Genomic DNA, 72,089 nt, shown 5'->3' with positions numbered 1-72,089 from the left:
AAAGACTGTTCTATACATCTGTGTCTCTTTTGCTGTCTCGCATACAGGGTTATCATTACTATCTTTCTAAATTCCATATATATATATATTATTATACTGTATTGGTGTTTTTCTTTCTGGCTTACTTCACTCTGTATAACAGGCTCCAGTTTCATCCACCTCATCAGAACTGATTCAAATGTATTCTTTCAATTAAAACAGCCCACTATATATTTTAATAGTTATGTTGTCATTGTTAAATAAATGACTTATCACTATTGCTGAAGACTATTTTATGCATTAGTGTCTTAAGTGATGTTTATTAAAAAGTTATACATGTATACTTTTAAAGGGTTTTTTGAAGTTACACTTCTATTATACTGGAGAGGCTGTGCCATATAGTGGAATAGACATATACATTGGAGGTGAATGCTACTGGGTGCAAATAATATTCTCCAGCAATTACTAGCAATACATACCTTTGCTAGATCTATTCAAATATATTTTGTAGAAAAACACATGTAAATAAAAATTAAACTTTAAAAATAATAAAGATGGTTGCCAGTGGAGGAATGGGAATAAGAAATGGACATACAAGAGAAAAATTAAAAAAACAAAATAAGGGAATGGCAATACCTAAAGATAATTATTATACAGAAAGGCCCAAGAGAAACAACTTTCAACTGTCTGCACAGAAGAAAGAAATGGGAGTCATTAAACTTCAATTTTGCCATTCCTCAAAAATTTACCTAGGAGACATGGTTTGAGAATTAGCAAACACATCTTATGTGAAAAAGTTTATTACTCTCATTGTATGATTAGCATTGCTTTCAGTGAAAAATGTGAAAAGATTTTAAAATTAAAAGATATGTGGAACACTGTGTTATGAATATTTTTTTGATTCACAAAATTACACTCATCTTATTCTCTGTATTTGATTCTTATTCAAAGTTAGAATTTTTATAGAAGTTCTCTCTCTGAAAGTTTAGTCCTTCATGTTTTTTATAGGATTTATTCAACTAATATTTCTTTAAAAAACAATACTGATCATATTTGTCTTCACAGGGATTCATATGCACACGAAACACATAATAGTAATACTTGAGACAAAATGGATGGGAAATTCATGACATTTAGGGGAAGCATAGTGTCTGTGGAAATTAGATAGCAAAGATGGCTTGCTCTCTCTGTATCCACACCCTCTGCAATGTGTGTCCCAGCTCCCTCCATGCACAAGTGATTCTGTATTTCTCCCTTGAATGTTGGTTGGTCCTGTGACTTGCTTGACTAATAGAATGTGTGATGGAGAAGGGATATTGTGCCGAGGACTCCAGAGGCCTTGCCTGCTTCTACTCTCTCTCGGAGCCTTAAGATCTTACCATGTGAACAGTTGTTAGCTGGAAGATAAAGCATCATCTGGAAGAGGGTTCATTTATCTTAGTAAGGAGTCATTCAACTTTTAAAGTTGTGACTGAGGCCCTACCTGACAACAAGACCTAGTCATCCTTAGTGACATTCATATAAAGAAATCCTGTGCTGAAGATCTCTTGTTCAGACACATGGTTCATAGAACAGATGGTTGTTGCCCTTGCTATGCTGACTGATAGTGGGACATTTCTGTGTGTGGTTCTGTCATATATATGCATCATCAAGACCATCATAAAGTTCCCTTCTGCCCAGCAAAAGATGAAGGCCTGTTCTACCTGTTCTTCTCACATTGTATATATATATATGTGTATATATATACATACATATATAAATGTATGTATATATATATATATATATACTTTGTGGATGTTTACATTTAAAGCAAGAGAATGGATACTATGACTCCATTAATATTCCCATCAGTTCAAAAATTCAATTTTTTTTCCACACAAGATTTAATAGTTATTTTATTGCGCATAGCCAGATTAGAGTTTAGGTAAATCCCTTCTAGAAATCTAATTTCATATTTTTTTGATATGCGATGTCATCTTGCAGAAGGTTTATTTTCAACAGGAGTTGAAACGGTGCAACTTGCTTATTTCAACAGGCATTGAAAAGATGGTTTTGGATCAGAGATTAAATAATAACAGTGGTATAAGAAAGTTAATATAAACAGACAATAGACCAGGGTACATTAGTTAAGTAATGAGATTATGACATTAAGCACAAATGCTCTTTTTAAATTCATATTTTATGCTTAATTTCAACATTCTTTTACTTCTTTGAAATCAATGATATTCTTTTGATTAAGTCAGTAAAAGCTTCTTTCACTTGCTTGTTCCTCAGGCTATATATAAATGGGTTTAACATGGGGGCAACTGAAGTAGTAAGCACTAACACACCCTTATTAATTGCCACTTCATCTTTTGCTGAAGGTTTGACATAAATGAAGATACAACTGCCATAGGTGATAGAAACCACAATCAGGTGAGAAGAGCAGGTAGAAAAGGCCTTCATCTTTTGCTGGGTGGAAGGGAACTTTATGATGGTCTTGATGATGCATATATATGACAGAACTACACACAGAAATGTCCCAATATCAGTCAGCACAGCAAGGGCAACAACCATCTGTTCTATGAACCATGTGTCTGAACAAGAGATCTTCAGCACACGAGAGGCATCACAGAGAAAATGATCAATGACATGATAGTCACAGAATTCCAGATTTAAGCCCAGGCAAAGTGGTGGAAATATAACCAGCTCACCTGCTATCCAACAGCAAATAAGTCTTCCACAGATTCTACTGTTCATAATGGTTGCATAATGTAAAGGTTTACAGATGGCCACATAGCGGTCATAGGACATGATGGCCAGGAGAAAAAATTCTGTTGCTGCAAAAAGGAAGATAAAAAATAGTTGACTGATGCAGGCATTATAGGAAATAGTTTTGTCTCCAGTTGATAAGCTGTATAAGAATCTGGGAATGCACACCGTGGTGAATAAGGTTTCTAAAAAGGAGAAGTGTTTGAGGAAAAAGTACATGGCAGTTTTAAGGCGAGAGTCTACTAAAGTGAGTATAATGATGGTCAGATTCCCAGTGACACTCAATAAGTAGGACACAAGCAGAAATATAAAAATCAGAACCTGCATTGGAGGGTCATCTGTCAGTCAGTCCCAGGAGTATGAATGTAGGTAATGATGTATGGTTTCTCATTGCTGACTTGTGCTTCTTCTCAAACTCCTCACAAAATCAAGTGACATTGGACTGAGAAAACTTGTATGAAATTAAGAGGCCATGGACATTGGGTAAAAAAGAAAATCCAATCAATGCAATGAATATTCATTTTATTCTTTTACTTGACAATGACTTATCATAACTCTGGGATTATCAAGTCTTTTAATGTGTGTTATAAGTATCTTCAATATCATGGTTTTCTGAAATAAGTTTGTTCTACTGTCCATATTTTTAGATCTCCTTGCATGCTCTTGAATCTCTATTTCTCAATTCACCTAAACTCTCTCTTCTACTGTCTGAAATGTATTTAGCTATAGAAATAGAAAGGATCATCTATGTGACATGATTTTTTGTTTATTATAGTGTTATTTTTCTCCTATTAATTCTTTACTACTCTCAAGTTTGAATGAACTCACAAGCTGCTTAAAATTTTGGTTCCTGTTAAATGCAAATAAATGGCTGAGTTTGACATTTTATACAGAGTCTATATGCCACATGTTCAGTATTTGAATGTTTTCTGTTACTGCAATGACCAAAAAAGTTATTTCATTTTATATATTTTACTTTTGGTATCAGATGTGTCATCCAAATAACACTGACATTTTTCCATTTTGCTATTTATCTTGAAGTTTCTATATCAATACCCAATTTCCCCTTCATTTTAACTCTGGTAGAATTAGTGTTTAATGAGTACTACATAAACAAGTAGTCATATTCATATACAGTCAGAAAAAACAAGACTGGGAGTTGACTGTGGCTTAGATCACATACTCCTTATTGCCATATTCAGATTTAAATTGAAGAAAGTGGGGAAAACCACTAGACCATGCAGGTATGACTTAAATCAAATCCCTTATGACTATACAGTGGAAGTGAGAAACAGATTTAAGGAACTAGATCTGATAGACAGAGTGCCTGATGAACTATGGACGGAGGTTCATGACATTGCACAGGAGACAGAAATCAAAAAGACACAGATGTGTATAGCGGACTTTTGGACTCAGAGGGAGAGGGAGAGGGTGAGATGATTTGGGAGAATGGCATTGAAACATGTATAATATCATGTAAGAATCGAAAAAAAAAAATAAATATATTAAGCTCTTAGAATGGTGCCTGGAAAAAAAAAAAAAAGATCATCCCCCAAAAAAAGAAATGCAAAAAAGGAAAATGGCAGTCTGAGGAGGCCTTACAAATAGCTGTGATAAGAAGAGAAGTGAAAAGCAAAGGAGAAAAGGAAATATATACCCATTTGAATACAGAGTTCCAAAGAATAGCAAGGAGAGATTAAAAAAAGCCTTCCTCAGCGATCAGTGCAAAGAAACAGAGGAAAACAATAGAATGGGAAAGACTAGAGATCTCTTCAAGAAAATTAGAGATACCAAGGGAACATTTCATGCAAAGATGGGCTCCACAAAGGACAGAAATGGTATGGACCTAACAGAAGCAGAAGATATTAAGAGGTGGCAAAAATATACAAAAAAGATCTTCATGACCCAGATAATCATGATGGTGATATCACTCACACTCACCTAGAGCCAGACATCCTGGAATGTGAAGTCAAGTGGGCCTTAGGAAGCATCTGAACAAAGCTAGTGGAGGTGATGGATTTCCAGTTGAGCTATTTCAAATCCTGAAAGATGATGCTGTGAAAGTTCTGCACTCAATATGTCAGCAAATTTGGAAAACTCATCTGTGGCCACAGGACTGGAAAAGGTCAATTTTCATTCCAATCCCAAAGAAAGGCAATGCCAAAGAATGCTCAAACTACCACACAATTGCACTCATCTCACATGCTAATAAAGTAATGCTCAAAATTCTCCAAGCTAGGCTTCAGCAATACATGAACCATGAACTTCCAGATGTTCAAGCTGGTTTTAGAAAAGGTAGAGGAGCCAGAGATCAAATTGCCAACATCCGCTGGATCATGGAAAAAGCAAGAGAGTTCCAGAAAAATCCATCTATTTCTGCTTTATTGACTATGCCAAAGCCTTTGACTGTGTGGGATCACAATATGCTGTGGAAAATTCTGAAAGAGATGGGAATACCAGACCACCTGACCTGCCTCTTGAGAAACCTATATGCAGGTCAGGAAGCAACAGTTAGAACTGGACATGGGACAACAGACTGGTTCCAAATAGAATAAGGAGTACGTCAAGGCTGTATATTGTCACCCTGATTATTTAACTTATATGCAGAGTACATCATGAAAAACGCTGGGCTGGAAGAAGCACAAGCTGGAATCAAGATTGCTGGGAGAAATACCAATCACCTCAGATATACAGATGACACCACCCTTATGGCAGAAAGTGAAGAAGAACTAAAGGGCCTCTTGATGAAAGTGAAAGAGGAGAGTGAAAAAGTTGGCTTAAAGCTGAACATTCAGAAAAGGAAGATCATGGCATCTGGTCCCATCACTTCATGGCAAATAGATGGGGGAACAGTGGAAACAGTGTCAGACTTTAAATCTTTGGGCTCCAAAATCACTGCAGATGGTGATTGAAGCCATGAAATTACAAGATGCTTGCTCCTTGGAAGAAAAGTTATGACCAACCTAGACAGCATATTAAAAAGCAGAGACATTACTCTGCCAACAAAGGTCATCTGGTTAAGGCTATGGCTTTTCCAGTAGTCATTTGTGGATGTGAGAGTTGGCCTATAAAGAAAGCTGGACACTGAAGAATTGATGCTTTTGAGCTGTGCTGTTGGAGAAGACTCTTGAGAATCCCTTGGACTACAAGGAGATCCAACCAGTCCATCCTAAAGGATATCAAGCCTGGGTGTTCATTGGAAGGACTGATGTTGAAGCTGAAACTCCAATTCTTTGGCCACCTGATGCGAAGAGCTGACTCATTTGAAAAGACCCTGACACTGGGAAAGATTGACGGCAGGAGGAGAAGGGGACGACAGAGGATAAGATGGTTGGATGGCATCACTGACTCAATGGACATGGATTGGGGTGAACTCTGGGTGTTTATGACGCAAAGGGAGGCCTGGCGAGCTGGGGTCGCAAAGAGTTGGACATGACTGAGTGACTGAACTGAACATAAATAAGTTACCTGCTGCTGTATGAGGTTAAGAAATTATTATAAGCAACTGAACAAACCCATCCTGAGTAATTTAACCTCATTTGTTTGTATTTTCATGGTCACGAAGGACAAGGGGATACAGGATGAGACATGAGTTGGAGACCAAGGATAAATTACAATTCCTTTTCAATTATTTACCTTGAATTGGATCCTGCAACAGAGAAATGACATTAGAGGAAAAACAGGGAAAATCCGAGTAAAATCTGTATTTAATCTAATGAATTTATTTTAATTTTACTTAATTATCTTTTTCAAGAATCTTTGTCTCTTCTGAGACTCTCTCATCTCTGTGCCTCTGTGGACTTGCCTGCCAAAGCAGGGTCATCTGGAGCTCCATTCAGGCTGAGTCCATGGGCACTGGGAACTCTTGGGAGCAGACAGTGGGAAGCAGAGCGTGCATGCAGACTCAAGACAGCGATGGAGGAGGCACCCTCACTGCCTGCCTGGCCTTGCCATGACCGAGACCCATCATTAAATCTGTATTTTAGTTCTTAGTATTTGCATACAGTATAAATTCTTTAGTGATCATAATTATACTGTGATTATACAGGATGCTTCCAATAGGGAAAGCTGGGTGAAGGATATCTGGGAACTGGCTCCACTATTTTGTCAACACTTCTCTAAGTACAAAAGTTTTTCATAATTAAAACATTTACCAAATAGAAATAAAAAAGAAAACTGAAAAGCGAACAGCAGTTGCAGAGCACTTTTTATCGTTCTGGAAGTATGTTGGGGGCAGTTCTTCACATGCATCATTTTTCTGGTACAATATCTACCAATCCTTTGTGCTTCTTCAGCAATATTTTTGTGGTGATGTTCATTTTATGCCATCTATAAATATATAGGATAGTCATTGAAATTAATTTTATAGTTAAATTATGGCTTAATGTTAATTATAAATGTGTGAATTGCATGGATTTTGTCTATACCTTATAAGGCAAAATTATATCGACTAATAGGACCTGAAGTGCTTGCAGTTTTTGACCCATTGATAACACACTCCTGTGATGAGGATGTTCATGTTTAGAAAGGAATGTTACCTATAAAGCAACTCTTCAGAGTGCTTTCACCAAAGAAGGACCTTTGCTTTCCACAAACCAAAATGACATCTCTCTACAAGTTTAAGTCTGTTTCCTGATACAGCTCTGTTCATTACCAGCTTTCCAACCCTGCTTTTCGCTTCACTAAACTGATACTAATACCTGCAAGTTTAGCAAGTTTTGGCTAGTGTACTTCCTACAAAAACATTTCTTGAAACTTCGTTGTGTAAATTCTCTGCTTCTCTTTTTCCCCTCTAGCCCACTATACTTCTCTGTTACAACTAAATATGTGAACGTAATTTTATTGAGACTGGGCTCTGTCTTGTTCATCGAGATTTCACAGCAGTTAACCCCATTCAACATTTATCGAAAGCTCCATAAATACGTTATTGTAAAATTCATAAATTTTTATGTACTCTTCTGACTCAGACCAAGGAGTCTGTTTTTTCATACAGTGAAATTTCCATTCTCTTTTATGATACATTCTTTAAGTATGTAATTCCACTTGAGGTTCCCCAATTTTTTTCTAACAAAGAGTTGATTAGATTCTTTTGTATTTTAGCTTGAGTTATAAATGATCTAAAATGCACATACTTAATACACACCATATATAATCTCAGTTGTCCATTCTCTTTCATTTTAAAAATGAGGTTGTTAAATATAAAAATCATTCTTTGCTACTTGGCAGCATAATAAGAGACTTCTGTCACATTTAGTCCTGGACTAAATGAAAAAGTTATTTAGAAAGATTTGCTTTGACCAGAAAGTACTATATATTTGGCCTTCTCTCTGATAATTTACATAGTAGCTAAGTCAAATATTTCCTATCCTTCAGTCATTGTCAGGATACCTTTTCGCCTTCCTATGTTGCTAAGTCAAAAGATAACATTTGCCTTAGAAGCTTCAATTAAATGGTTACTTGGAGTTTCACCTGATTGTTTTAAAAAGTTCTTTTCTAATCACTAAGAGAGTTGAATATAAGCTCCCCCTTGGTGCCTAGTCTCACAGTTCAGCCTAAACCAGGCTTCCATTACAAGGAAGTACTAGGCATGTTTTGCCTAAAAGTTAACCTCCTCGCCTCAACACCAGGTTAAAGGTCATAAAGGGGGCACCAGAGCATTCCTGGTGGTGGGATAGGAATGAACTGTCTCTGCAGCCCAGGTACCTCCCCTCAGTCCTGTCAACACAACTCCAGGTTATCTGACTCCCTACCAACCACCACAGTCAGCCCGTGTGTACTGAGGACAGAGATTATTTTTTTCTTCCAAAAATAACACTATTTTCTTCTGCTACTCATAGTCAGCCTTTTTAACAATACTCTCATGAAATTAATTGACACTGATATTGATACAGATATTAAAAAACTGGGTTTCCATTAATATGTCTAAGACTATTAGAGAATTTGGTCACCAACTGATAAAACATAAGCATATAAATCACTCAATGGGGATACAGTTCACATAATTTATACACAGTTTTTGTTTAAAATGAGAGTGAGTGTCCTTCTAAAATTCCCCTTCATTTAGATGAAATTCATCATATTGATACATAAAAACAGCTAATCAATGACTCTCCTATAATTACTACTCATATTGAGAAGCCACACTTCATAAGGGTGGTTGAAATCTTTCATAAAATATTAAAATGACAAATCATAGCAGTTATTTTTGTAGAAAGACTTTCCTCAGAGGAAACTATTGTTCTAGTGTTCAGAAAAGGGAAAGAAAATGATTAAAAAAATAGTTCTCTGATAGTCATAACCTCAGATGTCCACTGAATCCGAAAGTTGCAAAGGGTGAAAAAAGTCATCCAGGAAGATCTTATGGTGGGGAGAGAGGTGGGGAGAGATGTAGGTGGTCTCTGCCCATTCTTAGGAGCACACACTCCTACTCACAGAGGGCTCTGAAGTTGGAGAGTTTTCACTAAGTCATCCTCCATCCACACAAGATGATTTTCTCAATAGAAAACCTACCTCCCAATGAGCCCTGGAAGTCTACTTTGGAACTGCAAAACTAACAATTGTTTAAATGGCTAAATAGGGATCTCCTTCTGTTGTTGGGAAAGTTGATATTCTGTTATTTCTGGCAGAGGACATATTTCTAAACTGGCAGAATTTCCCCTTTAAAAAAATTGACCTAATATTTAATTAAGTGAAACAAAGAAACATATTCTTGGTGGTCCTGTCTTAAACATTACTAATGAATCTCTTGTGTAATAGATTCTGGGGACTGAGCAGGAAACACAGACCTGGGGAAAATGTCCTCAGAGAGGTACCTGTAAATAACATTAACATTGGAAGAGTCCAGGTTCATGCCATGATTAGTATCAGATTACAAGACAAAAGGCAGCCTTCTGTTATTTTATTTCAATATTATGCTAGGAATTTATAAGATGATAAAGACAGTTTTTTTCAATTTGTTAACCTGTAAAAATGTGATTGGTGGTTAGCATCAGTATAAGCAGAGGATGGCAACACACTCCACTTTCTTTTTTTAAAATATAAATTTATTTATTTTAATTGGAGGTTAATTACTTTACAATATTGTATTGGTTTTGCCATACATCAACATGAATCCACCACAGGTATACACGGGTTCCCCATACTGAACCCCCCTCCCTCCTCCCTCCCAGTAGCATCCCTTTTTCTTGGAAAATTCAATGGATAGAGGAGCCTGGCGGGCTACAGTCCATGGGGTCACTAAGAGTCAGACATGACTGAGTGACTAACACTTTCACTTTCAAGTATTCTGGTAATAATAGAGAAAAAATCTGTTATCAAAAGAAAAGGAAATATGATAACTTATTGTTGATAGTTTTAAAATTACTTCCCAGATCTTTATAATTCTTTTGTTTTTACATTTCATGGGACTTTTTGTTTTAAATTGAAGTAGAGTTGATTTACAATATTGTGTTAATTTCTGCCTTACAGAAATTCAGTTTTACATGCACATACATTCTTTTTACATTCTTTAAATTTTTTTTTAAATTTTACTTTATTTTACTTACAATGCTGTATTGGTTTTGCCATACATCAACATGAATCTGCCACAGGTGTACACGTGTTCCCAATCCTGAACCCCCCTCCCCATACCATCTCTATGGGTCATCCCAGTGCACCAGCCCCAAGCATCCTGTATCCTGCATTGAACCTAGACTGGCGATTCGTTTCTTATATGATATTATACATGTTTCAATGCCATTCTCCCAAATCATCCCACCCTCTCCCTCTCCCACAGAGTCCAAAAGACTGTCTATTACAGTTTATCACAGGAAATTGAGTATATTTCCTGCAATATACTGTAGGACCTTGTTGTTTATCCATTCTACATATACTAGTTTCCACCTGCAAACCTCAAATTACCACTCCATGTGTCCTCCACTGTATTGTCTTTTGGCAGCTACTGGTCTGTTCTCCATGCCAGTGAATCTGTTTCTGTTTTGTAGATAAGTTCATTTGTGACATAGTTTAGGTTCCACATATAAGTAATATCAAATGGTGTTTGTCTTTTTCTGAGTTACTTCACTTGGTATATTAATTTCTAGTTGCATCCATGTTGCTGAAAATGGCATTAATTCTTTTTATGGCTGAGAAATATTTCATTGTATATATGTACCACATCTTCTTTATCCATTCATTTTTGATGGACATTTAGGTTGTTTATCATGGTCCATTGTATTTCTTTACTTATTTATGGTATTCTATTTCATTAACATTTTCAATACATATTTTTAAATATGGTTACATATATTTTATATTTATTCATGTTCATATAACTTATATTTAGTTTGCTTTATAAGCACATTTAATAATGCTTTCTCTATGATTTGATTCTTATATATCTATGTGTTATTTTCTTCAAATATCACTTTTATGAGTTCATTGAACTTCTTAATATATAAATTTACTTTGTTCCCAATATTTGGAACTACCCACTCCAGTATTCTGGCCTAGATAATTCCATGGGTCCATCTTTAATTATCAACATGCAGAGATTTCTAATATTTTTAATGACTAAATTTATATAACTTTAATATTTCTTTAATAATTAGTACCACTTAATAATTAGTAAGTTTAGAAACATTCATATTTCTTCTATTTATGATAAAAAATATTGCTCTAATGTTTCTATATAAATATTTTTGCATATAACCACTTATATACATGACATTCTTAGTTTTAGGTAGAAACAATTTTACAATTGTATGACTTTGATATATAGTTTTTACCAGATGTGTTAAAAATATCTGTAGTCTCAATGTGGGAAAATAAACTATTAAAATGAATGTGATTTGGTGGATAACCTTCATAGATTGTTTTAGAAAAAATCTCAGCATTTTTCTTTGTGCCAGAAAGAGTTCTTTCAACTACAGAAAAATAGATGATCAGTAGACAGTTCAGTTCACAATTTTGTTTGCCTTAGTCTAAGGGGACATCTGTAGAGGGTCCTGGGAAGAATTTCCTCCAATAACAATTATAGGAATCAGAAAATAACAAATGAAAAACCAACTCCACTGCAGCACCGACAACCCTCTCCACCACTAAGAGGGTGAGAGAGACCTTAAAGAAAAAAAACTAGGGCTGTGTACGTAGACACAATTCCAAATAAACTGGCCCAAACCTCACTGAATTCTCTTTCTTCTTTTGTACACTACAACACTATCACTTTTTTTTTTTTACAGTTTCTAAAACACACTTGTTAATTTATTCTGTCAACTCTTATTGAGAACTTATTCTATATTCTGTACCCTATGTCTCTTCAGGTAATGGTGGCTTTGTCCAAAAAGGAAAGGCTACTTTTATGTGAATGCAGGGCAGACCGCAACTTGTGATGACTCAGCCAAATAGCACTTGAGAGACACTGTCCAACTTCAGGGACAATGTCTTATATTTATGGCACATGAAAGAATTTAGCCAAATGATGGGCATTTCATACAGGTGGCCTTACCTAGAATTCAGTAGCCATAGGGCGAACACTCCTGTGGCTTGAGTATGAATTACACATATACACATTCGGGAGTTGCAAATAAGTCTATTTTTTTCCCCAGGGAAGATTGGGATGAAATTCAAGATTTATAGGAATTTTTGTGCTGAAAAAAATTTTCTATTAAGTGGCAAAGCAATTGAGTTTCCCATTTGTTATAAAACACTGAAGTGGTTCTAACTAGGTTAGTGTGAGCTCTGGGCTTCCCTGGTAGCTAAGACAGTAAAGAATCCACTTGCAATGCAGGAGATCTGAGTTCAGTCTCAAGATCCTGTAGAGAAGGGAATGGCTGCCCATTCCGGTATTCTTGCCTGGAGAATCCCATGGACAGAGGAGCCTGGCAGGGTCACATGAAAGGCAGACGTGACTGAGCAACTAAGCACACACACATAGGAGCTCCAGGTAGACAAAATAGACAGACTTTCCCAAATTCTCATCTTTTCAAAGTCTATTTTGAAGTGAATTCACTGGCAAAAGGGAAGATATAGGGGGATGGACTAGTTGGATTCTTATAGCTGGTCAAGTTTAAGAGTTACTCCTGGAAGACATCTGGGAAGATGAAGAGAAAAACAGCTGCTGAGAAAACTGCCTCTCATTATTTCTTCCCAAATAATACAAAAATGGCAAAGTGAATTCTATACCATAAGTGGACATTTTCTGCAAAAGTTCAGATAATAAACATTTTCACCTTTTTGGGCCCTGAAGGAGTCTGTTAAATACTCAACTCTGCCATTAAAAGTAGCCGTAGATATTATGAAAATAATGAGAATATACGATCTTTTTTATAAGAACCAGTGTGGATAGATTCTACTCTCAGGACTTAAGTTTCTGTCTCTTGCTCCAGAATGTGGACCTTACTCCTAAGCAGCTTTCCCAGTGTTCAGCTGGAATCCTATCATTGAGGAGATATTTATTTACAAGGGCTGTTTACTTTGGCTGGGCCAAAACTCCAAGCCCAATGACTGCTTGGCCTCTACTATCTCTGTCGAACGCTCAGCATTATCACTGGTGAACTTGGATTACACTTTCCCTACATGTATTTAGTCGGTTGCTCAGCCAAGGACACAGAAGGAACTCGTGTCCAGACTCCAGTTCAATGCAGCCCTGACTGGAAGATACTGACCATTTCTTTTTTTTTTTTAATATTGATAATTTTTTTTTTTAACCATTTCAACTGACCTGATCTTTGCCAACTAAACTCAGAGAGACAGTCATGTTGAGCTTCGTCTCCGTCTCATAGTGTGGACTGAACTAGTGCTAATTGTGGACTCCATTTACATAATTTCCCTTTTCTAGAGGGAAATTTGAGCTGCTTGCCAAAAATTTTCTCATATACTCGATTCAGTTTCATGATTATTTAAGAAAGAAAATATGGTTTCAAACTCCTTTTCTGACAGAGATGGAAGCAAAAGTACTAATTTTTGTTTTTATGTGTGCCTGTGTGTATGAGTGCTAACAGGCTATTGTTATACAGGTGTGGTCTAAAATTTTCACCTGTTTCTTGAAGTAAACTCTCTGTATCTTTTGGGGATCATTTTTGTTTTCAGATGCTTGATATTTATTTTCATGTTTGGTTTACAATAGGATTTAGTTGACAAGCCTACTTTGAGTTCTTTTATTTTAATGTTTGTCTTGTTAGTACTTTAAACAAAGATGAGATATTTCTTCCTATATGTCACATGTTTCTTTCAGTATATTTATTGAGTGTGATTGTGAAAATTCCTCAGTTGTGTCTGACTCTTTCTGATCCTATGGACTGTAGAGCCCAGCAGGCTCCTCTGTTCATGGAATGTTCCCGGCAAGAATATTGGAGTGGGTTGCCATTTTCTTCTCCAGAGTATATTAATGATACATATACAAATTAAAGAAGTCCAGCAAAACTATTGTTTTGAAATTTTCCCAGGAATCATAGATACTATATTTAACATGGCATGCAATTCTTTTTTTTGAGTAATGTTAGAAAAACAGTGAGAAATGAAGGAAGATTTTGCTTCTGAGAAATAAATTCTCATGTTCTTTTAAGGACAAATCATTTTGATTGAGATTAAAGAGAGGGATAAATGATTTGTTCTAAGTAGTTTCACAATTAGGATTTCCAGAGAAAAATGTTTAAGCAAGCAATACATTATTTTTATGTGATGGTTTAAATCCAGTATCCTCTTAATTGTGTAAGAAAAATGAAGTTTTTTTTGATTATGTCACTGACAGCTTGTTTCACCTGCTTGTTCCTCAAAGTATAAATAAAAGGGTTCAACAGCGGGGCAACAGATGTAGTGAGCACAGACACCCCTTTGTTAATGTCCACCTCTTCTTTGGCTGAAGGCTTGATGTAGATAAAAATACAGCTGCCATAAGTAATGGAAACAACAATCATGTGAGAAGAACAAGTGGAAAAAGCTTTTCTTCTCTGTGATGCAGAGGGAAATCTTAGAATTGTCCTGATGATATACACATAAGAAAGAACAACCCCTACCAATGTAATGATGAATGTCACCACTGCACAAATTATAACCATCTGTTCAATGAACCATGTATCTGAGCATGAGATCTTAAAAAGAGGAGCTGCATCACAGCCAAAATGATCAATGGCATTGGAGTCACAGAATTCTAGCTGCAGGCCCATACTGAGTGGTGTGATGATGATCATTAGCCCAGAGATCCAGCAGAAGAACACGAGGATGGTGCAGACTCTGCCATTCATGATGGTCATGTAATGAAGGGGTTTACAGATGGCCACGTATCGGTCATAGGACATGGCTGCCAGGAGAAAAAACTCTGTGGCCCCAAAAAGTCCAATGAAAAATATTTGACTAGCACAGGCATTATAAGTAATGGTATTGTCCCCACTTGATATGCTATACAGGAATCTGGGAATACAGACCGTTGTGAATGAGATTTCTAAGAAGGAGAAGTTTCTGAGAAAAAAATACATAGGTGTTTTAAGATGAGAATCCAGGAATGTTAGAATGATAATAGTCAGATTTCCAGTAATGCTCAGCACGTAAGTAAGAAACAAGAAGACAAAAATCAGAACTTGCAGCTGTGGGTCCTCTGTAAATCCCAACAAGATGAATGTTGTTATGACTGTGCGATTTCTCATTATCACTTTTGATGTTTTAGGTAATCTACATGTAAAAAGTCAAAGAGAAGGTATCCAAATAGCTTAAAAAATAATTTTAAAAAATCAATGTAATGGAAAACAGAAACAAGAGACAAATGAATATAATCAAAAGCTGATTCTTGGGGAGGATTAATAACATTGATAAAATTGTCATTGAGACTGATCTTGAAAGAAAAAAAAGATGGAATTTATCAGAAATGTGAGGTATAGCATCATTATAAATTATACAGCTATTGAAAAGATAAAAATGTCATGTTTTGAAAAAATCTGCTAAATGGATTCAGCAACTTGAATGAATGAATGAATTCTATGAAAAATATAATCTACTAAAGTTAATGCAAGATTAAATACCTAACCTATATAGTTCTATTTTTAACATTAAAGTAAACAAGTGAAAAGTAAAAGTGTTAGTCACACAATCGTGTCAACTCTTTGCAATCCCATGGACTGTAACCCACCAGCCTTCTCTGTTCATGAAAGTCTCCAGGTAAAAATACTGGAGTGAGTAGCCATTCTCTTCTCCAGGGGATATTCCCAACCCAGGGATAGAACCCAGATCTCCTGCTTTGCAGGCAGATTCTTTAACATCTGAGTCACTAGAGAAGCCCAAACTAACCAAATGAATATTTAAATTATTCTACAAAGAGAACTGTAGCCTCAGATGGCTTAATTGTAGATTCCTACCAAACATTTAAAAACAAACAGGAAAATACCATACTATACAAATCCTTTGAAACATCTGTTGAAAGCAAAATCCATAACATATACTGATGGAATTGACACTGTATAGAGACAAAATATGATAACCATAATGAAAAGGAGAAGAGTAAAGGGTACCAATTTTTTTCTGTTACATTCTACCTCAGTGGCAAAATATTATATCAAAATGGTTTGTGAAATGTTCAATGTGTAGATTATAATTTACAGATCACACACAAACTTTTAAGAAATGATATGGTAAAAAACATTCTATAAATTAAAATGGAACCCTAAACTAGTGTAGTAGAAACAAAAGAATGAACAGCAATGGGAACAAAGAACAATCAACTAACAAAATGATAGAAGTCCAAACATCAATGATGATACACTGCCTATAAGTGATCAAAACATATCATGGTAATCAAAAGAGATTATAAGAACAATTAAAAATTATTTTTCTGGATGCTATATACAAGCACTCCACTTAAAATATAATAACATAGATAGATTAAAAATAAAAGAATAGAAAAAATATATCATACAAAGGATAATCAAGAGAATGCCGGAGTGCATATTGCCACCAAAGAAAATTAACAAGCATACAAAAGAAAATTACATACTGAGAATTGAATCAAATAACCAAGAACATAGATTCTAATTATTTATGTATCTAATAATGCATAAAAATATATGAAGGATAAACTGGCATAAGGGCTTCTAAAGTGGCACCAGTGGTAAAGAGCCTGCCTGACAACGCAGGAGGTTTTAGAGATACAGGTTTGATCCCTGGGTCGGGAGGATCCCCTGGAAGAGTACATAGTAACCCACTCCTGTATTCTTGCCTGGAGAATCCCCATGGATGAGGAGCCTAGCGGTCTATAGTCCATAGGGTCGCAAAGAGTCAGACACTACTGAAGCGACAGAACAGCACAAACTGCCATAAATGAAAGATGAAACAGATAAATTAGCAATTATAGTTGGATATTCTCCTACTAATTAATTGATAGAATTGACTGAAAATCCACAGACATATACAAGAAGTAAACAGCATCTTCAGTCAATTCCATATAACTGACATAAAAATGAACACAACAAAAAATGAACTTGAAATAGATAATAGACCTAAGAAAAAATTCTCTGCCTTTAGAAAGACATTTTTTAAAAAGTGAAAATGAAAGCCATGTAGACTTGTCCAAGGAAAAGTCTAATTTCAAACCCTCTAAGTCTGATCTAGATGTCCAAAAAATTGAATATTGAATTCACAATACTATAGGATGCACTCTTTGTGCAGATATAAATTTGGGGATTATCAACGTAAGTGAAGTCACCTTATTTATGAGAACCTCTTAGAGAGAGGGTGAAATGAAAGAAAGGATTACCTAGAAAAGACATCATTCTGTCACTGAGACATGTCTTACTCTCTGTGACCCCATGGACTGTAGCACACCAGGCTCCTTTGTCCTCCATCATCTGCTGGAGTTTGCTTTATGTCCATTGAGATGGTGATGCTATTTAACCATCTCATCCTCTGTCACCCCCTTTTCCTTTTGCCTTCAATCTTTCTCATCATCAGGATCTTTTCCAATGAGTCATCTCTTTGCCCAAGGAGGCCAAAGTATTGGAGCTTCAACTTCAGCATCAGTCCTTCCAATAAATATTCAGGGTTTATTTCCTTTAGCATTGACTGGTTTGATCTCCTTGCAGGCCAAGGGATTCTGAAGAGTGTTTTCCAGCACCACAATTCAAATATGACATATCAACTCTGTCCCTAAGATTTAACTATGAGGAGAAAAATATATGTATTTCATAGAAAAACTTTACAATTGGATCTTTATTCAAAATAACTAAAAGTAGAATCCAATATAAGGAAGCATCAAGAGATTATAAATAAACAAATTGTGATATTTATAAACATGGAATGCTACATAGTATTATATATCTTGATTTCAGTAGTGGTTATGAGGAAGTATGTATATATTTTTCATAATTCACTAGAATGTTATATATGTAAGTTTTATATACAATACATACAATTGATTAAAGAAGACTAAGAGAAGATATTTGCAAAAATTCTCAAAGACAGAACCCAGCATTTATAAAACTCTACTACAAATCAATAAGACAAAATTAAGCCTAATAAAAATTAGACAAGTTTCTTCACAAAAGAGGACATCTAAATACAAGTGAACATATGAAATGTAATCTTGTTAGGGTTTAGGGAAAAGGAAATTAAATTCACAACTAGTGTACAACCATGAGGGTAACTAACATTAAATGGATAGACCATATCAAGTATCCATTCATGCTGATGTATGGCAAAACCAATACAATATTGTAAAGTAATTAACCTCCAATTAAAATAAATAAATTTATATTAAAAAAATAAAACTTTCATGGTAGAAAAAAAATCCAGTGTAATAAAATAAAATTTAATCAGATAAAATTACCCATACATCTACATTTTAAAATAGTCAATCTTAACATTGTGTTTCCACTGTTAAAATTACTTAGCATATCTGTATGCATTTATTTTAATTTTAATAAAATTAAAATCATGCTTCAAAAAAAAGAATGTATTGTAATCTTAGTTGGTGTGTACATTTTTAAAGGCACTATTAAAACTTTTTGAATATGTTTATTAAGTTGAATGTCCAGGTATATATGAAACAGGATATTATTATTCTAGGTATTTGCCCAATAGAAATGCATACATATGTACTCCAAATGAATGAATGTTTAACAAAATTCAAAGTGGCATTATTTTAATAATCCCAAAACTCAAAACACTAAAATGACTTCCAATGATAGAATCAATTTGTAAATTGAAATTATATTTACAAAATGGAAGAGTAAAACAATGACAGTTAATAATACTGCTACATGCAATAGCATGGAGAATTTTAACAAAATTTTGAGTGAAGAAGCAAGACATAATTCCATTCACAGAAATTTCAAAGATAAGCACAACAAACCTATGGAGTTAGAAACCAGGACATTATGGAGAAGGAAAATGGCAACCCACTCCAGTATTCTTGGCTGGGAAATTCCACGGACAGGGGACCCTGGCGGGCTATGGGGTTGCAAAGAGTAGGACACAACCAAGGGCCTGAGCACACGTTGTTAGAAGCAGATATGAGAACTCATTGTCCTGTGTTAAGGCAAACATTGTGGTTTGCAAAAGTGGAAAACAATGCCACTCCTCACCTTTTTCATTTTGGGAAATATAAAAAATTTACATTAAAAAAGAAGAACTCAGGACAGTAACTCTATTCGGGTAGCAGCATAAAGGTCTAGGTATATCTATGGCTTATAAGGTACTCTTAATGAAATAGAGCTATTTCTATCCACAGCAGTGAGCCCATGCCATTTGTTAACTTTTCTCTAAATGTTAAACTATGGTAAACCTTTATAATTTTTAGAAAATTAAGGTGAACTCTGATATTTGGCCATATTACCTGACACTGTAGTATTCTATAACACTGCTTTATTTCTACACTTTTCCCCAATGTCTAATTCAGAAAACCTTAAAAAAAATACATCTGGACTATTGTACTATGATTTGGCACAGGTTATATTCACATAGATGGGGTTAACATCCACTCAATCACTGAATGTCAAAGATCATACCATTCAAATGAAGCAAAAGGGAATGGCTACCCACTCCAGTATGCTTGCCTGGGAAATCCCTTGGACAGAGGAGCCTGGTGGGCTACAGTCCATGGGATCACAAAGAGTCGGACAGGACTGAGTGAACACACACACCATTTAAACGAAGCTTTAAAATAATAAATTCTCCTGGTCAGCATATATGTGTGTGTATTATATATATGTATATATATGTGTGTGTGTATGTGTGTGTGTGTGTATATATATATGTGTGTGTGTGTGTGTGTATATATATATATATATATATATATATATAAATAAAACACTGAAAGTTTTAAGAGTGTTAGCTGCTCAGTTGTGTCCAACTCTTTGTGACCTTGTGAACTATAGCCTGCCAGGCTCCTCTGTCCATGGGATTCTCCAGGCAAGCATACTGGAATGGGTTGCCATTCCCTTCTCCAGGGGATTTTCCCAAACCAGAGCTTGAACCAGTATCTCCTGCATTGGCAGGCAGATTCTTTACCGCTGAGCCACCAGGGAAGCCTAGGGACTTCCTTAGATCTGCAGAATTTGTCATCTGATGGGCTCAGGCCCCTGGCCAGCACTTTTTCCCCTCCAGAGCCACATTCTGCTCCACTGGTAAAAGGTCATAGAGCAAAGAAAAAACAGAGATGCTTTAACCTACTTTGGACAGGAGAATTTTCAGACTCATGTCACTGATTTCTAATGCATGGCAAGTTTTATGAAAAAAGAAAACAAAGTTCAGAGAGGGAGAGTGAATTCTTCAAGGTCATACAGATGACTAACGGACATCTTTCTATGAAATAGAGGAAAATATACTCTCTCCTAAAACCAAGGCACATTCTATGCCCTCAGGCCAAATAACCAGATCTTTTCTATCGCAGAAGTAGCATTCCCTTCTCCAGAAAAGGAACTGTTTTAATTTTTCCCCAAATTTTGAATAGAAAAAAATACTGATTTGAAAAATATGCAAGTACTTACACTTTAGTCTGTCATTCAGGCTTCAGATTTTTTTTCCCCCACATAGTCTCACAATTAAACCAGTTATTAGTAGTGACATGAATGTAGTCTAGTGATTCTTTTCCACTTAACACTCACTCAAAGATAGCAATGGAAATGCATGAACAAGTTATATCCATTTTTATATCCCCGTGCCTAACATTTACCGTGACTGATAAAAATCAGTCAAAATTTAAAAATGACCTACTTCCACAAACTATAGATAGAAGGAAAGACTAGTAAACAGGCCAAGGAAAACAAAATTCTCTTTCATTCTTGCAAAGTTGATGGCCTGACCCAACAATTTAACACAGAGTGGTTCCCTGAAGTTTCACCACAGATATGACTGAAGATGTTTTTTGTATATGGTCAATGTGTAACAGTTAAGATTAACTATGCTAAAAAAAAAAAGTATCCTTGGTGACCATGCTCCAAAGTCACTAATGAATGTAAAATATTCATATAGGCAAAAAAAAGCAAAACAAAAGCTAACTAATGCACCTAGGAATTGGGACAGTGTCCTTGGAGACTGGAAGATGCATTAATAACAGCAAGGTCAGAATGTATCATGAAGATACTAAATTTTTGCCAAAATGATGAACCAAGTAGCATTTTGTTCATGTTAATGCACATTTTTTAGTTGCTAATAACATGTCATAATTTGTAGATATTTATCAGTAATGTTTGAACATAATATTACTACCCTTTCACTGTTCTTGAAGTAATTCCTTATGCTTTCTTGAGATATTCCCATATATTAAGGATATTAAGTCTGTGCAAATATCATGTAATAAATCTTATTTCACAGTTTGTTATTTAACATTTAATGCAATTTGTGGTGATGGTATACAGATAATTTGGTTAAATTGCAGTAAAATCTACTTTTTTTTGTTTGTTTCTGAATCTATTATTATGTGAAAGGCTTTAATAGTCCTAATCATGTCATATGCTTACTTATATTTTCTTCCAATTATTTTATTTACTTTAATATCTGCATCCAACATTCAGAAGGTAATAACAAGGAGGTATTGAAAAATATGTAGAAAGAACATACAGTGAAGTAGGAGGAACAAACAGCCGGTGAGCATGGTATCATGGAAGTCAAGTGTAAAGTGTTTCCTGTGTCATGAGGTTTTGATATAGTGACTATTAGTTTTTTTCCTTCTTTATATGTGACTGATCTGGCATTGCAATTCTTTTATAGAGCTTCCATTTTTCGTGATGCATTCATATTCACATCTATCAATAGCATTATCTATATTTACAATGGTGTCACTATGTATCCTTTCACAAAATGCTCTGATTCTTTGTTTCTATGGTAATTTTTCTTTTCAGTACTCTTGTACAAATTTGGCCTTTAAGAAGGTTTCTATGGAATTTCCTCTTGAATTTTAGAGCATAGCAATGCTGTCAAAATGTTTGGATTTTTCAAAAGACAAAGCTGGAATATAACACATTAAGAAACCATTATTTTACACTGTTGCTTCTAATTTTTCTACTGAATTATTTTCCTATCATATTTAATTCTCCCTTACTTTCTGTTTTCCCTATAGTGATATTCTCAACATCAGTATAAGTTTGTCCAATGCTAAAATCCACACAAAAAGAAATTAGAATTACTCAGTCAATACCACCAATGATAACATCCAAACTAAATGCAGTTACAAATGTATTTGTAATCCTTTTACAGAGAGTCAATGATAAGAATGTGATGTTTTTAAGTTACACACTAAATTATTTTTGTTTTTTTTTGCTTTTTACCTTTGTGATTTTTTTTATTCACTCTGAAATACTGTCATTTCTTTTGATTTTATTTATATTCAATTTTATTGTTTATATGTTACTTTAAACTTTAATGTATATAAAACAATGGTATGGTTGAAAAATAAAACTTTATTTAAAAGGTATTCTTAAAAAGCTTCATGAGATCATTTCCTGACAAATTTTTTTGCATATATGGTATAAAAATATCAATATTTCAATCATATATTTATTTACTCAAAAACATGTTGAGCCTTTGGATCCTAGGTATACTTTGAGGCATTCGATATCTGGCTAGTTAGGCAGCTCTCATCTACATATCATCTAATGATTTATTTACTTAGTTGGAAGTACTGCATAACAGTTAACAAACTACAGTTTAGAATCAAAGCTCTTATTACAGCCCTGTTCCATAAACTCTGAACTTTGTTATAGTGTGAGCAAGAAAAATAATGTCTCTAAGTCTCAATTTTTTCAAAAGTAAAACAGAAAAGTTCTTAATTATGTGTACCTTGCTTTATCAGTTCAGTTCAGTTCAGTCGCTCAGTCATGTCTGACTCTTTGCCACCCCATGAATTACAGCACGCCAGCCCTCCCTGTCCGTCACCAACTCCCGGAGTTCACTCAGACTCACATCCATCGAGTCAGTGATGCCATCCAGCCATCTCATCCTCTGTCGTCCCCTTCTCCTCCTGCCCCCAATCCCTCCCAGCATTAGAGTCTTTTCCAATGAGTCAACTCTTTACATTAGGTGGCCAGAGAACTGGAGTTTCAGCTTTAGCATCATTCCTTCCAAAGAAATCCCAGGGCTGATCTCCTTCAGAATGGACTGGTTGGATCTCCTTGCAGTCCAAGGGACTCTCAGGAGTCTTCTCCAACACCACAGTTCAAAAGCATCAATTCTTTGGCGCTCAGCCTTCTTCACTGTCCAACTCTCTCAACCATGCTTTATACGGTGATTAAATAATATAAACACAATTAACACAGTAATTCATGCATAGTAAATGTTCAACACACGTTCAACACACAATGGACATTATAATAATTAGTAATACTTCAAAGTGTTTAAATGTAGGTTTCAGGAGTGGGAACTCATGTGCACCCGTGGCGGATTTATGTTGATGTATGGCAAAACCAATACAGTATTGTAAAGTAAAATAAAGTAAAAATAAATAAATAAATAAATAAAACAATGAGATTCTTAAAAAAAAAAAAAAAAAAAAAGTAGGTGCACATCCCAGATGTCGCTAGTGGTAAAGAACCCACCTGCCAATGCAGGAGACATAAGAGAAGTGGGTTGGATCCCTAGGTCAGGAAGATCCCCTGGAGGAAGTCATGACAACCCACTCCAGTATTCTTGTCTGGAGAATCCCACAGACAGAGTTCCCTTTTGGGCTATGGGCCATAGGGTCGCAAGGAGTCAGACACTACTGAAGTGACTTAGCACGCATGCATGTACATCCTCAAATCCGCTGAAGAAAATATTTATTTCTAAATCATAATATTATGTAGAAATCCTAATTTTTTTCTTAATATTGAATAGAGTTGTTTTAGAAAAATAAGTAGGAGTAGTTTGTGGTAGGTGCCCATATGCTCTTCTCCTAGTGATAATTCACATATTGGAAAAAAATAAAAAATTATCTTGGTACGTTGACATATATGTGTTTTATATGATACAAAATAATTGCTAATTTGCAATGTTTACATAAGTTTTCCTTTTTAGAAATATTTTGGTCTGCTCACATTTTTGAACTATCTTAGTGATGCAATAGCTTCAATTTATTATCTTGAATAGTCTTTAAAAATTCATGTTGATGTATGGCAAAACCAATACAATATTGTAATTAACCTCCAATTAAAATAAATAAATTCATATTAAAAAATTCATTTGAAAAAAGCCTGTTACAATTCTAATCTTAAAAACAGATTATTCTTCATCTCAGTAGCCATTAATGAGTTCTTCTTCAGATTCATAGTTGGGTTGTACGTGCGTAAGCTTGGTTGTGTGGGACCTTCATTGCTGTGCGTGGGCTTTCTCTAGTTGTGGCAAGTGGGGGATACTGTTCCTTGCAGTTCACAGGCTTCTCATTGTGGTGGCTTTGCTGTTGCAGAGCATAGGCTGTAGGCACGTGGGCTTCAACAGTTGCAGCACACGTGCTCAGTAGTTGCTGCATACAGGCTCTAGGCCATGCAGGCTTCAGTAGCTGCGGTGCACAGGCTCAGCATCTGTGGCTCACAGGCTCTAGAGCACAGGTTCAGTGGTTGTGTCACCCAGGCTTCGTTGCTCTGTGGCATGTGGAATCTTCCTGGCAAGGGATCAAACCGGTGTCCCTTACACTGGCAGGTGAATTCCTAATCATGGTACAACCAGGGAAGTTCTTAAGTCCAAATTCTAACTGTTAACAGGCTCTGGACTTCCCTGGTGGCTTAGATGGTAAAGAATCTGCTTGTAATGCAGGAGACCAGAGTTTGATCCCTGGGTTGGGAAGATTTCCCGGAGAAAGGAATGGTTACCAGTAGTCTTCCCCGGAGAATTCCATGGACAGAGGAGTCTGGTGGGCTACAGTCCATGGGGTTTCACTGAGTTGGAAACTACCCCATTGCTATGCTTCTGCTACATTAGTCACACTCTTTTCATCCTGGGCCGCTGGAGATTCTGAAAACCTACAATTACAAATACATTTGTCCCATCCAAATCATCACACACGTCAATACTAGTATTTGATATAGTAGTATACTAGTATTTACTTAGATTAATAGTTACTGATTAGGTATGGGCTTACCAGTGGTACAGAATCTGCCTGCCAATGTAAGAGACATAGGAGACGGGGTTAGGAAGATTTTCTGGAGGAGGAAATGACAACCCACTCCAGTATTTTTGCTTGAAAAGTCTCATGGACAGAGAAGCATGGTGGGTTACAGTCCATGGGATCACAAAGACTCAGACATGAGCACATATACAAACACACATACACAATTAGCTGTATGAGTGCTTACTGGGGACATGAGGCTATAAGCAATGTGACAAGAAAATAGTAATTTTTCACCGTCATGGAGCTGCATTTGGCAAGTGGTATTAGACTCTGGCTGTCTGTAACTGGGTGGAGATTGTGATGGCCTTTTCTGTGTTTTTTATTCTCACAGTGTCAATTACATGTGGCAAAATGCTGAAGTCCTAAATATATTATATTTTTTGTAAATGTGGTCATGCTGCTGCTGCTAAGTCGCTTCAGTTGTGTCCGACTCTGTGCGACCCCATAGACACCAGCCCACCAGGCTCCCCCATCCCTGGGATTCTCCAGGCAAGAACACCGGAGTGGGTTGCCATTTCCTTCTCCAATGCATGAAAGTGAAAAGTGAAAGTGAAGTCACTTAGTCATGTCCGACTCTTAGAGACCTCATGGACTGCAGCCTACCAGGCTCCTCCATCCATGGGATTTTCCAGGCAAGAATACTGGAGTGGGGTGCCATTGCCTTCTCCAAAATGTGGTCATATCTTCTTTATATTCTGTTAGAGTTTTTTCTATATTCAATTACTATTTATTTTGTTGTGCTATTACACACTTACACTCTCTTTTTCTGTTATTGTCATTTTCTGTGTCTTCATCAATAGTTTGTATTAGAGGCTATAATCGGGCTGGAATCAAATGTCACTTTAATATGAAATTTAAAATTTCAGAATTTAACTATTAGGTCTTATTTCATGATCTGGCATAATTTTATTTTGATGAAGTGTATAATTAAAGATTAATGAATTATTTTTGAAGCCTGAACCAAGGGTTTATCTAATTTATTTAACAATGGGCAAATTTTTACACATGACTGGAAGTTTGTAAATGAGGGTGAAAAAAAAAAAAACTGTTATGGGTCAATTTCCAAAACTGAGTTGACTTTATAATAATAATTTTTGCAGCACAGTTTTAGAACATATCTTCAGCCTCATGCAAATTGGTATATTTGTGCACATTGATTTTTTAATATGTCATATATTGGATATAAAACTACTCATGTAGTTTCTTATTTTTATACCTTTTTATTACTAGAAGTTGTTTGAAATCACAAAAGGTAAATGATGAACCATACAACAAGACACATAGAGTTTATTCTTCTGGGACTGACAGATAATTCTCCATTACAGATAGTAATCTTTTTGTTTCTGCTTCTAAATTAGATGTTCAATGTGACTGGAAACTTAACCATCATTGCCCTCACTCTGTTGGATTCCCATCTCAAGACCCCAATGTATATCTTCCTCCATAATTTCTTTCCTGGAAATTACATTCACAAGTGCTTGCACCCCCAGATTCCTAATCACCACTGTAACCAGAGAAAATATGATTTCTTATATTGGTTGTATGTTTCAGTTGTTTTTCTACATATTCTTGGAAGTTACAGAATTTTTCCTGCTGGGGGCTAGTCCTATGACCTGTTGCCATTTGCAAGCCTTTGCATTATACATCCATCATGAACAGCACAATCCGTCATCAGCTGGTACTCAGTTCTTGGGCATCTGGCATCCTGGTCATTTTCCCTCCAGTGATTTTGGTTCTTCACCTGGATTTCTGTGATTCAAATGTCATTGACCATTTCATTTGTGATATTTCTCCTATCCTACAACTTTTTTTCTCAGACACACATTTACTAGAAAAGGTGGTATGTTTATTAGAGGTGGTGACCCTCAGGATCACATTGCTATTGGCAATTCTTTCTTACTCTTACATCATCAAGACAATTATAAATTTCCCCTTTAGCTCAACAACAAAAAAATTCATTTTTACTTGCTCTTTGCATAAGATTGTTGTATGCATCAGTTATTGTAGTTGTATGTTCTTCTATTAGGTTGTTGCAAAAGTATTTGTGTTTTGTATTGATGAACATTGCTGTTTGATATTGGAATATACTCTTAAATAAATGTGGTTATGTTATACAATATTTTAATGCACATTTCTCACTTCATGTTTTTTTGCTAATGACATTACTTGCTGTGTATTTTATATTTATTTTAGACTAAGAAAAAGATTTTAGACAAAAAGCACATTTGAGAACTTTTTTAATTCGAGTTCAAAATGAGTCATAAAGCAGGGACACAACTTGCAACATCAACAACACATTTGACCCAGGAACTGCTAATGAACATACAATGAAGTGGTAGTTCAAGATATTCTGCAAAGGAGACAAGAGTCTTGAAGAAGGAGAACATCATGGCCAGCCACTGGAAATTGACAACAACCAATTGAGAGAATCATCAAAGCTGATCCTCTTACAACTACCCGAGAAGTTATTGAAGAACTCAATGTCACCCATTCTGTGATCATTTGGCATTTGAAGCAAATTGGAAAAGTGAAAAAGCTTGGTAAATGGGTGCCTCATGAGCTGACCGAAATTCAAAATATTGTTGTTTTGAAGTGTAGTCTTCTCTTATTCTATGCAACAAACAACAATGAATGATTTCTTGATCAGATTGTAACATGCGACAAAAAGTGGATTATATATGGCTACCAGCAATGACCAATTCAGTGACTGGACTGAGAAGAAGCTCCAAAGTACTTCCCAAAGTCAAACTCAAACTTGCACCAAAATAGGTCATGGTCACGGTTTGGTGGTCTGCTGCCTATCAGATCCACTACAGCTTTCTGAATCCTGGTGAAATTGTAACATCTGAGAAGTATGCTCAGCAAATTGATGAGATGCAGATGAAAACCACAGTTTTTCAACAGAATAGGCCCAATTCTCTGCAACAACGCTGGACTGCAGGTCACACAACCATTTTAAAAAATGAATGAACTGGGCTATGAAGTTTTGCTTCATCCACCATATTCACTTGACTGCTCACCAACCGACTACAACTTCTTCAAGCATCTATATAACTTTTTGCAGGGAAAATGTTTCCATAACCTGTGGGAGGCAGAAAATGCTTTCCAAGAGTTTGTCAAATTCCAAAGGGTGAATTTTTATGCTACAGGAATAAACAGACTTGTTTCTCATTGTTAAAGATGTGTTGATTGTAATGGTTCCTATTTTGATTAATAAAGATTATAAAGATTTAAAATTCATGGCCTGAAACTGCAATTACTTTGTTTTACCAGTCTAATACATGAAGCCCTCAGAAAAAGAAAGGATCATTTTAAGCAAGTGAGTAGCTGTGCTCAATATTTCAATTGCCCCTTGTTGAACCTATCTTTTTTTTTTTTTTTTTAATAATCTGAGGAACCAGTAAGTTAAATAAATCTTCAGAGATGTATCTAGAAAGATATTTTCTGCTTTGGAGAAGTAATACTATTTATTGAAATAATAAACTGAAAGCGTAAAATGAACATTTAACAAAAACTATTTTGACTCTTCTAGTTTAAGAACTGATCTCTAATATTCAATTTGCTAGATCACTTTAGCAAACCTGAGCTTAGAAATACTTTCCATATTATTAATATACATCTAAATTTACCTTTCTGTTATTCGATATGAAACATTTTTGTGTTAGAAACATAAAATTGCAGAATATAATTTCTCTAATAGCATGTTAGAAGCAAATGAATGAAGGGATTTGGTTGTATTATAGAACATAAATTTTTAGAATACCATGTTTGTTAAACACATATGAACAAAGATAGTTGAGGTGCAGGAATTCCAGTTGAGCTATTTCAAATCCTGAAGGGTGATGCTGTGAAAGTGCTGTACTCAATATGCCAGCAAATTTGGAAAACTCAGCAGTGGCCACAGACTGGAAAAGGTCAGTTTTCATTCCACTCTCAAAGAAATGCAATGCCAAAGAATGCTCAAACTACCACACAATTGCACTCATCTCACACACTAGCAAAGTAATGTTTAAAATTCTCCAAGCCAGGCTTCAACAGTATTTGAACTGTGAACTTCCAGATGTTAAAGCTGGATTTAGAAAAGCCAGAGGAACCAGAGATCAAATAGCCAACATCTGCTGGATCATGGAAAAAGCAAAAGAATTCCAGAAAAACATCTACTTTTGTTTTATTGACTGTGCCAAAGCCTTTGACTGTGTGGAAAATTCTGAAAGAGATGGGAATACCAGACTACCTGATCTGCCTCCTGAGAAATCTGTAAGCAGGTCAAGAAGCAACAGTTAGAACTGGATATGGAACAACAGACTGGTTCCAAATCAGGAAAGGAGTATGTCAAGGCTGTATATTGTCACCCTGCTTATTTAACTTATATGCAGAGTAAATCATGCGAAATGCCAGGCTGGATGAAACACAAGTTGGAATCAAGATTGCCGGGAGAAACCTCAGATATGCAGATGACACCACCCTTATGGCAGAAAGTGAAGAACTAAAGAGCCTCTTGATGAAAGTGAAAGAGGAGAGTGAAAAAGCTGGCTTAAAACTCAACATTCAGAAAACGAAGATCATGGCATCTGGTCCCATCACTTCATGGCAAGATGGGGAAACAATTGAAATAGTGAGAGTTTATTTTTTGGGGTCCCAAAATCACTGCAGATGGTGACTGCAGCCATGAAATTAAAAGACGCTTGCTCCTTGGAAAAAAAAGCTATGACCAACCTAGACAGCACATTAAAAAGCAGAGACATTAATTTGCCAACAAGCATCCATCTAGTCAAAGCTATGTTTTTTTCCAGTAGTCATGTATGGATGTGAGAGTTGGACTATAAAGAAAGCTGAGCGCCAAAGAATTGATGCTTTTAAACTGTGGTGTTGGAGAAGACTCTTGAGAGTCCCTTGGACTGCAAGGAGATCCAACCATTCCATCCTAAAGGAAATCAGTCCTGAATATTCATTGGAAAGACTGATGCTGAAGCTGAAACTGCAATACTTTGGCCACCTGATGCAAAGAACTGACTCATTGGAAAAGACCCTGATGCTGGGAAATATTGAAGGCAGGAGGAGAAGGGGACGACAGAGAATGAAGTGGATGGATGGTATCACCAATGCGATGGACATGAGTTTGAGCAAGTTCTAGGAGTTGGTGTTGGGCAGGGAAGTGTGGTGTGCTGCAGTCCATGGGGTTGCAAAGAGTCAGACATGACTGAGCAATTGAACTGAACTGACCTTGATTCATTTAAAAGCCATATTTTAAAAAATTCTTAAATTGAATTTTGTCATTATTAAATAAGCTTAAGATGCTCCAAGAGACCTTATTCTTTAAAAGTGTAATGTACTTAATTATTTTGTAAGTGATTCTTTGAAAAATAAATTTTAAACATATTAAAAAAGAATACTTTCCAGTTTTTAAGTTGAAAGATTGTAGATTAATAATTTCAGTTATGTAGCAAAGTGATCTATACATATATTTTTTTCTTTTTTGTTTCTTTCCCCTTATAAATTATTTATGTTTATTTTCCCTATGCATGCGTGCTAAGTTGCTTCAGTCATGTCCAACTGTTTGTGATGGACTATAGCCCACCACACTCCTCTGTTCATGGGATTCTCTAGGTAAGAATACTGGAGAGGGTTACCATGTCTTCCTCCAGGGGATCTTTCTGATTCAGGGATTGAGCCCACCTCTATTCATGTCTCCTACATTGGCAGATGAGTTCTATATCACTAGCGCCACCTGCAAAGACACATTTTCCCTTACAGATTATTTCAAAATATTGAGGTAATATCTACCATTCCTTCCCTATGCTATACAGTAGGTCCTTGTTAATTATCTATTTTATTTGTAGTGGTGTATATATGTTAATGAAAACTCTTGATTTATCCCTTCCTCTCTTTTCTCTTTGGTAACTGTGTTTGTTTTCTATGTGTGTGTGTCTATTTCTATTATGTTAGTAAGTTTATTTGTATAGTTTTTAAAGAAAATTTTATGTATAAGCAATATTATATATTTGTCTTTATCTGTCTGGCTTACTTCACTTACTATGTTAATTTCCAGGTCCATTCATGTTGCTAAAAATGACACGATTTCATTTTTTTTATAGGTCAGTAATAGTCCATTGTATATATGTACCACATCTTTCAGCAGACATTTATGTTGCTTCCAGGTCTTACTATAAATAGTGTTGTGATGAATACTGTGGTATATGTATGCATCTTTTCCAAGTACAGTTTTCTTTCCATATAGGCCCAGGAGTGAAAGTGTAGGATCATATGGTAGGTCTATTTTTAGCTATTTAAGGAAACTTCATACTATTTTCCCTAGTGATTGAACCAATTTATATTCCCACCAACTGTGTAGGAAAGTTCCTTTTTCCCCCACATCCTCTCCACATTTATTATTCGTATTATTTTTGATGATGGCCATTCTGATTGATGTGATGTGATATCTCATTGTAGTTTTGATTTGCATTTCTTTAATAGTTAGTTGAATATCTTTTCATGTACTTGTTTTGGTCATCTGTATGTCTTTTTTAGAGAAGTATTTATTTAGATCTTCTGCCCATATTTTTGTTAGTTTTTTTTTTTTTTTTTTGATTTTGAGCTGTATGAGGTGGTTGCATACATTGTCACATCATTTGCAAATGTTTTCTCTTGTTCCTTAAGTTGGATTTTCCTTTTGCTTATGGTTTCCTTTGCTCAGCAAAAGCAAGTTTAATTAGGTCCCATTAATTTATTTCTATTTTTATTTCCATTACTCTAGAAAACAGATCTAAAAAGACCTGGCTGTGATTTATGTCAAAGACTGTTCTGCCTATGTTTTCCTCTAGGAATTTTATAGTATCCAGTTTTACATGTAGGTCTTTAATCCATTTTGATTTTATTTTTATGTGTGGTGTTCTAATTTCATTCTTTTACATTCAGTTGTTTTCCCACTACCACTTATTGAAGAGACAGTTGTTTCTCCATTTTATATTCTTGCCTCCTTTGTTATAGATTAGTGTCAGTAGTTGTATGTAATGCCATAATTTTTACTTGAGTTCTTTAAAGTTTTCATAAATGCAGCATCAATTTGTTTTACTTCCACACCAAATTTATTTCTCTTCTTTCAGTGAAACTCTGGATCAGTACCTGGGACCGATTTGCCTGTGGAAACAATATGTAGAACTCAGCAGAGGATGCAGTATAAACTTCTCAGTATATTGAATTATTTTTTAAGTAATATGTGTGCTTAGTCACTCATTTCTATTCAACTCTTTGTGACCCCATGGATTGTAGCCCACCAGGCTCCTCTGTCCATGGGGATTTTCCAGGCAAGAATACTGAAGTGGGTTGCCATGTCCTCCTTCAGGGGATCTTCCCAACCCAGAGATTAAAGGCAGGTCTCCCACATTGCAGGCAGTTTCTTTACTAGCTGAGCTACCTGGGAAACCCTCCTTTCACTGTGTCTCTTTGCAAATTCCTCCCACATTCTCTATTTTGCCTTCTGTTTATGGGCTGCCTCCCTGATCTTTCCCCCTCACGTTTTCATTTCTCCTCATTCTTCCTCTGTCTCTCTTTCTCTACAACCTCCTCACTTCCTTGTTAGCAGCTTTGCCGACCTCCCCTTTGGAATCTTCACTTCTGCAAAGCCCCAGATTCCTGCTTGGGGGAGGTGACTTGCTCTTGGCAGTTCTTCAGTCCTAAATCCCATCCTTCTTAAAAGTGTATTCTTAGGGGACAAGGAAATCTGGCGAGCTGCAGTTTCAAGGGGTCGCAAAGAGTCGGACACAACCTAGCATCTGAACATCAAGGGGATATTGAGCCTTTTATCAAGGCGGTGGGGGAGGGGGACGGCGGTTTCTCAGGAAGACAGCATGGTCTGCAGAATCCCAGGGTCCAGGAGAGAAGCCAGGACCCTGTGGGCCAAAAGCAATGAGGCGCAAAGTCTTTGAATCGATTTCAAAAGTCCATCTAAACAGCGCGGGGTTGGAGAGGTGGTCAGTGAAGGATTCTACAGGAAAACACAGCAGGCAGGTCTAATGGCCTGAAGGCCCAAAATCCATGGGCGAGGTAGGCCTCTGAAAGATTTTAATCAAAAACGAACCGTGGACTCCTACCCAAAAGTGAAGTGGTCAAGCTTCTGTAACTCTCACCCGGACGCAGGAACTTACCCCAGGTAGAAGGCACGGGTGCAGGAATTGTAACTCAGCAGCAACCTCAAGACGCCAGGAGTGTAGGTCTGTGGACTCACACATGCCTGAGTAAACTTAGACCCTGCTAGCCTCTTCAGGGTTAAATGATGGAAGCTTATCAAAAACCAGCAGGCTTAAAGGGGTTTCAGTTGAACATATCTGGAACAAACTGGAAATCATAAGGTAAAGGAATGCTTCAAAACTCATAGACTAAGATGAAAAATATATGATGTAAAATGAACAAATATATAAAGGAGGACAAAACAATTTTTCTTACAGTCATCTGTGAACTAACTAGAATAAATGTAATGAGGGAGTTAGAAAATCTCAATAGATGTGAAAATGAGTAATTATATGCTTCATGGAATAGGATATATATAGTCATTATCAAATTATTACTTACCTTTAAAATGAAAAGAATCCCTGGCAAGGCTGGAAGATGACACTTATCAGGATGGCTACTTTTCAAAATATAAGAAAATGATGAGTGTTGGTAAGGTGTGAAGAGATGTGACATTTGTGCACTATTGGTGGGATTGTGAAAATGGTGGAGCCTCTGGGGAAAAGAGTATAAAGTGTTCTCAAAAAAATAGGACTATCAAATGATCAAGTAGTTATACTTCTGGGCAGATATCCAAAAGCATCTCTACAAAAGATATTTGCCAGATTTGTGGTCTCCAAAGAAGATTTAGCTTTGAGCCCAGGGAACAGAATTGATCACTCAAGAGCTTTTGTGTAGCAGAGTTTTATTAAAGTATAAAAAGGGACAGAGAAAGCTTCTGACATAGACGTCAGTAGGGGGATGGAGAATGCCCCCCTCACTAGCCTAAGCATGGGGGTTATATACTTTTCAATCAGTCATTACAAAAATCAAAAGAATGTCTCAAGTTTGTAAAGATCTTAAGAGACTCCCAGTAGCATATTGGGCACCTACTGACCTGGGGAGTTCCTCTTTCAGTATCCTATCATTTTCCCTTTTCATACTGTTCATGGAAATGGTCAAACAAGAGATGGCAAGAGTGTATGTCAACATTCTAGGATTCAGCAAACTAAAATGGACTGGAATGGGTGAATTTAACTCAGATGACCATTATAGCTACTACTGTGGGCAGGAATCCCTCAGAAGAAATAGAGTAGCCATCATGGTCAACAAAAGAATCCGAAATGCAGTACTTGGATGCAATCTCAAAAACGACAGAATGATCTCTGTTTGTCTCCAAGGCAAACCATTCAATATCACGGTAATCCAAGTCTATGCCCCAACCAGTAATGCTGAAGAAGCTGAAGTTGAAAGGTTCTATGAAGGCCTATAAGACTTTTTAGAACTAACATCTAAAAAAGATGTCCTTTTCACTATAGGGGACTGGAATGCAAAAGTAGGAAGTCAAGAAACACCTGGAGTAACAGGCAAATTTGGCCTTGGAATGCAGAATGAAGCAGGGCAAAGACCAATAGAGTTTTGCCAAGAAAATGCACTGGTCATAGCAAACACCTTCTTCCAACAACACAAGAGAAGACTCTACAGATGGACATCACCAGATGGTCAACACTGAAATCAGATTGATTATATTCTTTGCAGCCAAAGATGGAGAAGCTGTATACAGTCAACAAAAACAAGACCAAGAGCTGACTGTGGCTCAGATCATGAACACCTTATTACCAAATTCAGACTCAAATTGAAGAAAGTAGGGAAAACCTCTAGACCAATCAGGTATGACCTAAGTCAAATCCCTTATGATTATACAGTGGAAGTGAGAAATAGGTTTAAGGGCCTAGATCTGATAGATAGAGTGCCTGATGAACTATGGAATGAGGTGCGTAACATTGTACAGGAGACAGGGATCAAGACCATCCCCATGGAAAAGAAATGCGAAAAAGCAAAATGGCTGTCTGGGGAAGCCTTACAAATAGCTGTGAAAAGAAGAGAAGCGAAAAGCAAAGGAGAAAAGGAAAGATATAAGCATCTGAATGCAGAGTTCCAAAGAATAGCAAGAAGAGATAAGAAAGCCTTCTTCAGCAATCAATGCAAAGAAATAGAGGAAAACAACAGGATGGGAAAGACTAGAGATATCTTCAAGAAAATGAGAGATACCAAGGGAACATTTCATGCAAAGATGGGCTTGATAAAGGACAGAAACAGTATGGACCTAACAGAAGCAGAAGATATTAAGAAGAGGTGGCAAGAATACACAAAGAACTGTACAAAAGAGATCTTCATGACCCAGATAAACACGATGGTGTGATCACTCATCTAGAGCCAGATATCCTGGAATGTGAAGTCAAGTGGGCCTTAGAAAGCATCACTATGAACAAAGCTAGTGGAGGTGGTGGAATTCCAGTGGAGCTATTTCAAATACTGAAAGATGATGGTGTGAAAGTGCTGCACTCAATATGCCAGCAAATTTGGAAAACTCAGCAGTGGTCACAGACTGGAAAAGGTCAGTTTTCATTCCAATCCCAAAGAAAGGCAATGCCAAAGAATGCTCAAACTACTGCACAGTTGCACTCATCTCACATGCTAGTAAAGTAATGCTCAATATTCTCCAAGCCAGGCTTCAGCAATACGTGAACCATGAAATTCCTAATATTCAAGCTGGGTTTAGAAAAGGCAGAGGAACCAGACATCAAATTGCCAACATCTGCTGGATCATGGAGAAAGCAAGAGAATTCCAGAAAAACATCTATTTCTGCTTTATTGACTATGCCAATGCCTTTGACTGTGTGGATCACAATAAACTGTGGAAAATTCTGAGAGAGATGGGAATATCAGACCACCTGACCTGCCTCTTGAGAAATCTGTATGCAGGTCAGGAGGCAACAGTTAGAACTGGACATGGAACAACAGACTGGTTCCAAATAGGAAAACAATTACGTCAAGGCTGTATATTGTCACCCTGCTTATATAACTTATATGCAGAGTACATCATGAGAAACGCTGGGCTGGAAGAAACACAAGCTGGAATCAAGATTGCCGGGAGAAATATCAATAACCTCAGATATGCAGATGACACCACCCTTATGGCAGAAAGTGAAGAGGAACTAAAAAGCCTCTTGATGAAAGTGAAAGAGGAGAGTGAAAAAGTTGGCTTAAAGCTCAACATTCAGAATACGAAGATGATGGCATTCAGTCCCGTCACTTCATGGGAAATAGATGGGGAAACAGTGTCAGACTTTATTTTTGGGGACTCCAAAATCACTGCAGATGGTGACTGCAGCCATGAAATTAAAAGACGCTTACTCCTTGGAAGAAAAGTTATGACCAACCTAGATAGCATATTCAAAAGCAGAGACATTACTTTGCCAACTAAGGTCCGTTTAGTCAAGGCTATGGTTTTTCCAGTAGTCAGGTATGGATGTGAGAGTTGGACTGTGAAGAAAGCTGAGTGCTGAATAATTTATGCTTTTGAAGTGTGGTGTTGGAGAAGACTCTTGAGAGTCCCTTGGACTGCAAGGAGATCCAACCAGTCCATTCTGAAGGAGATCAGCCCTGGGATTTCTTTGGAAGGAATGATGCTAAAGCTGAAACTCCAGTACTTTGGCCACCTCATGCGAAGAGTTGACTAATTGGAAAAGACTCTGATACTGGGAGGGATTGGGGGCAGGAGGAAAAGGGGATGAAAGAGGATGAGATGGCTGGATGGCATCACTGACTCGATGGACGTGAGTCTGAGTGAACTGCGGGAGTTGGTGATGGACAGGGAGGCCTGGCGTGCTGAAATTTATGGGGTCGCAAAGAGTCAGACATGACTGAGCAACTGAACTGAACTGAACTGAAGGACCTTTTTGGGTTTCCTAAGTGGTGCTAGTGGTAAATAACCCACCTACTAATGCAGGTAGACAAAGAGACATGGGTTCGATTGCTGGGTTAGGAGGTCCCCTGGAGGTGGGCATGGCAACCCACTCCAGTATTTTTGCCTGGAGAATCCCACGGACAAAGGAATCTGGTGGAATACGGTTCATAAGTCACAAAGAAGCGGACATGACTGAAGTGACTTAGCACACACACACAAGGACTTTTTCCTGGAAATCTAATTTCATATTCTCTTGATATGAGATATAATGAGGGAGAAAATTTACTTTCAACAATATTGACATGACTTAATTTATTTTAATAAGCACTGAAATTATGATTTGGGGGTTAAATTCCATAATAACAGTGGTATAAGCCTGTTAATATGAACAGACAATAGACTAGGGTATAATGGTTAACAAAGGAAAATTGTGGCCTTCAGGGCCACTATTTTTTTTAAATTTATATTTTACACTTAGTTTCAACGTATCTTTACTTTCTTGAGATTGGTGAAATTCTTTTGATTAAGTCTGTAAAAGCTTCTTTCACTTGTTTGTTCCTCAGGCTATAAATAAATGGGTTTAACATGGGGGCAACTGAAGTCGTGAGCACTAACACACACTTATTAATTGCCATTTCATCTTTTGCTGAGGGTTTGACATAGATGAAAATACAACTGCCATAGGTGATAGAAACCACAATCAAGTGAGAAGAGCAGGTAGAAAAGGCCTTCAATTTTTGCTGGGAGGAAGGGAACTTTAGGATGGCATTCATGATATATGTGTAGGACATAGCAACACACAGAAATGTCACGATGTTAATCAACACAGCAAGGGTAACAACCATCTGTTCTATGAACCATGTGTCTGAACAAGGGATCTTCAGCATAGCAGAAGCATCACAGAGAAAATGATCAATGACATTAGAATCACAGAATTCCAGTTCTAAGCCCAGGCAGAGTGGTGGAAATATGACCAGCCAACCTGCTATCCAACAACAGATAACAAGCCAAACACAGACTCTACTGTTCATGATGGTTGAATAATGTAAAGGTTTGCAGATGGCCACATAGCGGTCATAAGACATGATGGCCAGGAGAAAAAATTCTGTTCCTCCAAAAAGGAAGATAAAAAATAGTTGACTAACACAAGCATTGTAGGAAATAGTCTTGTCCCCAGTTGATAAGCTGTATAAGAATCGGGGAATGCACACCGTGGTGAATAAAGTTTCTAAAAAGGAGAAGTGTTTGAGGAAAAAGTACATGGCAGTTTTAAGGTGAGAATCTATTAAAGTGAGTATAATGATGGTCAGGTTCCCAGTAACACTCAGTAAATAGGAGACAACCAGAAATGTAAAAATCAGAACCTGCATTGGAGGGTCATCTGTCAGCCCCAGGAGTATGAATATAGATAATGATGTATGGTTTCTCATCATTGACTTGTACTCTCAAACTCCTCACAAAGTCAAGTGACACTGAACTGAAAAACTTGGATGAAATTATGAGGCTATGGCCATTGGGTAAAAAAAATCCAATCAATTCAGTGAATAGTCATTTTCTTCTTTAAATTGATATTGACCAGTCAAAACTGTGGTGTTCTCAGCTCTTTTGATGTACATATAGAAATCCTCAAGATCATATTTTTCTGAAATAAGTTTACTAGAGTCCATACTTTTATACTCCATTTATGCACTCAGATCTCTATTTTTCAGTTCATCTAAATTCTGTCCTATATTCTCTGAAATGTATTTGTCTATAGAATTAGAAAGCATTGTCTATGTAATACAATTTTGTGAGTATTATAATGTTCTTTTGTCCTAATAATTCTTCATTATTCCCAAGTTTGAATGAACTCACAAGCTGTTTGAGGTGTCTCTTCCTGTTAAATGCAAATAAATGACTGAGTTTGACATTTATACAGAGCATATCGGCCACACATGCAGTATTTCAATGTTTGCTGATACTGCAATGACTAAAACATTATCTCATTTTATTTTGCTTTGGTGTGAGAATCGTCATCCAAATAACATCATTACTTACCAGTTTTTCTATTTATCTTAAGCTTCTAATCAGTACCCGGCTTTTCCTCCATTTTCACTCTGATAGAACAGTGTTCGATTAGAATTACATAATCAACCACGTGCAGTATTGGGCAAAGAAATTGGTATAAGCAGAAAATAAAGAAGACCTGAAGAGTTTAACCTCAATTGTTTGCACTTTCAAGGTCACAAAAGACAAGGGGATACAGTATGTGACACAGGTTAGAGGAGACCAAGGACACATGACCATTTCTTAACAAATAGTAACTTGAATTGCGTCCTGCAACATAAAAATGTCATTAGTGCAAAAACTAGGAAAATCCAAATAAAATCTGTAGTTAATTTTAATTTATTTTATTATCATTATTTCTTTTCCAGCTATTCTTTTGCTCCTCTGTGACCGTCCAAGGACTTCCCTCATAGCTCAGGTGGTAAAGAATCTGCCTGCAATGCGGGAAACTCGGGTTAGTTTCCGGGTCGGGAAGATCCCCTGGAGAAGGAAACGGCAACCCACTCCAGAATTGTTGCCTGGAGAATCGCATGGACAGAGGAGCCTGGCAGGCTACAGTCCACGGGGTTCCAAGAATCGGACACGACTTAGCGACTAAAGAGAGAGAGAGAAAGAGACAGACCCTCAAGCCAGAGCCACAAGTGCACTCCTCCCAGCGTCACTGGGGATTGGCGATGAGGTTGGCTGCACTGCGCATGCTCAGTCTGATGTGCCAGAATAGCGAGTCAGGAGCCCGTGGGCGACTCGGTCGGCAGGGGGAGCCAAGAGAGCGCGAGGGACCTGCTGTGGCGGTGGTGACACCGTGTATCCCTGGCCCCTGACCTGGCCACGACCTGGATCCGTCCTGTCCTTAAATCTCTATTTTAATTATTATTTGTATACAGTGTTAATTCCTTAGTGTTAATAATTCCATTGTGATTATTAGGAATTTACATTTTGGGAAAGCTGGTTGAAGGTTCTTTGGGTATAGTTCACTATTTTTTCTACACTTGTATGAGTACAAAATTATATTATAATTAAAAGTTTACCAAATTTTAGAAATAGAAAACCAAAACGGTAAACAGCAGTTGCTGAGTACTTTACGTCTGGCAGTATCCTGGTCATATGGTCACATGAATTATTTGTATGGTATACATGTCTTCTCCTCCAGTCCCTTCTGCTTCTTCAGCTGTATTTTTGTGGTGATATCCATTTTATCATATCTATGAGTATATAGGATATCATTTGAAATTAAAGTTGGCAGTTACATTTAGGGTTTAATGTTAATCAGTAATACCTCAATTGTGTGGATTCTGTGTATATTTAAAAGCCAAAATTATGGCTTCAGCTAATAGTTCATGCAGTTTTTGACCCACTGATAATACACTCATGTGATGAAAATGTCTATATTTAGAATGGAATGTTACCTGTGGAACAGCTCTTCAGAGTGCTTCCACCAGAGTGGGGCATTCACTTTCCACAAACAGAAACAATATCTCCGCCAGTTTGAGAGGAGTCTGTTTCCTGATACAACTCTGTTCGTTACCAGCTTCCCACTCCTGTTTTTCCCTTCACTAGCCTGATACTGATACTTATAGGTTTATCAAGTTTCAGCTTAGTGTCAGTTCTATGAACACTTTCTTGAAACTTCATCTTGTCAATTCTTGGCTTCTATTTTTTGTCCTTCCAGGGCACTATGCTTATCTCTTTCTTACCAGTAAATATGTGAATGTAATGTTTGAGACTTGAGATACCACAGCAGCTAGCCCTATTCAGAGTTTATCAAGAGCTCAATAAATATGTTTATTGTAAAATTCATGAATTATATATTTACTCTGCTGCTGCTGCTGCTGCTAAGTCGCTTCAGTTGTGTCCAACTCTGTGCGACCCCATAGATGGCAGCCCACCAGGCTCCCCTGTCCCTGGGATTCTCCAGGCAAGAACACTGGAGTGGGTTGCCATTTCCTTCTCCAATGCATGAAAGTGAAAAGTGAAAGTGAAGTCGCTCAGTCATGTCCGACTGTTAGCAACCCCATGGACTGCAGCCTACTAGGCTCCTCCATCCTTGGGATTTTCCAGGCAAGAGTACTGGAGTGGGGTGCCATTGCCTTCTCTGATATATGTACTCTACTGACTCTGAAAAAGTCAGTTTTTCTTATGGGGTGAAATTTTCATTCCCATTTAAGGTACATTCTTTAATGAAAGTATGTAATCGTGCATGGGGGTCAATTAGATTTCTTTGTGTTTTAAACTTTTTGAGGTATAAATGATATAAAAAATGCCCACTCTTAATATACATGCCATATATAATCTCTCTTGTCTATTTTCCTTCACTTTAAAAATGAGGGCTTTTAAATATTAAAATCATTCTTTGCTTCCTGGGAATACAAAAAAATGCTACCTGTCATATTTAGTCCTAGACAAAAAAAAAAAAAAAAATTCATAAGAATTCTTCTGCTCTGACCAAATGTATTATATAGTTGGTCTTCTCTCTCATTACTTAGATAGCAGCTAAGTCAAATATTCCTTATCCTTCAGTTATTGTCAGGATACTTTGTCACTTTCTTCCATTGCTGAATCAAAAGGCATTTGCCCTAAGAGGCCTCACTGAAATGGATATTTAGAGTTTCACTTGGTTACTATAAAATATTCCATTCCTAATCTTTATGAAAGGCAGATATCAGCTCCCACTTGGTACCTAGTCCCACTGTTTAGCCTAAAGTGCATACAGAAAAACAGAATAAGGGAAGTACAGGGAATGTTTTGCCTAAAAGTTAGCCTCCCCACCTTAATACCAGGTTAAAGATCACACAGGGACAGCACAGAGTTTCCAGTGGTGGGACAGGAATGAATTGTCTCTGCAGCCCAGGCACCTCCCCTCAGTCTTGTCAGAATGACTCCAGGTATCTGACTCTCCCAAGCACCTCAGGAAGCCTGTGTGTCCTGAGGAAAGAGGCTAATCTTTTTGTCCAAAAACGCCACTTTTTCTTCAGTCATTCATTCATGTCATATTAACAACACTCATGATATAGATAAAGATGTTAAAATTGAGTTTTCATTAAAATGTGAAAGACTTTTAGAGGAAGGGGTCACTGAGTTATAAAGCATAAGCAAGTTACTCAATAGAGATATAGGTCACCTATTTTATACACAATTTTTATTTCAAATGAGGATGAACTTATGGCAGAGAACACATGGGAGTGAGTGTCCCTTTAATGTTCATTTAGATGAACTTTATCATATTGATACATGAAAGCAGCTAATCAATGACTGTCCTGTACTTGCCTCTCATACTGTGAAGCCACACTTCATAAGTGGTTGTTGAAACTTTTCATATAATTTTAAAGTGACAAATCATATCAGTTATGTTGGTATACATACATTGCTCAGAAGAAAGCATCATTCTAGAGTTCAGAAAATGGACAGAAAAAAAAAATACTTCTCTGATAGTTGTAACCTCAGATGTTTGCTGAACCTCAAAGTTGCAAAGAGTGGAAAAAAGTCCTCCAGGAAGGTCTTATAATGGAGATAGGAAGGTGAACTCTGACCATTCTTAGGAGCACACACTCAAACTCATAGCTCCGCAGTTGGAGGGTTTCACTAAGTCATCCTCCACCAACACATGATGAAGATTTTCTCAAGAGAGAGCCTGTCTCCCCCTGAGCCCATGGAGTCTTTACCCTGGAACTACAGAGCTAACAGTTGTTTAAATGGTTAGGAAAGAATCTTTCTGTTGTTGGGAAAATAGATATTCTATTGTTTCTGGCAGAAGGACATATTTTTAAACAGAGAATTTCCCTTAAAAAATATTGAGCAAATTTTCAATTATGTGAAACAAACAAACATGTCCTTGGTGGATTTATTTTATCATTATCAATTGAATCTCTGGTGTAGTAGACTCTGGGGGTACAGTGGGAATTACAGATCTGGGGAAAATGTCCTCAGAGAGGCAGGTGTAAGTAACATTAGCACCAGAAGCAGTGCAGGTATGCAATAATAAGTATCAGATTACAAGACAAAAGGCAACCATCTGTTATTTTATTTCAACAGTATGTTAGGCATTTGTAATATGATACAGAAAATTTTTCCAATTTATTAATCCTATAAAGCTGTAATTAATGTTTAGTGTCAGTATAAATATTCAGATAATAATAGAGAAAAATATTTCATCAAAAGAAAAAGCAAAGTGATAACTTACATTGATCGTTTTCAGAAATACCTCCCAGATATTTATATCTCTTGTTTTTGTATCACATAGGGCTTTTTGAAAATTGAAGTAGAGTTGATTTACAATGTTGTGTTTATTTCTGATTTATAGCAAAGTATTCCAGTTATACATACACATTTATTATTTTTTATATTCTTTCCACTGTGGTTTTTCAAGGGGATTGAATATAGTTTCTTCTGTAATACAGTGGCATAGTATTATTTATACATTCTATTTACCCTTGTTTGCTCCTGCTAACCCCAAATATCCACTCCATTCCTCTCAATGCCCTTCACAGCAACCACAAGTCTATTCTCTATGTCTGTGAGTCTGTTTCTGATGTATAGGTTCAGTTCAGTTCAATCACTCAGTCGTGTCTGACTCTGCGACCCCATGAATTGCAGCACGCCAGGCCTCTCTGCCCATCACCATCTCCCGGAGTTCACTCAGACTCACGTCCATATAGTCAGTGATGCCATCCAACCATCTCATCCTATTTCATCCCCTTTTCCTCCTGTCCTCGATCCCTCCCAGCAGCAGAGTCTTTTCCAATGAGTCAACTCTTTGCATGAGGTGGCCAAAGTACTGGAGTTTCAGCTTTAGCAACATTCCTTCCAAAGAACACCAAGGACTGATCTCCTTTAGAATGAACTGGGTGGAGCTCCTTGCAGTGCAAGGGACTCTCAAGAGTCTTTTCCAACACCACGGTTCAAAAGCATCCATTCCTTGGCACTTAGGTTTCTACACAGTCCAACTCTCACATCCATACATGACCACTGGAAAAACCACAGCCTTGACTAGACGGACCTTTGTTGACACAGTAATGTCTCTGCTTTTGAATATGCTATCTAGGTTGGTCATAACTTTTCTTCCAAGGAGTAAGCGTCTTTTAATTTCATGGCTGCAGTCACCATCTGCAGTGATTTTGGAGCCCCCCAAAATAAAGTCTGACACTGTTTCCACTGTTTCCCCATCTATTTCCCATGAAGTGATGGGACCAGATGCCATGATCTTCGTTTTCTGAATGTTGAGTGTTAAGCCAACATTTTTGCTCTCCTCTTTCACTTTCATCAAGAGGCTTTTTAGTTCCTCTTCACTTTCTGCCATAAGGGTGGTGTCATCTGCATATCTGAGGTTATTGATATTTCTCCCGGCAATCTTGATTCCAGCTTGTGTTTCTTCCAGCCCAGCGTTTCTCATGATGTACTCTGCATATAAGTTAAATAAGCAGGGGGACAATATACAGCCTTGACATACTCCTTTTCCTATTTGGAACCAGTCTGTTGTTCCATGTCCAGTTCTAACTGTTGCTTCCTGACCTGCATACAGATTTCTCAAGAGGCAGGTTAGTTGGTCTGGTATTCCCATCTCTCTCAGAATTTTCCACAGTTTATTGTGATCCACATAGTCAAAGGCTTTGGCATAGTCAATAAAGCAGAAATAGATGTTTTTCTGGAACTCTCTTGCTTTCTCCATGATCCAGTGGATGTTGGCAATTTGATCTCTGGTTCCTTTGCCTTTTCTAAAACCAGCTTGAACATCTGGAAGTTCACGGTTCACATATTGCTGAAGCCTGGCTTGACTGTGTGGATCACGGCATCTGATCCCATCACTTCAGCTGAAGAGTTGATGCTTTTGAACTGTGGTTTTGGAGAAGACTCTTGAGAGCCCCTTGGACTACAAGGAGATCCAACCAGTCCATTTTGAAGGAGATCAGCGCTGGGATTTCTTTGGAAGGAATGATGTTGAAACTGATACTCCAGTTCTTTGGCCACCTCATGTGAAGAGTTGACTCACTGGAAAAGACTCTAATGCTGGGAGGGACTGGGGGCAGGAGGCGAAGGGGACGACAGAGGATGAGATGGCTGGATGGTTGTATGGCATCACTGACTCAATGGACGTGAGTCTGAGTGAGTTCCGGGAGTTGGTGATGGACAGGGAGGTCCGGTGTGCTGTAATTCTTGGGGTCGCAAAGAGTCGGACACGACTGAGCGACTGAACTAACAGTTACTAGCGTGTCAGATGAGTACAATTTTGCAGTAGTTTGAGTGTTCTTTGGTATTGCCTTTCTTTTCTTTGGGATTGGAATGAAAACTGACCTTTGCTAGTCCTGTGGCCAGTGCTGAGTTTTCTAAATTTGCTGGCATATTGAGTGCAACACTTTCACAGCATTATCTTTCAGGATTTGAAATAGCTCAACTGGAATTCCATCACCTCCACTAACTTTGTTTGTAGTGATGCTTTCCAAGGCCCACTTGACTTCACATTCCAGGATGTCTGGCTCTAGGTAAGTGATCATACCATCGTGATTATCTTGGTTGTGAAGATCTTTTTTGTATAGTTCTTCTGTGTATTCTTGCCACACCTCCACCTCTTAATATCTTCTGCTTCTGTTAGGTCCATACCATTTCTGTCCTTTATCAAGCCTATCTTTGTATTAAATGTTCCCTTGGTATCTCTAGTTTTCTTGAAGAGATCTCTAGTCTTTCCCATTCTGCTGTTTCCCTCTATTTCTTTGCATTGATTACTGAGGAAGACTTTCTTATCTCTTCTTGCTATTCTTTGGAACTCTGCATTCAGATGCTTCTATTTTTCCTTTTCTCCTTTGCTTTTCACTTCTCTTCTTTTCACAGCTATTTGTAAGGACTCCTCAGACAGTCATTTTACTTTTTTGCATTTCTTTTCCATGGGTGGCCCCCCAGGGCATGGCTTCATTTCACTGAGTTAGACAAGGCTGTGGTCCTAGTGTGATTAGATTGGCTAGTTTTCTGTGATTATGGTTTCAGTGTGTCTGCCCTCTGATGCCCTCTTGCAACACCTACAGTCTGACTTGGGTTTCTCTTACCTTGGACGTGAGTTATCTCTTCTCGGCTGCTCCAGCAAAGTGCAGCCTCTGCTCTTTACCTTGGACAAGGGGTATCTCCTCACCGCTGCCCCTCCTGACCTTGAACGTGGAGTAGCTCCTCTAGGACCTCCTGCTCCCATGCAGCCACCTCTCCTTGAACGTGGGGTAGCTCCTCCCGGCCGTCGCCCCTGGCCTCTGGCAGGGGGTAGCTCCTCTCGGCCGCGCTTGTGTGCCGTCGCAGCCACCCGTGCTTGCATTAATCCTATAGATAAGTATATTTGTGTCATATTTTAGATTCCCCATATAAGTGATATCATATATATTGACTTTCCTTTTCTGCTTTACTTACTCTGATAATTTCTAGTTGCATCCATGTTGCTGAAAATGAAATTATTCATTTTTATGGCTAACTTTCCATTCTATACATATACCATATCTTCTTCATCCATTCGTTTGTTGGTGGACATTTAGGTTGTATCTCATGGGTTTTAATATCTATATTTATGATCTTATTTTATTTCATTAAAATTAACAAGTATTTTTGCATTTATGCTTACATATACTTTATATTCATAATTATATTTATTAATTTTTAGTTTGCTTTATTTTGTTGTTTTGTCACTAATTTGTGTCTGATTTTTTGTGACCACATAAACTGCAGCACACCAGGCTTCCATGTCCTTTGCTAACTTGCAGAGTTTGCTCAAAGTCATGTCCATTGAGTCAATGATGCCATCCAACCATCTTGTCCTCTGTTGCCTCCTTCACTTCTGGCCCTCAACCTTTCTCAGTATCAAGGTCTTTTCCAGTAAGTTGACTCTTCACTTCAAGTGGCCAAAGCATTGCAGTTTCCAGCTTCAGCATCAGTCCTTTAAATGAATATTCAAGGTTGATTTCTTTCAGGATTGACTGGTTTGATCTCCTCTCTGTCCAAGGGGCTCTCAAGAGTCTTCTCCAGCACCACACTTTGAAAGCATCAGTTCTATGGTGTTCAGCTTTCATTATGGTCCAACTGTTACATCTATACATGACTACTGGAAAAACAATAGCTCTACATGTATAGACCTTTGTTGGCAAGTAATGTCTCCACTTTTTAATATGCTGTCTAGGTTGGTCATAGCATGTCCGAGATCAGAGGAGGCGGCCGAGAGGAGCAGTGGCTGCGTGGGCGCTGGAGGGCCTAGAGGAGCTACTCCACATTCAAGGTCAGAAGGGGCGGCTATGAGGAGATACCCCTCATCCAAGGTAAGGAGCAGCGGCTGAGCTTTGCTGGAGCAGCTGTGAAGAGCCATTTCCCTTACCCACATCCAACGTAAGAGAAATCCAAGTAAGATGGTAGGTGTTGTGAGAGAACATCAGAGGACAGACACACTGAAACCATAATCATAGAAAACTAGCCAATCTGATCACACAGACCACAGCCTTGTCTAACTCAGTGAAACTAAGCCATGCGGTGCGGGGTTACCCAGGATGGGCGGGTCATGGTGGAGAGGTCTGACAGAATGTGGTCCACTGGAGAAGGAAATGGCAAACCACTTCAGTATTCTTGCCTTGAGAACCTCATGAACAGTATGAAAAGGCAAAATGATAGGATACTGAAAGAGGAGCTCCCCAGGTTGGTAGGTGCCTAATGTGCTACTGGAGATCAGTGGAGAAATAACTCCAGAAAGAATGAAGGGATGGAGACAAAGCAAAAACAATACCCAGTGTTGGATGTGACTGGTGACAGAAGCAAGGTCTGATGCTGTAAAGAGCAATATTGTATAGGAACCTGGAATGTCAGGTCCACGAATCAAGGCAAATTGGAAGTGGTCAAACAGGAGATGGCAAGAGTGAACATTGACATTCTAGGAATCAGTGAACTAAAATGGACTGGAATGGGTGAATTTAAGTCAGATGACCATTATATCTCCTACTGTGGGTAGGAATCCCTTAGAAGAAATGGAGTAGCCATCATGGTCAATGAAAGAGTCTGAAATGCAGGACCTGGATGCAATCTCAAAAATGACAGAATGAACTCTGTTCATTTCCAAGGCAAACCATTCAGTATCACAGTACTCCAAGTCTATGCCCCAACCAGTAACACTGAAGAAGTTGAAGTTGAACAGTTCTATGAAGACCTACAAGACCTTTTAGAACTGACACCCCAGAAGATGTCCTTTTCATTATAGGGGACTGGAATGTAAAAGTAGGAAGTCAAGAAACACCTGGAGTAATAGGCAAATTTGGTAGAATGAAGCAGGGCAAAGGCTAATAGAGTTTTGCCAAGAGAACACACTGGTCATAGCAAACACCTTCTTCCAACAACACAAGAGAAGTCTCTACACATGGACATCACCAGATGGTCAACACTGAAATCATATTGATGATATTCTTTGCAGCCAAAGATGGAGAAGCTCTATACAGTCAGCAAAAGCAAGACTGGGAGCGGACTGTGGCTCAGATCATGAACTCCTTATTGCCAAATTCAGACTTAAATTGAAGAAAGGAGGGAAAACCTCTAGACCATTCAGGTATGACCTCAATCAAATCCCTTATGATTATACAGGGGAAGTGAGGACTACGGACTAGATCTGATAGACAGAGTGCCTAATGAACTATGGACGGAGGTTCATGACATTGTACTGGAGACAGGGATCAAGACCATACCATGGAAAAGAAATGCAAAAAAGCAAAATGACTGTCTGAGGAGGCCTTACAAATAGCTGTGAAAAGAAGAGAAGTGAAAAGCAAAGGAGAAAAGAAAAGATAGAAGCATCTGAATGCAGAGATCCAAAGAATAGCAAGAAGAGATAAGAAAGCCTTCTTTAGCAGTCAATGCAAAGAAATAGAGGAAAACAATAGAATACGAAGACTAGAGATCTTCAGTCCAGGTTCAATGCATGATACTGGATGCTTGGGGCTGGTGCACTGAGATGACGCAGAGGGATGGTACGGGGAGGGAGGAGGGAGGGGGGTTCTGGATGGGGAATATGAGTATGCCTGAGGCAGATTCATGTTGATGTATGGCAAAACCAATGCAATATTGTAAAGTAATTAATCTCCAATTAAAACAAATAAAATAAAAAAAGGAAATTAGAGATACCAAGGGAACATTTCATGCAAAGATAGGCTTGATAAAGGACAGAAATGGTATGGACCTAATAGAAGCAGAAGATATTAAGAAGAGGTTGCAAGAATACACAGGAGAACTGTAGTAAAAAGATCTTCATGACTCAGATAATCACGATGGTGTGATCACTCACTTAGAGCCAGACATCCTGGAAAGTGAAGTCAAGTGGGCCTTAGAAAGCATCACTAAAAACAAAGCTGGTGGAGGTGATGGAATTTCAGTTGAGCTTTTTCAAATCCTGAAAGATGATTCTGTGAAAGTGTTGCACTCAATATGCCAGCAAATGTGGAAAACTCAGCAGTGGCCACAGGACTGGAAAAGGTCAGTTTTCATTCCAATCCCAAAGAAAGGCAATGCCAAAGAATGCTCAAACTACTGCACAGTTGCACTCCTCTCACACTCTAGTAAAGTAATGCTCAAAATTCTCCAAGCCAGGCTTCAGCAATACATGAACCATGAAATTCCAGATGTTCAAGCTGGTTTTAGGAAAGGCAAAGGATCCAGAGATCAAATTGCCAGCATCTGCTGGATCATGGAAAAGGCAAGGGAGTTCCAGAAAAACATCTATTTCTGTTTTATTGACTATGCCAAAGCCTTTGACTGTGTGGATCACAATAAACTGTGGAAAATTCTTTAAGAGATGGGAATACCAGACCACCTGACCTGCCTCTTGAGAAACCTAAATGCAGGTCAGGAAGGAACTATTAGAACTGGACATGGAACAACAGACTGGTTCCAAATAGGAAAAGGAGTACATCAAGGCTGTATATTGTCACTCTGCTTATTTAACTTATGTAGAGTACATCATGAGAAACACTGGACTGGAAGAAGCACAAGCTGGTATGAAGATTGCTGGGAGAAATATCAATAACCCCAGATATGTAGATGACACCACCCTTATGGCAGAAAGTGAAGAGGAACTAAAGAGCCTCTTGATGAAAGTGAAAGAGGAGAGTGAAAAAGTTGGCTTAAAGCTCAACCTTTAGAAAACGAAGATCATGGCATCTGGTCCCATCACTTCATGGGAAATAGATGGGGAAACAGTGGAAACAGTGTCAGACTTTATTTTTCTGGGCTCCAAAATCACTGTAGATGGTGATTGCAGCCATAAAATTAAAAGACGCTTACTTCTTGGAAGAAAAGTTATGACCAACCTAGATAGCATATTGAAAAGCAGAGATATTACTTTGCCAACAAAGATCCATATAGTCAAGGCTATGGTTTTTCCTGTGGTTATGTATGGATGTGAGAATTGTACTGTGAAGAAATATGAGTGCCGAAGAATTGATGCTTTTGAACCATGGTGTTGGAGAAGATTCTTGAGAGTCTCTTGCACTGCAAGGAGGTCTAACCAGTCCATACTAAAGGAGATCAGTCCTGGGTGTTCACTGGAAGGACTGATGCTAAAGCTGAAACTCCCATACTTTGGCTACCTCATGCAAAGAGTTGACTCATTGCAAAAGACCCTGATGCTGGGAGGGATTGGCGGCAGAAGGAGAAGGGGACTACAGAGGATAAGATGGTTGGATGGCATCACTGAGTCAATGGACATGAGTTTGAGTGAACTCTGGGAGTTGGTGATGGACAGGGAGGCCTGGCATGCTGCGATTCATGGGGTGGCAAAGAGTCAGACACGACTGAGTGACTGAACTGAACTGAACTGAACTTTCTTACAAGGAGCAAGAATCTTTTAATTTCATGGCTGCAGTCATCATCTGCAATGATTTTGGAGCCCAAGAAAACAAAGTCTGGCAATGTTTTCATTTTTTCCCTATCTATTTTCCCTAAGGTGATTGGACTGGGTGCCATGATCTTGTTTTTCTGAATGTTGAAATTTAAGCCAGATATGTCACTCTCCTCTTTCAAGTTCACCAAGAGGCTCTTTAGTTTCTCTTCGATTTCTGCCATAAGGGTGGTGTCATCTGCATATCTGAGATCACTGATATTTCTCTCAGCAATCTTGATTCCAGCTGTTGCCTCATCCAACCAGGCATTTCCTAGGATGTACTTTTCATATAAGTCAAATAAGCAGGGTGACAATATGCAGCCTTGACGTACTCCCTTTGCAGTATGAAACCAGTCTGTTCCTTGTTTGGTTCTAACTGTTGCTTCTTGACCTGCATACTGGTTTTGAAGGAGGCAGGTAATGTGGTTTGGTATTCCTATCTCTTTAGGAATTTTCCATGGTTTTTTGTGATCCACACAGTCAAAGGCTTTGGCATAGTCAATAAAGCAGAATTAGATGTTTCTCTGGAATTCTCTTGCTTTTTCTATGATCTGATAGATGCTGGTAATTTGATCTCTTGCTCCTCTGCCTTTTCTAAATCCAGCTTGAATATCTAAAGTTCTCGCATCATGTACAGTTGAAGCCTAGCTTGGAGAATTTTGAACATTACTTTGCTAGCATGTGAGATGAGTACAATTGTTCAGTAGTTTGTACATTCTTTGGTATTGCCCTTCTTTGGGATTGGAATGAAAACTGACCCTTTCCAGTTTTATGGCCACTTGCTGAGTTTTCCAAATTTGCTGGCATATTGAGTGCAGCACTTTCACAGCATCATCTTTTAGGATTTGAAAGAGCTCAACTGGAATTCCATCATCTCCACTGGCTTTGTTCTTAGAAATGCTGCTAAGGCCTACTTGACTTCACACTCCAGGATGTCTGGCTGTAGATGAGTGACCACACCATCGTGATTATCTGGGTCATGAAGATCTTTTAAAATAGTTTTTCTGTGTATTTATACCTCTTTTTAATATCTTCTTCTTCTGTTAAGTCCATACAATTTTTATCCTTTATTGTGCCCATCTTTGCATGAAATGTTCCCTTGGTATCTTCAATTTTCTTGAAGAGTTCCCATTCCATTTCCCATTCTATTGTTTTCCTCTATTTCTTTGCATTAATCAGTTAAGAGGGCTTTTTTAATCTCTCCTTACTATTCTTTGGAACTCTGCATTCTGATGGTATAGCTTTCCTTTTCTCCTTTGCCTTTAACTTCTCTTTTTTCTCAGCTACTTGTAAGGCCTCCTCAGACAATCATTTTGCCCTTTTGCATTTCTTTTTCTTTGTTGAACAGAGGGAAAACCTTACTATAGTCCTGATGATATAAATGTAGGAAAGAACTACACACATAAGGGTGATGATGAAGGTTAACACATCACACGGAGCAGCCATATGTTCTATCAGCCACGTGTCTGACTTGTTCCCAGTTCATATGCTATACATGAATCTGGGAATACAAGCAGTTGTGAATTAAATGTCTAAGAAGGAGAAATTTTGTAGGAGAAGATACACAGGTGTTTTAAGGTGGGAATAAATCAGAGTGAAGGAATCAATCAGAGTGAGGGTGATGATGCTTACTTTCCAATACACTCAACATGTAGGACAGAAATAGAAAAATGAAGAGCAAAATTTTCAGTCTAATGTCCTCTATCAACCCCACGAAGATGAAGGTGGTTAGTGTGGTTTGGTGTTTGATCCTTAATTGTGATCTCCTGTCCAGACTGCTTGAAACAATAAGGAAGACTTTGCATGAAGAGCTCCAGAGTCCTGGCTGGTTTTTAACTTCATGAGAAGTAAATCTGAGAGTGACGCCTATACAACTGTTTTGCGGAGAAGTAAATGCATGGTAGTGTTTTATCACCTCTTTGTGTCTCACAAACTGACTATTCACTTTTTAATCCTGTTATTTCATGCTTCTCCTTCTAATGAACTTACAATTTAACTGTAATTGATGTCAGTTCAACATATCTTCTTATAAATAATGAAATAAAAACAACAACTCTCTTTGAATAAGTTTCTTTGCAGTCAAGAAGTCTGCCTTCCCCAATATCCTGTCTCCAGACATGCTTCTAACAGAGAGGTAGTCCCACCAACAAACAAACAAACAAACAAACAAAAAAACACTTAAAATGGTCTTAAGAAATTCCTAACATCCCCTCAAACTGATAATCCAAATAAAACATGTAAATCAGACCCTAAAAATAATAAAAAATAAATAAAAGATAAAATAACATAAATTTTACATGTGTGCTAGCTATTACATGCCAATGAATTCTTATTACATAGTCTATCCAGTCCAGCTTCTTGGAGGTGTGTAAAAGAAAACCCAGAGGGATGGTGTGGGGAGGGAGGAGGGAGGGGGGTTCATGATGGGGAACACGTGTATACCTGTGACAGGTTCATGTTGATGTATGGCAAAACCAATACAATATTGGAAAGTAATTAAGCTCCAATTAAAATAAAGAAATTTATTTTTTTTAAAAAAGACATTTTTCATGGATACATTTTCTGAAAGATTCATTTAAATGTGTTACAATCTAAACATTTTGCCTCATTGGAAATTTATTTCAAATGTATTATGTAATCTTTGTAATATTTATCATTGTCTGTATTTTCCTGCTACTATTATAATACATTGCATATGTTTATGCTTCCTAGGTTATCCTTGTTTTATTAAAATTTCTCTCCAACTTACAAGCCAAATTTTGAAATTGTATCATTGAATGGATTACTTTATTTTCAATTCCTTAGACAGTGAAAACCCTAATGCTTTCTAACAAGATCCTACAGTTTAATAATCTCTGTATGTTGAGGGCTTTTTTTCTCTTTTCTCATCGAAGGGTTCTCAGTAAGAGCAGTTTTTTTTTTTTTTTTGGTATTAAAACTCTAAACAGAATACTATTTCTTTCTAAACACATTTAACAATGACACATTTCCACTCCCTGTAAGTATTTTGTAGTAATATGTTTGTTTTGTTTCAAAAATTTTTCAGAAAAGTAAGAAAATGTTGGGCTTCCCAGGTGGCACAAGTAGAAAAGAACTTGCCTGCCAATGCAGGAGGCATAAGAGGTGCAGGTTCAATCCTTGGATCAGGAAGATCCCTTGGAGGAGGGCATGGCAACCTCCTCCAGTATTCTTTCCTGGAGAATCCCATGGATAGAGGAGCCTGGCAAGCTACAGTTCATAGAATCGCAAAGAGTCAGACACAACTGAAGTAACCTAGCACACAGATGGATACAAGGAGATGTTAGGAGTTTATTTATAGACCTGAAGAGCCATATCCCATATTTTTATTTTTTTTACTTATTATTTAAAAAAAAAATGTTTTGGGTCAAACTTATTTCAGCTTGAAATACACTCAATCACATTTTTAGAAATGACATTTAGCAATATCAGCTTTAGCCAAACTTGGTCCTTTCTTGGTAATAGTTCTCCATTTTCACGTACATTTCATCTATAACACATAGTTGTCTCCTATGTCACTTTAACAATTTATACATCAACTCACCTGATTTTTAAACCAATTAAACTACTCCAGACAAGATCATCTCTGTCACTTGTTTCACTCTTTGAACACAATTCAGTCTTCATTTAACCCAGACTCTGCTACATGTGAGATAATATATTGGTAACTTATGAAAGTCATGATATTTGATTTCCACTATCTCACATTTCCCTCAATTTCTTCCTACTTCTCTGTCTGTTCTCTTTTATTTTCCTTTAGGCTGCCTTTTCTAAACATTTTGCTTATTGATTGACTTGTGATTTCTTTTATAGGCAATCTTTTCTTTCACTTACTCTTCTCTCTAGGAGAGTCTCATAAATAAGGTGACTTCACTGAGGCTGATAATTCCGAAATTTATATCAGCATGGAAAATGGTTTTGACTATTTCTTGGATATCTAGATCAGACTTAGAGTGTTTGAATTTAGCCTTTTCTTTGGCAATTTCCTTAACTTCTGTATCTTGTGCTTTTTCAAGTGCAATTAAGATAAAATATATCTTAGGGCTGTACTGATAAATGTAGATAATAATACAATATCTACAGCAGCATGTGGAACATGTGAATACTCATTACTATTTCCTGTATTAAACTTTCTTATTTAATTTCTGTATTATTTCTTTTGGAATGTCCTCTAGGTGTGTTTCCATTTCAAGATTTTAAACATGACATGCATTGTTGTGTTTCTTTCTCTGTCAGTCTTAAGTCACATAAGGACTTTCTTAATTCTTCCTTTTTCTTTGCTTCCATTTTTAGTTTATCACCAGGTCTTGCAATTTGTGTTATCTTAATTTGATCCTCTTATTTTCCCACCACACTAATTCTACCCTGGGTATCTTTATCTTATAGCTGAAATATTTTGAAAGTATATTAACATATTCTTAACATGTATGATTACTTCTCCCATTCAATATTTTAAAACCAACACAACCAGAATCACTTTTCCAAAGCCCATTATGATTAATCTTCCCTACATGTTTTGGAAAAAAATGTTTTGAAATGTTATTAATTGAGAGTTATCCCATACTAGGTATCTCCTTAAAACATTCATCTAATCTCGTTGCATAGATGTGAATTCATTTAGGCTTTAAGTAAGGTTTGTGAAGAGGAGGGGTAAGGAACATATTCATGAATTTTGAATTTCAAATACAAAAGCATTTAGATTTATGGAAGCTTTTCAGGTAATAAATATTTGAATATACAAATAAATATTTTTGCCTTATATATCAAATATAAAATACTTTAAACAATGATTTAGCAGGCCTTTAGAGTGACTTTTAAGATTTTAAAAGTTTTTATATGAGCCTAATGGAAAAATTAAACTGATCTTTTGAGACTGACTTTAATATTAAGCAGGTATGAGTGACTCTCTATTGCTTTCCTGTGGACTGATGTGTAGTGAGAAGTATACTTCCTGTCATTTTTACACAGTCTGTGGAGTAAGGTGCAGTGTTCTTATTTCCCCTTACCTTTTTAGCCTCAGTTTCCCCTGTGATATCTAGTTCATGGAGCTGTTGTATGTATTGACTGAGATAATCCATGCAGAGTGCCCAGCAGATGGTGAGTTAAAGCCACTACCCCTCCTTCTTTCTCTACTCCATTTTCTTTCTCCTCTTCCTCCTTTTCTTTTAGCTACATAACTTATGCTAACCAATACTACAGTAATGTATGATTGAACATAAGCTATTGATTTCCTTTCCTGTGTTCTGTATAAAGCTGGTGGATTTTGGTGCCTCTGACAATCTATACAGTGTTCTCTTGAGAAAGACTAAGGGCAGAGTCCAGACCTGAAATTTTGGGCATGAAGCAATAGGTATTCACATTCTTTCTCAGCTTTAATTTTATGATTATTTGGGTAGCAGTTTCCTTTTATAAGTGAAGAGTTTATGTCATTTGTTTTTCCTCCATTCCAGGAGTAAAAGATTTTCCTTGGAAAAATTACTTCATTTGTTATATGACTCATTTAACTTATTTTTCTTTTTGCAACATATCCCTTAAGAAATCTAGAAGTGTGTTCTTTTAAGGTCTGGTGAATCAAAGCATGTTATTTCTATCAATAACAGTAGCAAATAACAGCATCAGAGTACAACAGATAGATAGGAAATTGCCTGTGGTTAATAGACATCTCTATAGGACTTGGGGACTAATCTATGATCAAAGGGAAATATTTCTAGCTGATAATCAGGTACCCTTTTAGATATGTCATAAAATTCTTTCCTGGAGAATCCCCATGGACAAAGGGGCCTGGCAGGCTACCATCCATGGAGTTGCAAAGAGTTGGACATGACTGAGCAACTAAGCACACCAAGGAACTGACACTTTGTACTAAGCTGAGAAAATTCTGAAGCTCTCAGTGCTTCACTATGGCATCCTAACTCAGACCATAGTTCGGGATCCCCAAACACTCCTGCTTTTCTAGTCATCAATTCTTATCTTCTGTCATCCCGGATGTTAAGTGAATGTTCTTCTAAACCATTTTTATTCAGATGTATTTTCTATTTAGAATATTTGAAGAAATATTTGCGTTTGCCACTAGCTCACAATAATTTGATCACTAATAACAACATTGCTAGTATTAATAATTTGGCACTCCAAGTGTATTAGAATTATATATTGGTATAAATCCATATTGATTCATAAGAGAGTGATATTGTATGATAAGTCTCTTCTGTTTGTCCCTACTGTTCTTGTGAGTAGCCTTAGAAAGCATCACTACAAACAAAGCTAGTGGAGGTAATGGAATTCCAGTTGAGCTATTTCAAATCCTAAAAGATGATGCTGTGAAAGTACTACACTCAATATGTCAGCAAATTTGAAAAACTCAACAGTGGCCACAGGACTAGAAAAGGCCAGTTTTTATTCCAATCCCAAAGAAAGGCAATGCCAAAGAATGCTCAAACTATCACACAGTTGCACTCATCTCACATGCTAGTAAAGCAATGCTCAAAATTCTCCAGGCCAGGCTTCAGCAATACATGAACCATGAAATTCCAGATGTTCAAGCTGGATTTAGACAAGGCAGAGGAACCAGAGATCAAATTGCCAACATCCTCTGGATCATTGAAAAAGCAAGAGAGTTCCAGTAAAAGATCTATTTCTGCTTTATTGACTATGGCAAAGCCTTTGACTGTGTGGATCACAATAAACTGTGGAAAATTCTTTAAGAGATGGGAATACTAGACCACCTGACCTGCCTCTTGAGAAACCTATATGCAGGTCAGGAAGCAACAGTTAGAACTGGACATGGAACAACAGACTGGTTCCAAATAGGAAAACAAGTACGTCAAGGCTGTATATTGTCACCCTGCTTATTTAACTTATATACAGAATACATCATGAGAAATGCTAGGCTGAAAGAAACACAAGCTGGAATCAAGATTGCCGGGAGAAATATCAATAACCTCAGATATGCAGATGACATCATCCTTTTGGCAGAAAGTGAAGAGGAACTAAAAGGCCTCTTGATGAAAGTGAAAGAGGAGAGTGAAAAAGTTGGCTTAAAGCTCAACATTCAGAAAAAGAAGATCATGGCATCTGGTCCCATCACGTCATGGGAAATAGATTGGGAAACTGGAAACAGTGTCAGACTTTATTTATCTGGGCTCCAAAATCACTGCAGATGGTGACTGCAGCCATGAAATTAAAAGAGGCTTACTCCTTGGAACGAAAGTTATGACCAACCTCAGTTCAGTTCAGTTCAGTCACTCAGTCGTGTCTGACTCTTTGCGACCCCGTGAGTCACAGCACGCCAGGCCTCCCTGTCCATCACCAACTCCCGGAGTTCACTCAGACTCACGTCCATCGTGTCAGTGAATCCATCCAGCCATCTTATCCTCTGTCATCCCCTTTTCCTCCTGCCCCCAATCCTTCCAGCATCAGAGTCTTTTCCAATGAGTCAACTCTTCGCATGAGGTGGCCAAAGTACTGGATCAAAGCTTTAGCATCATTCCTTCCAAAGAAATTCCAGGGCTGATCTCCTTCAGAATGGACTGGTTGGATCTTCTTTTAGTCCAAGGGACTCTCAAGAGTCTTCTCCAACACCACCGTTCAAAAGCATCAATTCTTCGGTGCTCAGCCTTCTTCACAGTCCAACTCTCACATCCATACATGACCACAGGAAAAGCCATAGCCTTGACTAGACAGACCTTAGTTGGCAAAGTAATGTCTCTGCTTTTGAATATGCTATCTAGGTTGGTCATAACTTTCCTGCCAAGTAGTAAGTGTCTTTTAATTTTATGGCTGCAATCACCATCTGCAGTGATTTTGGAGCCCCCCAAAATAAAGTCTGACACTGTAGTATATTAAAAAGCAGAGATATTACTTTGCCAACAAAGGTCCATCTAGTCAAGGCCATGGTTTTTCCAGTGGTCATGTATGAATGTGAGAGTTCGACTGTGAAGAAAGCTGAGCACTGAAGAATTGATGATTTTGAAATGTGGTGTTGGAGAAGACTCTTGAGAGTCGCTTGGACTGCAAGGAGATCCAACCAGTCCATCTAAAGGAGATCAGTCTTGGGTGTTCATTGGAAGGACCGATGTGATGCTGAAGCTGAAACTCCAATTAGCCATCTCATGCAAAAGTTGACTCGAATAGACCCTGATGCTGGGAAATATTGAGGGCAGGAGGAGAAGAGGACGACAGAGGATGAGATCGCTGGATGGCATCACCAACTCGATGGACATGAGTTTGGGTAAACTCCAGGGGTTGATGATGGACAGGGAGGCCTGGCGTTCTGCAATTCATGGGGTCACAAAGAATTGGATATGACTGAGGAACTGAACAGAACTGAACTGAAGAACCGATGATATGGCTGGTTATGCTGTAGATACTAAGAATAAAAAGAGTGAAGAGATAACTGACCCATCTCTAATGGATGTATATATTTTGAATGAGACTAATCCTTTCACCAAGTATCATTAGCCTATTATACAGAGTGAAGTAAGCCAAAAAGAAAAACACCAATACAGTATACTAACTCATATATATGGAATTTAGAAAGATGGTAATGATAACCCTTTATGCAAGACAGCAAAAGAGACACAGATGTATAGAACAGTCTTTTGGACTCTGTGGGAGAGGGAGAGGGTGGGATGATTTGGAAGAATGGCATTGAAACATGTATACTATCATGTAAGAAATGAATCGCCAGTCCAGGTTCGATGCATGACACAGGATGCTCGGGGCTGGTGCACTGAGACGACCCAGAGGGATGGGATGGGGAGGGAGGTGGGACGGAGGTTCAGGATGGGGAACACGTGTACACCCGTGGCAGATTCATGTTGATGTATGGCAAAACCAACACAATATTGTAAAGTTATTAGCCTCCAATTAAAATAAATAACATTAAATAAAAAAATTAATATTTTTTATTATGGTTTAGTAGCTAAGTTGCGTCTGACTCTTATGACCCCATGGACTGTAGCCTGCCAGGCTCCTCTGTCTATGGGATTCTCCAGGCAAAAATACTGGAGTGGGTAGCCATTCCCTTCTCTTCTTCTTTTCTTCTTTTTGGATCTCCAAATTAATGTATTGCCATCCTTGAGTTTTAAGTGGATACGTCTGATAGTTTTCACAAACCAAGGAACTTGAATGGTGAATAAAGAAAGAAACTGAAGTTACCAAAGAAAAACATATTAATACTTATTCTAATGGAAGATGATTATGGCTTCAGTTGACTGTGTAATTTTCATCATCCCCAAGATGAAATCAAAAGTATAAATGGTCTCAAATATATGCACAAATGCCCCTTTCATGAGGACATACATATTCACAGACAGTATTGTGCAGTGGATAGTGCTCTCTGAGTTGCCAACTGACCTTCATTAAGATTCTTTTCCACTTAGACCTAGAGAACAACGTCTTATATCTTAAAGCCGAAATTAAAAATAATTTATTTTAATTGTCTGAGAATATAAAGTGATTCAGAGAAAATTTCATTGTGGTTATTTCTGATTTCTCTCAACAAGAGCAGATTTTTACACAGTGAATGTAATAAATGCTTTATTATCTCAGACTTTTATGGATGTACAGGAGCCCTATGTTTGGATAAATAGAGTCCTTACTGACTAAAGCTTAAACATGAGTAATGAATATAGTATGCAGTAAATTTTGACAAAATACCTGACAGAGGCAGCAATGGGAAGTGGGTCTTTGGAAACTATAGAATGCAATGATTTTATTAGACATATTCCCAAGTGTAAAACTATAATTTTCTGATTCAAAGAGACTCTTGAACCCACAGATAACAAAGTGTTAAGAAAACACAACAAGGTTACTTTATGCCTATGTTTTCAATGGGAAAATATTTACATTTGTATGTTTATATATGCATATGAAAGAAATGCAAAAATGCAAAATGGCTGTCTGAGGAGGCCTTACAAATAGCTGTGAAAAGAAGAGACTGCTACTGTTACTGCTAAGTCCCTTCAGTCCTGTCCGACTCTATGCTACCGCATAGATGACAATCCACCAGGTTCCCCCATCCCTGGGATTCTCCAGGCAAGAACACTGGAGTGGTTTACCATTTCCTTTCCAACGCATGAAAGTGAAAAGTGAAAGTGAAGTCGCTCAGTCGTGTCCGACTCTTCGAGACTCCATGGACTGCAGCCTACCAGGTTCCTCCATCCATGGGATTGTCCAGACAGGAGTACTGGAGTGGGTTGCCATTGCCTAAAGCAAAGGAGAAAAGGAAAGATATACCCATTTGAGTGCAGAGTTCCAAAGAATAGCAAGAATAGATAAAAAAGCCTTCCTCAGTGATCAGTGTAAAGAGAGATGATATGGGGTGGGAGGTGGGAGAGGGGTTCATGCTTGGGAACTCATGTACACCCGTGAGGGATTCATGTCAATGTATGGCAAAACCAATACAGTATTGTAAAGTAAAATAAAGTAAAAATAATTTTTTTTAAAGAAAGAAATAGAGGAAAACACTAGAACGGGAAAGACTAGAGATCTCTTCAAGAAAATTAGAGATACCAAGGGAACATTTCATGCAAAGATGGGCACAATAAAGGACAGAAACTGTATGGACCTAACAGAAGCAGAAGATATTAAGAAGAGGTGGCAAGAATACACAGAACTATATGAAAAAGATCTTCATAACCCAGATAACCACGATGTTGTGATCACTCACCTAGAGCCAAACATTCTAGAATGTGAAGTCAAGTGGGCCTTAGGAAGCATCATTATGAACAAAGTTAGTGGAAGTGATGGAATTCCAGCTGAGCTATTTCAAATCCTAAAAGATGATGCTGTGAAAGTGCTGCACTCAATATGTCAGCAAATTTGGAAAACTCAGCAGTGGTCTCAGCACTGGAAAAGGTCAGTTTTCATTCCAATCCCAAAGAAAGGCAATGTCAAAGAATGCTCAAACTACTGTACAATTTCACTCATCTCACATGCTACTAAAGTAATGCTCAAAATTCTCCAAGCTAGGCTTCAACAGTATGTGAGCTGTGAACTTCCAGATGTTCAAGCTGGTTTTAGAAAAGGCAGAGGAACCAGTGATCAAATTGTCAACATCCATCGGATCATTGAAAAAGCAACAGAGTTCCAGAAAAACATCTACTTCTGCTTTATTGACTACACCAAAGCCTTTGACTGTATAGATCACAACAAACTGTGGAAAATTCTTCAAGAGATGGGAATACCAGACCATCTGACCTGCCTTTTAAGAAATTTGTATGCAGGTCAGGAAGCAACAGTTATAGCTGGACATGAAACAACAGACTGGTTTCAAATAGGAAAAGGAGTATGTCAAGGCTGTATATTGTCACCCTGCTTATTTAACTTATATGCAGAGTACATCATGAGAAACACTGGGCTGGATGAAGCACACGCTGGAATAAAGATTGCCAGGAGAAGTATCAGCAACCTCAGATATGCAGATGACACCACCATTATGCCAGGAAGTGAAGAAGAACTAAAGAGCCTCTTGAAAGTGAAAGAGGAGAGTCAAAAAGTTGGCTTAAAGCTCAACATTCAGAAAACAAAGATCATGGCATTTGGTCCCATCACTTCATGGCAAATAGATGGGGAAAGAGTGACGGAATTTATTTTTTTGGCTCTAAAATTACTACAGATGGTGACCACAACCCTGAAATGAAAAGATGCTTAGCTCCTTGAAATATAACTCATGACCAACCTAGACAGCAGTTTACTTTGCCAACAAAGTTTCTTCTAGTCAATGCTATGGGTTTTCCAGTAGTCATGTATAAACATGAGAGGTGGACTATAAAGAAATCTGAAGTAAGCCAGAAAGAAAAACACCAACACAGTATACTAACACATATATATGGAATTTAGAAAGATGGCAATGATGACCCTGTATGCAGGACAGCAAAAAAGACACAGATGTGTATAGCGGACTTTTGGACTCAGGGAGAGGGAGAGGGTGAGATGATTTGGGAGAATGGCATTGAAACATGTATAATATCATGTAAGAATCGAATTGCCAGTCTATGTCCAATGCAGGATACGGCACGGTTGGGGCTGGTACACGGGGATGACCCAGAGAGATGTTGTGGGGAGGCGGGTGGGAGGGGGGTTCATGTTTGGGAATGCATGTACACCCGTGGTGGATTCATGTCAATGTATGGCAAAACTAATACAGAATTGTAAAGTAAAATAAAAAATAAATTAAATAATAATAATAAAAGAAAAAAAAAAAAAGAAATCTGAGTACTGAAGAATCGATGCTTTTGAACTGTGGTGTTGGAGAAGACTCTTGAGAGTCCCTTGGACTGCAAGGAGATCCAACCAGTCCATCCTAAAGGAAATCAGTTCTGAATATCCATTGGAAAGACTGATGTTGAAGCTGAAACTCCAATACTTTGGCCACCTGATGCAAAGAGCTGACTCATTTGAAAAGACCCTGATTCTGGAGAAGTTTGAAGGCAGGAGAAGGGGATGGCAGAGGATGAGATGGTTGGATAATATCACTGACTCAATGGGCATGAACTTGAGTAAACGCCAGGAGTTGGTGATGGACAGGGAGGCCTGGTGTGCTGCAGTCCATGGGGTCACAAAGAGTCAGACACGACTGAGCAACTGAACTGAACTGAACTGAATGAAAGTTGTATACATATGGCCCTTTTCTAATTCAATAACTAAATATTTATGTGGTAAAGTACATATTTTCATTATCACTTCTTCATTTACTTTTTAATGGATAAATCATTATTTAATAAAGCTTGTCCTATTTTTAAAAAGTGTTAGTTGCTCAGTCATTTCCAATGATTTGTGACCTTTGGATTGTAGTCTACCAGGCTTCTCAGCCCATAGAATTCTCCAGGCAAAAATACTGGAGTGGGTAGCCATTCCTGTCTCCAGGAGATCTTTCCTACTCAGGGACGGAGCCTGGGTCTTCTACATTGCAGGCAGATTTTTTACCATCTGAGCCATGAGGGAAGCCCTCTCATATTTAACTATTAGACAATTTCATGTTAAATATTTTATATAAGCCTCCTTTATTTCCTTAGTTTATATTATTGGAAGAGGAATTTCTGAGGCAAGTTCCACTTATATGTTAGAATTTTGAAGTGTATTGACAAATTTGCCCCAATGTGTAATAACACTTATATAACACAAAAGTGTCTGGGTCTCTCTTTGGCATTGTTGGGATTATGGGATCTCTAGGAATTCCTTTCTTATCTTTTGCTTGACTTCTGTGTCAACTAACAAGTAAATGAATATGAAAATACCAATTTTATTATAAAGGTATTGAAAACATGGCTTTGAATATCCCAGTAAGAAAATCTTGATTAATCTCATTTCCAGGTAGGCAGTGCTAAAAAACCAGAAATACCTCACTACCTTAGACAGATCCTTTTGCTAAATGACTTCTAGGAGTCTGAAATCTGTCTGCTGAAAAGATAGTTCAAAAGAGAGGATGGAATAGGTTGGGGCTTCCCTGGTGACTCAGAGGGTACAGAGTGTGCCTGCAGTATGGGGGACCTGGGTTCAATCCCTGGATTGGGAAGATCCTCTGGAGAAGAAAATGGCAACCCACTCCAGTATCCTTGCCTGGAAAATCCCATGGATGGTGGAGCCTGGCAGGGTACAGTCCATGGGTTCACAAAGAGTTGGACATGACTAAGCGATTGAACAACAATAGATGGAAGAGTCAGAGTTCACAGTAAGCAAATTTAAAGAGAAATCGAGAAAGCCATTGTAACTGGAGAATAAATTGTGTAGATACAAATAGTATCAGAATTCAGGTTTTGTGATGATTCATCCTTCCTATTAGTTGGATTAATTGACTCCTTTCTCTTTTATGTCTTTGAGATGAGTGCAGTGTTTCTAATTGAGTTAAGAAAAGCTTGGTTTACTTGCTTGTTTCTCAGTGTGTTAAATAAAGGGATTTAACATTGGTGATATAGAACTAATAAGGAGAAAAATACTTTATTAATAACTACCTCATTCTTGGATGAAGATTTCACATAAATGAAGATGCGCTAGCATAAGTGATGGAGACAACAATCATGTGGAAAAAACAAATGGAGAAGGTCTTCTTCCTTTGCTAGGCAGAGGGAAATCTTAGAATAGTGTTGATGCTATAAATATAGGAAAGAACTACACACATGAATTGATGATGAAGGTCAGCACAGCACACAAAATAGCCATCTGTTCCATCAGCCTCATGTCTGAGCAAGAGATCTTCTGGATATGATAAACATCACAATAAAAGTGATCAATTTCATTCAGATCACAGAATTCCTGGAGTTATTATAGATGTCTCCTCTGTAAAAGGTTATTCTTTAGTGTTTTCTAAGGGATTTATTCAGCTTTTTTTAAACAAAGCAACACTAATCACCATTGGCTTTCCATAGATTCATGTACACACTAAACACATAATAGTAGACTTGAGACAAAATAAATAGGAAATTCATGACATTTAGGGGAAGCATAGTGTCTGCAGAAAATAGTTACCCAAAAAGGCTACCTCTTTTCTTGCTGTCCATACCCTCTGCCACGTGTGCCCTTAGTTCCTTCCAAGCACAGGTGATTTTGTTTTTCTTCCTTGAATGTTGACTGGTCCTATGACTTCCTTGGCTAATAGAATGTGTGTGGTAGAAGGGATATTGTGCCTAGGTATCCAGAGGCCTTGCTTGCTTCCATTCTCTCCCCTAGGGCTTTGTGATCTTACCATGTGAACCAGTGTTCAGTTCAGTTCAGTCGCTCAGTCATGTCCAACTCTTTGTGGCTCCATGAATCACAGCACGCCAGGGCTTCCTGGCATCACCAACTCCCGGAGTTCACTCAAACTCACGTCCGTCGAGTCAGTGATGCCATCCAGCCATCTCATCCTCTGTCGTCCCCTTTTCCTCCTGCCCCCAATCCCTCCCAGCATCAGAGTCTTTTCCAATGAGTCAACTCTTCACATGAGGTGGCCAAAGTACTGGAGTTTCAGCTTTAGCATCATTCCTTCCAAAGAAATCCCAGGGCAGATCTCCTTCAGAATGGATTGGTTGGATCTCCTTGCAGTCCAAGGGACTCTCAAGAGTCTTCTCCAACACCACATTTCAAAGCATCAATTCTTTGGCCCTCAACTTTGTTCACAGTCTAACTCTCACATCCATACATGACCACTGGAAAAACCATTGCCTTGACTAGACAGACTTTTGTTGGCAAAGTAATGTCTCTGCTTTTGAATATGCTATCTAGGTTGGTCATAACTTTTCTTCCAAGGAGTAAGTGTCTTTTAATTTCATGGCTGCAGTCACCATCTGCAGTGATTTTGGATCCCCAAAAAGGTCTGACACTGTTTCCACTCTTTCCCCATCTATTTCCCATGAAATGATGGGATCAGATGCAGTGATCTTCGTTTTCTGAATGTTGATCTTTAAGCTATTTAAACATTGATATTTCTTCTGGCAATCTTAATTCCAGCTTGTGCTTCTTCCAGCCCAGCGTTTCTCATGATGTACTCTGCATATAAGTTCAATAAGCAGGATGGTTCCAAATAGAAAAAGGAGTACGTCAAGCCTGTATATTGTCCCCCTGCTTATTTAACTTATATACAGAATACATCATGAGAAATGCTAGGCTGGAAGAAACACAAGCTGGAATCAAGATTGCTGGGAGAAATATCAATAATCTCAGATATGCAGATGCCACCACCCTTATGGCAGAAAGTGAAGAAGAACTAAAACGCCTCTTGATGAAAGTGAAAGAGGAGAGTGAACCAGTGTTAGCTAAGTGATAAAACATCATCTCAAAGAGGGTTCATTTATCTTAATAAGGAGTCATTCAGCTTCTAAGTATGAGAATGAGGCCCTACTTGATAGCAAGACTCAATCATCTGTGAGACAGTCCTATAAACCTAGCCAACTAAAATCAGCTGATGTCTGTGTAAACTGGAAAAAACCTTAAACTCAAGGTTTAAACCACTGATTTAAGGATGATTTATCATTGCATAATAACTAACTGCAGGATATGACAGGTGCAGATATGAGGGCCTCCACACAGAGTGCTCGGGAGGGACACAGGCAAGGAAATCTTTGGATAAGATGATGCCTTGACCATGGCCTAGAAATGAAAGTCAGAAGCATTCCAGTCTGGACCATTGAGCTTTATGGTGAGAAATGTGAGACGTGGAAAGGAATAAATAACCATATGTAGAACATCTTTATTTGAGAAATGTTAGTGAAGGATGTACCTTCTGTTTTTTTAATGGTAAAGATAATCTTTCTGGAGACAATTATGTCTTCATATTGGATTCTTTGTTTATAACCCAGGGCTTCCTTGTATTTTTCTGGTTTAATTTTCTGGATGTATAGAACTTTAATTTGCTGAGATTTGATGGCTCCTTTTGGCTTAATTTAGCTATCTTTAGGATGTGAATTTTATTTTGTATTTCAGCACTAGTTTTACTTCATCATCATAAAGATGGTTTTAGTGTCTCAGCAGATTTTATCAGATCACTGCCACCTGGGTGATGAATTAATGGAGAGACTGTGCTCTTTACTTTAGAGGGAATCTAATGATTCTAAATCCTAAAACTTTGGGCTTTGAAGTTTCTTTTACAAGGTAGATGTGGATCTCCACATGTCTAAGCATATATATTTCTTCTCCAACATTAAAATCCTTTCATTTTTGCTCAAACTAACCCACAATTTTTCTTGAATAGTTAACTCCTACTTGAGAAGAGAAATATATATATATATACACACACACACACCCTTTTTGGATATTTGTACTTAGAAGAGAGTTGATACTATTACTCCATTATTTTCCTATGAGTTCAATGATTACATTTTTTTCCACATAAGATATAATAGTTCTTTTATTGATCAGAGGCAGGTTAGAATTCAGCAAAGACCTTTCTCATGGAAATATAATATCGTGTTCTTTTTTTAAATTTAAATTCATTTATTTTAATTGGAGGCTAATTACTTTACAATATTGTATTGGTTTTGCCATACATCAACATGAATCCACCACAGGTGTACATGTGTTCCCCATCCTGAACCCCCCTCCCACCTCCCTCCCCATACCATCCCTCTGGGTCATCATGTTCTTTTTATCTGAGATATTATCTTGGATAAAGTTTATTTTCAACAGGAGTTGACATAATTTGTTTATATCAAATATTTAAAATATGATTTAAAATCCAGGATTTAATAATAACAATAATATAAGCATGCTAATACAAATAGAAAATAGACCAGAATACAACAGTTAAGATGAAGATTGTGACTTCAAGTCTCAATGATCTTTTAAAATTTATATTATTATTTTATGCTTCAACATTCCTTTACTTCCTTAAAATCAATGAAATTCTTTTGATTAAGTCAGTAAAAGCTTGTTTTACTTGTTTGTTCCTCAGGCTATAAATAAATGGGTTTAACATGGGAGCAACTGAAGTAGTAAGTACTAACACACCCTTATTAATTGCCACTTCATCCTTTGCTGAAGGTTTGACATAGATGAAAATACAGCTTCCATAAGTGATAGAAACCACAATCAGGTGAGAAGAGCAGGTAGAAAAGGCCTTCATTTTTTGCTGAGCCGAAGGCAAGTTTATGATAGTCTTGATGATGTATGTATAAGACAGAACCACACACAGAAAGGTTCCAATGACAGTCAACACAGCAACGGTAAAAACCATCTGTTCTAGGAACCATGTGTCTGAACAAGAGATTTTTAGCACAGGAAAAGCATCACAGAGAAAATGATCAATGATATTAGAGTCACAGAATTCCAGTTCTAAGCCCAGGGAAGCTGGTGGAAATATGACCAGACAACCTGCTATCCAACAGCAAATAACAAGTCTTCCACAGATTCTACTGTTCATGATGGTTGCATAATGTAAAGGTTTGCAGATGGCCACATAGCGGTCATAGGACATGATGGCTAGGAGAAAAAATTCTGTTGCTGCAAAAACGAAGATAAAAAATATTTGACTAAAACAAGCATTATAAGAAATAGTCTTGTCCCCAGTTGATAAGCTGTATAAGAATCTGGGAATGCACACCGTGGTGAATAAGGTTTCTAAAAAGGAGAAGTTTTTGAGGAAAAAGTACATGGCAGTTTTAAGGTGAGAATCTACTAAAGTGAGTATAATGATGGTCAGGTTCCCAGTGACACTCAATGTGTAGGAAGCAAATAGAAATATAAAGATCAGAACCTGCATTGGAGGATCATCTGTTAGTCCCAGGAGAATGAATGTAGGTAATGATGTATGGTTTCTCATCACTGACTTGTGCTTCTTCTCAAGCTCCTCACAAAGTCAAGTGACACTGAACTGAGAAAACCTGTATGAAATTATAAGGCCATGGCTACTGGGTAAAAAAATCCAATCAATGCAATGAATAGTCATTTTCTTCTTTGATGACAATGATAGATCAAAACTTTGGAATTGTCAGCTCTTTTGGTGTTCATTGTAGGTATCCTCAAATTCAGGTTTTTCTGAAATAAGTTTGTATTAGAGTCCATATGTTTATACTCTTTGCATGTTCTCATCTCTCTATTTTTTCAATTAATTTAAATTTTGTCCCTTATATTCTGAAATGTATTTAGCTATAGAATTAGAAAGGATCATCTGGGCCATAAAATTTTGTGGATTTGATAGTATTCTTTTTCTCCTGAGTAGTAATTCGTCACTACTCACAGGTTTGAATGAGCTCACAAGTTGCTTGAAGTGTGGGTTCCTGTTAAATGTAAATTAATGACATTTGTATAAAATGTCAAACTGGAGGCCATGTGTGCAGCATCTGCATGCTTTTACTGCAATAACCAAAGAGTTATTTCATTTCATATATTTTACTTTTTGTATCAGAATTGTCATCTAAATAACATAGCTTTCCAATATTGCTATTACCTTGAAATTTCTGCATCAATATCTGACCTTCCCTCCATTTGCACTCTGATAGAACACAGCGTTGGATAAATACAACATAAACAAGTTACCTGATGCAATACTGGGCAAATAAATTATGACAAGGAAAAGAAAATCCTGAAAGAATTTAACCTCAGTTGTTTGTACTTCCAAGGTCCTGAAGGAGAAGGGGAGACAGGATGAGACACAGGCTGGAGACCAAGGACACATGACAATTCCTTTTCAGGTAGTATTTGAATTGGATCCTGCAACAGAAAAATGACATCGGTGGGAAAGTGTGAAGCTCCAGATAAAATTTATATTTAAATTTATTTATTTTAATCTTATTTAATTCTTTTTTCAATGAATGCTTCTGCCCTTTGAGACCCTCCAAGCCGGAGCTGCTAGCACTCTCCTCTTTGTGTTTCTGGGAACTCAGTGCAATGTGTAAGCTCAGTTCCTGGGCACCTGGAAAGTGAGTCAGGAGCCACTATTTTCCCTGCTGCTGACTGCTGGCAGGGGGGCACCCAGAGAGCATATGGGACTCAAAAGGCAGGGGTGGAGACACTCTCACTGCCTGCTTAGTCTGGCCATAACTCAGACCTGTCCTTATATCTGTATTGCAACACTATTTACAATAGTCAAGACATGGAAGCAACCTAGATGTTCATCAGTAGATGAATTGATAAAGAAGATGTGCTGCTGCTGCTGCTACTAAGTTGCGTCAGTCGTGTCCGACTCTGTGTGACCCCATAGACGGCAGCCGACAAGGCTCCTCTGTCCCTGGGACTCTCCAGGCAAGAACACTGGAGTGGGTTGCCATTTCCTTCTCCAGGGGATCTTCCCAACCCAGGGATCAAACCTGGGTCTCTTGCATTACAGGCAGATTCTTTACCATCTGAGCTGTCAGGGATGTCCACAGTCACATATAATTCAGCCATCAGGGAAGCCCACTAGTATGTGTAATTCAGATAACTGCTGGGAAGCTGCTATAGAACACAGGGAGTCCAGCCTGGTGCTCTGTGATGGGTGGGATGGGAGAGGGGAGGGATGCTCAAAAGGTGGGGATATATACATAATTATGACTGATTAATGTTATTTTATGACTGAAACCAACACATTATTGTAAAGCAATAATCCTCCAATTAAAAAAGAGTTAAAGATCCCGCATGAAAAAAATCTCTATTATTTGCGCACAGTGTTAATTCCTTAGTTTTAATAATTCCTGTATGATTACGCAGGTTGATACCTTTAGGAAAAGCTAAGTGAAGAATATCTGGGAACTGGCTGCACTATTTGTCAACTCTTCTGTTAAGAACAGAATTATTTCATGAATAAAAATTTACCAAATAGATATAAAAAAAGAAAGAAAACCAAAAACGCAAATAGTAGTTGCTGAGCACTTTCTATCTGCCTGGCAGGATGATGGGGCAAATCCTCACATGGATGGTTTGTCTGGTATATATGTCCTTTTCTCCAATTTTGTGCTTCTTCACCCATATTTTTGGGGGTGATGTCCATTTTATATTATCTATAAGTATGGAAAATATCCTTTGAAGTTAACATTTACAGTTAAAACTAAAGGTTTAATATTAATCAGCAATACCTGAATTGTGAGGATTCTGTCTATATCTAAAATCCAAAATTATAATATTAACTTCAGGCTTCCCTGGTGGCTCAGGCTGGAAAAGAATCCGCCTGCAGTGTGGGAGGCCTGGGTTCGATCCCTGGGTTGGGAAGATCCTCTGGAGGAGGGCATGGGGACCCACTCCAGTATTCTTGCCTGGGGAATTCCCATGGACAGAGGAGCCTGGTGGGCTGCTGTCCTGGGGCCACAAAGAGTCGGACATGACTGAACAACTAAGCACAGCAATAGGACCCCAAATGCTTGGGATCTTTGACCCCTTGATAGTACACTCGTGTGATGAAGATGTTCATGTTTAGAAAGGAATGTTACCTGTGAAACAGCTCTTCAGAGTGCTTCCACCAAAGGGAGCATTCAATTTCCACAAACCAAAGCAGCATTCTATACAAGTTTGCGAGGAGTCTGTTTCCTGATACAACTCTGTTCATT

The 72,089-nt window shown here is 37.7% G+C and overlaps 3 protein-coding genes and 1 pseudogene across 3 annotated transcripts; all 4 read right to left on the bottom strand.

The window, feature by feature from the left end:
- Positions 1-2,181: 2,181 nt before the first annotated feature.
- LOC120857386 lies at positions 2,182-3,121 on the bottom strand (annotated as a pseudogene).
- Positions 3,122-14,268: 11,147 nt separating this feature from the next.
- Positions 14,269-15,476, bottom strand: LOC120858048 (olfactory receptor 6C2-like). The gene is given in 2 exon segments (XM_040233932.1): positions 14,269-14,439; positions 14,442-15,476. Coding segments are annotated over 2 exon segments (1,080 nt in total). The 5' UTR covers positions 15,351-15,476.
- Positions 15,477-37,717: 22,241 nt separating this feature from the next.
- Positions 37,718-38,659, bottom strand: LOC120857385 (olfactory receptor 6C2-like). Its single transcript, XM_040232827.1, has one exon. It carries the CDS (start codon positions 38,657-38,659, stop codon positions 37,718-37,720), a length of 942 nt encoding a protein of 313 aa, XP_040088761.1.
- A 29,793-nt stretch (positions 38,660-68,452) lies between these two features.
- LOC120857384 (olfactory receptor 6C2-like) lies at positions 68,453-69,391 on the bottom strand. The gene has a single exon (XM_040232826.1). It carries the CDS (start codon positions 69,389-69,391, stop codon positions 68,453-68,455), a length of 939 nt encoding a protein of 312 aa, XP_040088760.1.
- Positions 69,392-72,089: the final 2,698 nt, after the last annotated feature.

The sequence above is a fragment of the Oryx dammah genome, unplaced genomic scaffold (genome assembly GCF_014754425.2).
Source record: "Oryx dammah isolate SB20612 unplaced genomic scaffold, SCBI_Odam_1.1 HiC_scaffold_29, whole genome shotgun sequence".
Taxonomy (NCBI): Eukaryota; Metazoa; Chordata; class Mammalia; order Artiodactyla; family Bovidae; genus Oryx; species Oryx dammah.
The sequence above is the reverse complement of the archived record's forward strand: the minus strand, read 5'-3'. Positions and strand labels throughout refer to the sequence as shown.

What these genes read in the sequence shown, in the direction of transcription:
- LOC120857384 (XM_040232826.1), bottom strand. Translation starts at nt 69,391, where the DNA reads ATGAGAAACCATACATCATTACCTACATTCATTCTCCTGGGACTAACA.
- LOC120857385 (XM_040232827.1), bottom strand. Translation starts at nt 38,659, where the DNA reads ATGATGAGAAACCATACATCATTATCTATATTCATACTCCTGGGGCTG.